Raw genomic sequence first — 72089 nt, forward strand, 5'->3', positions numbered from 1 at the left:
AATAAGGACCTAAAAAAATTAAATTCCTGAATAAAGGAATGCATCCTTCCAATCCAAGTTGGCTTAGAATAATGGTTAAACCTGCAAATCATAGATAGCACTAAACTTCAAACTTCAGTGAGATAAGCTTTAAAAAGCTCTTTAATAAATACAACCAAAAGGAAGATTAAAACATACAAAACAGGTATTGCATTTGACAGTGTTTGAACCACAAAATTCCCATTTATGATGCTAAATAAATCAACAATATAGGAAGCAAATTAAAGTAAGTCAAATAAGTTTATGGCCTACAAGCCAGCTGATGCAAATTGGACTCATTGTCAACAGCCTTTTTCCCTATCAACAACTCCAAAAGAACAATGCCAAAGTTGTAAACATCCAATTCCTTACTCAATCGGGAGGTGTGTGCATACTTTAAATCAACTAGTAATTAAGCATGTTTGATGCACGAAAGGAATTTTAGATATATCATATCTAAGATAGAAATTGAAAATTAACAAAGATAACAATATGATTAAAATAAACTTAAATTATATTAAATATGTTTGTGACAATTTTAAGTTACAATAACAATTATTATTATTATTATTATTATTTAGAATAGCAATTTTAAGCAATAACAATTATTATTTTATTTAGAATGATAAATATAGAACATTAGAAATGTTCCCAAATGTTTTTGACAAAATACTGTATTTTTTTTTTCAGTTCTATGTTCTATCTTTTTTTAAATATTTATAATTCAATTATGACATCATGTGTTTTTTTTTTTTGAAAATTTGGATCCTTGACCCACCATCAGGATAAGAAAATATCTTTGATTTTAGATTAGTTTTGAATTATACATATTTCATCAACATTATATAAATAATTTTTGCTTATCACACTTAATTTTTGTTTGACATAATTAATATATAATTTTTTAAATATTCTTTTCATTACTTGTATTTTTTATTTTTTAAAGGTTTATTATTTTTTATTGTATTACCAATTAATCCATTTGACCCAAACCACTAGCCAAACACCTAAATAAGAAAATAGTTTGATTCATTGTATTTTTATATTTTTAAAAAATTTATTTTTAGACTATGACTTCATTTCATTTCTAGGTTGATTTTAAATTTGGCATTCCATTTTCATCATTAATAAAAATATTTCATACATTACATACTAATTTTTATTTAGCATAATGAATATACAATATTAGAGATATACCTAGTTCTTTTTATTTTTTGTCTTATATATTTTATTTTATTTTAATTTTTTATTATTTAATTATGACATTTTTTTATTTGCCGATTTGACCCCAAATGGTTGAATTACTTACCCACCATGTGGAGGGAAGAAAATGGTTTTGTTTTGAAGTTATTTTTCAAAATATTTATTTTTATACTATTGTCAGCACTTGATTTTTTCTCAATCCGTCGCCTAAACCTTCTATTTACCTTAAATGCCTAATCAGATCCTTCCAGTCTTTTCAAAACACCCAAAACCAAAAACCCAAATTTCTACCCAAAGCCCTCACCATTAAATCTGTTCGATCCTATCCAATGGCCCTAATCAACCCCCACTTACACCTTGACCACTAGATTCGACACCACCATCAGACCCAAAACCTCCCAAAATACCTATCCATAAAATTTTAGCTCAAGATTCCTTTGTTTTCCCTTCCATCAAGCGGAGATTCTATTCCAACACCTCTCATTAGCCTAAACACTCAGAACTCAGATACATAAAAACACCTCTCATTAGCCTTAACACATTCAAGCCGAAAAAACCATACCATTAAACTCTAGATACATAAAAACACCAACCTATAAAGTTTTGACCCCAGATTCGCCCATATATCCTGTCATCAAACCAAGATTCCTTTCTAGAACATCCTATTGACACAAATTCCTACGATCTTGACCCCCTTAACCGATCAAACACACTCATTAGACTCTAGACACATCAAAACACCTATCCATAAAATTTTAACCCAAAATTCCCCTATTTACCCGTTCATCACACAAAAATTTCATATCAACACCTTTCGTACCCACAACCCATATGCACTTGACCCGAACAAACCTAAACCAATCAAACCTTATAGATCACCTTGTATTAACCAAAAACCCTACTCTATGAAATTTTAGCCAAAAATACCTCCATTTACCCTCAATCATGCCATGATTTTATTTCAAGGCTCCAGATTGACCAGGCATCAAATCCGCCCGATCTAGGTCTAATTGGCCCAATCTAACCTTACCAAGCACCTCAGACTACCCAAAAACCCCACCTTGTCAATTTCATCCAAAACAGACCTTGTTTGCCTCTCGATCACATAAAGATTCCATTTCAATGCCTTAAATTAACTGAATCAAACCCTTTCTAGATATGACTAGTCCAGGCCCAATTGGGCCAATCTGACCCCACCAATCAACATAAAATGTCTAGAAACCCCACCTTATGAATTTTTAACCAAAAATACCCTTATTAACCCTTCCATCTAAAAAGATTTTGTTTCGACAAATTTGCTAGCCCACTCACACAAAACCCTTATCAGTGGTTAAACCCATCTCAACCTTCCATTTTTTTATCCAAAACAACCCACCGTTGGACCAAAACCCTAGTTCAACACCTTGGACCCGGTTTAACCCAATTTTTTAAAAAATACCAAAATACCTTAAATTTTTTTCCTAAAATTACAAAATTACCCCTTTAATCTAATATAAATTTTTGACCTAAACTTTTCAATTAAGGAGAATCGATTGTTCACTTTTCTTCCCTGTTTGAACAGAGGAGCCGACAACGGTGGTGATACGGTGACAAAACCCTTTCTTCACCGATCTTTCTCCCCCTCTCTATCTTTCTTCCTCTCTTCCTTCCCTTCTTCTTCTCCTTCTTCTACCTTCCAAACTTCACATTCCTCTATTTCTTCCCACCGCTACAACTTTGGGCAACTATAGTTGCTCTGCCCATTTTCCTCTCCTCTTCTTCTCTTTCATTCTTTTTCTCCTTTTTCATCTTTGAAATACTACACTATTACCCATTGTTTACTCTCTCCCTCCCTCGAGTTAAGAGAGTAAACATGGTAGAAGAACTGTTCCTAGTTAATAAGATATCATCAATATATATAAGTAGTAGAAGCATAACACCATCTTTTCTATAGATGAACAATGAAGGGTCCATAGTAGCCCTCAAGAGATTGTAAAAATGAAAGACAATGAAACCAAGATCTCAGAGCTTGTTTCAATCCATAGAGAGCCTTATGTAATCGACAAACATGTGTAGGATGTTGAGGGTCAACAAAACCTTGTGGTTGTTCCATAAAGACTCCTTCATGTAATTGTCCATGAAATAAATCATTGTGTACATCGAGTTGTCAAATGGGCCAATTGTGCATAACAGCAAGAGAAAGAATACTACATATGGTGGTGTGACGGACTACGGGGCTGAAAGTACCATCGAAGTCAAGCCTTGGTTACTAAGTATAGCTACGGGCCACAAGGCAGGCTTTGTAGAGCTCAATAGAGCCATCAACCTGATGTTTGTGTTTATAAATCCACTTGGAGGTGACCAAATTCATTTAGGTCGAGATGGTGCAAGAGACCACATGCCATTGCACATTAAAGCATCAAATTCATTAGACATGGCGTGATGCCAAGGCTCACTTTTAACAGCCATAGAGAAGGATGTGGGTTCAATCACACTATTTGAAAGTTGGGCAACAAGAGCAGCAGGAGGAGGATACCTCATAGCAATGGAAGCATGAGAATTCTGAGCCCGAGATTGTGATCATGTCACCATAAATTCTGTTCGTGTAGTAGGCTGCTACAAATTGGAAGTGTGACGAGGACCTTACTGGGTAATATCATTCAATGAGTGAGTCCTTTAAGGAGGAGGTGGCACGAGCAGGTGATGGTGAAGTTACAATAATATTATCATGTTCATCTGATTGCAAGAATGTAGAAGAGCCATGAGAGTTACCATTTGATGTCATTGTCAGTGAAGTGAAGACTGGTCCTTGGGGAGGTGTAAGAGGATAGACGAAGGGGCTAGGGGAATGGTTGGCACTTGGAGTGATGGTGGGTGTAGACATAGCATAAGGAAAAATAGTTTCGTCAATGATGACATCCGTAAAAATATATACCCGACCAATGGGACAACGAAAACACCTATATCTTTTGTGTCGAGGACTACCTAAGAAAAGTGCACTGAGAGGAACGATAATCAAATTTATGTTGATTACAAGGGCGAAGGAAAGGGTAACAACCATAACCGAAGGTTTTGAGAAAGGTGTAGTTAGGGGTTCGTTGAAAAAAAAATTCAAAGGGGGACTTAAGACCAAGGAGAAAAGTGATAAGACGCTTAATAAAAAATGTAGTGGTGTAGACAGCTTCATCCCAAAAGTGAAAAGGGAGAGACCTGTTTGAGAAGAGCAAGCATCATTTCAATAATGTGACGGTGTTGCCTCTCAACAGAACCATTTTGAGAATGATTGTGAGGACATGTAACACAATGGGTGATGCCCAAATAGTACAAGTAGGTAAACAAACGGTATTCACCACCCCAATTTGATTGAAGACTTTTTATTTTGCAAGAAAATTGATTTTCAACATGTGATTTGAAATGCAAAAGTATACCAATGGCATCAGATTTGTGCACCAAAGGGAAAACCCAAGAGAATTTAGAATAATCATCAACAAAAACTATATAGAAATGATTTCCATTATGAGAAGTAATGGGGCAGGGCACCAAATATCAAACTTTTTATGTGGTAACCTGGGACTCTTTGCAGCTTAACAGACTTTACAAATAGGATTAGAAAGACTATTAAAATGAACTGGAAGACCAAAGTTAGAAACAATGCTTTGAATAATACGATGAGAGGGGTGACCCAATTGTGCATGCCAACCATCCATAGTAGTATGTTCTCTCAAAAAAAGCTGTTGTATTCTCTATTGGAAATTGATAAAGCCCATTTTTACTGGATCCTCTAGTAAAACCTTTCCCGTGGACCGATCCTTCACAACAAAACAATCAGGGTAAAACTCAAAATAAGTATGATTATCTTTCATAATTTGAGAGAGAGAAAGTAGGTTATTGCAAAGAGAAGGAACACAATAAACATTAATTAATTGAAAGGATTTATGATTTGTATGAAAAGTAGTAGAGCCAATGTGAGAGATCTTCAAACCTGCCCCATTACTCTCACTTGTTCTGGACCGTGATAATCTGATTTGATATGAAGGTTCTGCAAATCCGGTGTCATGTGTGTTGATGCACCCGAATCTGGATACTAGTTGGTATCAACGTCAAAGGTATTATCAGCACGAAAACTCGTTGGAGTAGATGGTTGGGAACCTAAACCTTCACTATGATAGGAGTTATCGAAACGATGATAGCAATTAACAACCATGTGACCTGAGGATTTCCCAATATGACCAGTCTTACCACAAAGTTGGCATTGTTGGAACAGGTGGCCATAGGCCCTCGATTTGGAATCCTCAACGTGTAGGAGAATCCACTGGTCATGTGAAAAGCCACACGTTGATGGAGTAGCTTAATGATATCATCTCTGTGAACACAGTACAAGACACACCAATTATAATTTTTGTTATATGTTATTATTTATTTTCTAGTAAAAAATAAATCTGTTTTCTGTAAACTGTTTTTGACTTGTTCACAGGGTGGTTATTGGGTCTAAGTTGGATCCATTTCAGCTTTTGACTAAGTCAGCAAGAGGATGTTTGGCTTAGAATGGGCTGAGTGATCATATGGTTTAAAACCATGATCATTGAGACACTTGTCTCAATCCGAAGGAGTAGAACAAGATAAGTGTTGGTGAGTAAATCTTTTGCAACGGCTCTTATCTCCTTTTTCATAGGAGAGACGTTGTGGCAATTGCCTATAAAAGGGAATGTGCAGAAGTCACAAAGCTCTCCCCAACAAAATTATTCACTTTATTGGAAGGCTATCAAAACCTCCAACAAGGTTCTGCCCAATTCAGATTGTATCATCAGCTTTGTGAAGTCCAAGGTTGTGTTCAAGTGTTGTTGGATCCATCAAGTTCAAGTGGAGTTACTATTTACTTGCAGCTTTTTATTTGCACTTTATTTTGTCCCTATTCTGTTATAGTTTTTCAGGCATCGAGGAAGATTGTTATTTGAAGGAGAATTGCCTTGAATCTGATAATTGTCTCTGCCTCGTCCCCGACCACCACTACAGCTACAACCACGTCCACGATTATTACCATTGTTTTTATACTGTTGATTACCTCTATTTTGACCAGTGGCAATATTTGCTAAAGGCATTGGTGTTGATTACCTCTATTTTGACCAGTGGCAATATTTGCTAAAGGCATTGGTTGTTCTGGTGTTGGATGTTGTTGCTGAGAGATCCAAATCTCATGACTGATAAGAAGGCCATGAAGATCTTTTAAAGAGGGCAGAAAATCATCAGATCTAGTAGTAAGGGCTGCAACAAATTGAGAGTATTCTGGTGCAAGAACTGAAAGGATGTATAAAACAAGATCTTCAGATGAAACAGGGGTAGATATGACAGCTAGTGTATCTGCTATGGTTCGAGCTTTCTGGAAAAACTCATAAACAGTGGATGATCCCTTCTTCAAATTTTGAACTTGTAGTCGAAGCTACAAGGCTCGTGCTCTCGAGGGGGATGCAAAAGATTGAGAAAGAGCACTCCATACTTGTGATGATGTAGTTAATCCAATAACCTGTGCAAGACCATTGGTCACGTCGAATCCAATTTTCATGAGTTGGGTTTGGCACCTTGACATTGGAATCTGTAGTTGATTCGATTTCTTTCTCTGGACAAAGGGTTGTGCCTTCAGCAATGCCTGTCAATCCGTATGTTCGAAAGATTGAAATAAAATTTTGAAAATGATTAATAAAAATAATTAATTTTATATGACTTGGATTGGCTTGACCCAGTTGAGAATGTCAAAGAACTGCTGCTATACTTTCTTTTAATGAAAAACTTTTGACTCTAGACATACATTTGATCAAATGCTTTTTATAGCTAAATTTGGGTTTAGGGGTTTAATGTTCAACGGTTGGGATTATAATTTAGATGTATGAAAATAATAATGGTTTTTATTCGTAAATCAAGAGGTGGTCAGGAAAATACATCTTAATTACTACAATTGGAGTGAAGTATAGGGCCAATATAGGAGAGCTGAACTAAATATTCAACTGATCAAGCTTAGCTGCTTTGGTTTTCGAAGGTTACTTTGGTTCTCCAATTGAACATCTGAACACATTTTTGAATTCTAAAAATTGGTCTCAAATCTCAAAGTTTAGCATACCTCTTTATAAATTTAGAACCAAATTAAGAGTTTAATTGAACTATAATGTAAATAATATTTATTATATTTAAGTAATATTATATTTTTTAAGGTAAAATAAAATTTTACCAAAACAAAAAAGAAAAGATGTAAGTATACAAGATATATCAGCCCAAGGTACAACAGTACTGATCTCACCGCGTCCAAAAAACACTCAAAACACAAGCGAACAACCCAAATAACAGATCCCGCCCCTCAACAACAACAACTCCATCCATACAACCATTCATCGTAAGGGCACCTTACATCACCCTAGCTAGCTAACAAAAACTAACACGCCTAGCAACTTGAACCCTTTTGCTTTTGGGCTGTGCTTGACGAATGCATGGCTTCCTGCTCGACTTTGTTAAAAATAAACCCCCAGTTTTTGACACTTGATCAACCGCCTCTAATTCTGGTAGCTCAGCACCATTACCTAATCCTCCTCTCCTATGGTGATTAACGTAGGGGTGGCAATTGGGTGGGTTTGGGTTTGGGTTGAGTTTCAATATAACCTATCTAATTCGTCAATTCATTAATGGCCTATTTAAATAAAGTTAAATGGATTCACCTAAATCCGTCTACCGGCCCAAACCGTTAACCATATAATAACTTTAGTTTTAAGAAAATAGCTTAAAAGCTAAAACCAACTCATTTTTAACAACTTCGCAGTTAGACATGGTCCCCAATATGTTTTTGTTCTCTAACATTATCCCCTCACATCCAACATTGAGGAGAAACAAATGAAAGAGAACGAAAACCAATAATAGAAGGAAAGGGGAACATCTTATTATGTGTCATGCAAAGTATGGCTGGTTGAATCCATGTTCTCATACTTGTCAACTTATAATTTAACCATATTGTACCAAACAATGGATCATTTTGTCATTAGAGAGTGGATTAGAAACAAAAGTAAGCTTTACTGCATTTTCTTGCAAAAAGTGTTTGCTTCTAGATACTCAAACATGAAAGAATTCTCTTGTAATCAGCTTCTTAAGATTTTATAGTTGGTACAACATGAAATGAAATCTTATTTTTCATAGAAGAAAGTAAAGCATTATTTTCAATGTGCTTTTTTACATTCACTGGATCTCATACTAAGATGATGGAAATCTACTAATAAAATATATAAATAGTTTAATGGAGATGATCAAATCCTTATTTCAATATTGCTATAATGATAGGAAAAGAACATTAAACCTAAGGGATGTCCTACATTATTGCTCAACGAGGGAAATTCATGGACAATATCGTATCTCTTTGCAAAGAAGACTGCTCAGATGTATCACCAACATGATAGAATTCTGAAGGTTCAGATAATAAGCTCACACTCTCTTCTTCTATCGGTTGAACCCATGGTTGTTTTCTCATCCTTTTCAAGTTTTGTAGCTCCATTGCAACTTCTTCCATTGTGGGCCTTTCTTCACCTTTTAGACTGAGGCATCTTTTTGCAATCTTAGCAACCACACAAAGTTCGTCAACATTTTTCTCATCCACAAATCGATCTTCAATTAGTTCAAAAAGACGATTTTCATTCATTGATGAAATGAAATATGTAGCCAAGTTTCTTTGTTCTGGTGGTCTTTCAAAAGAAAGAGGTTTCTTACCTGTTAAGAGCTCTACAAGAACCACTCCAAAGCTATAAACATCACTTTTCTCTGTCAATTGACTTGTGTGGAAATATTCTGGGTCCAAATATCCCAATGTCCCTTGAACCAATGTGGTTATTTGAGATTGATCCGTAGGAAGTAACTTGGAAACTCCAAAATCAGAAATTTTTGCAATATATTTTTCATCTAATAATATATTTGTGGATTTGATGTCCCTATGAATAATTGGTATAGAGACTTTGGAGTGAAGATAGGCAAATGCGCTAGCTGTTTCTGTTGCAATCCTCAATCGATCTTCCCACGAAAGCAAAATGCCATTGTTTTGATGAATATGGTGAAAAAGGGTTCCATTGGAGATATATTCATAAACCAACAAAGGTACTTCAGTCTCTAAACAACACCCCAAGAGTTTTACCACGTTGCGGTGATTAATTTGAGTTAAAATGACAACCTCATTTATGAATTGCTCCATTTGACTAGCATCCATTATTCTAGACATTTTAATGGCAACAGCTTGATGATTAGGTAAAATGCCTTTGTAAACCGTACCTTGTCCACCTTGGCCTATGACGCACTCTTCATTATAATTATTGGTTGCCAGCTTTAACTCTTCGGTTGAGAAGATTTTTAAGAGATTTGAACCTCCATTAGATAATTGTTGTTGTAAAAGGAAGCCACCATTTTGCTCAAAGTATTTCTCTTTCAATCTCATGAGCTTTCTTTTCCTTATGATCAAGTACAGCCAAGAAATACAGATGAGTAACAAGAAGATGCCAAAGCTTATACCTGCATAGAATATATATATCAATCATTAGTTAATGACAGAATAACCACTGTTATATATGTTGTAATTTTCTCAAGGAACAACATCTCATAAGTTGACTAATAAAATCACCTTTTTTATGAAAAGAAAAACTAATCATAGAGCTGACAGAATCTATGTAATATTTCTTTTTTTCTCATTTTTGGTTTAACCCTTACAACATCACGGACATATACATGATTGAGGGACTTCCTGGAAGTAGCTATGAAGCTAATTAAAATGGCGAGGTTCCAAGAATACCGAGCTCAGGGAAGAGGCAGGCAAGGCAGACCTATGAAATGATTTATTAGGCCTGTTTGCTACTGCATGCCTGCAGAAAATTGCACAAGGACAAGAGCATTACCTAGGATGACCTTAATTACAGGGAAAGCTTTCTTGCAACCTTGCCCATCTTTCCTACCATCACCATGCGTACCCTTTGGACATGGGCAATTGTATGATCCAATTGTATTAAAGCAAGATCCTATGCAAGGATTTCCTTTTGGATCATTACATTCGTTTACATCTGGCAAAAGAACGATAATAAACAAAGCATTAGCTCAAATATTTAAGTGTTGTAAATTTTACAACAAATCAGAAAATATCAGAAGTTAGAAGAAATGAGTCATTATTGCAATGGCTTTCTCAAACCACAAATTTTGGTACATTTGTGGGACGTGTGACATAATTTTATCAAAGGGCAAATATTCGATTCTAGTTCAGATCATTAGAAACTAATGGAAATAATATCACATTTGATGACTTAAATTTATGATTCGTGTATGTAATTTTGGGCTAGGCCAGTGGTAGTTCAAGCCTAAGCCAAGCTGAAATCCGACCCGACAATTGATCCTAAGGTTGTAACTTGTCTCTATATCTAAATATAAATACTGACGAATAAAAAAAGAATATAATGAATCCGTACCTTGGCAGCCGTTGGGGAGATAAGGATTCCCTTGAAAACCTTGCTTACACTGGCAAAGATAACCCGGACCATTTGTGGAGGTTATGCAATTGGTGTTGTCCCCGCAAGCATAGTCGGTGCTGGTCACTTGTAGTGCTTCCTCGCAAGAAGTATTGCTTCGAATTGCCCAGTCAAGTACTATTGGAGTTCTGAACCCAACGTTTACAAGGTAGTCCAATTCATTTCTTGAATTCCATATATTAGAAGCACTTGAGTTAAACCAGTCTTTGTCAGACAGAAAGGCCATGCTGCATTTGCTCATATTCCAAGTGTAGGCTGTTGTAGATTCATTCTTGTAAATGTCAACTGATATATCAAATGAATCAAGATCCTCAGGTATCTCCTTCTGGCAGCATCCGGTGCCATTACAATGTACATTTGTCACCTCTGTGTCATAGCCACAAAATGAAACGCATTCGGCGGACGACTCTAGGACGCCATGTGTGTTACAACCAATAGCCGTAAGTTTGTTCCGGGAGTTGGAGAATCTATATGCCTTCGGAATTCTGGTCTCGGAGCGGTATGTTTTCTCCCCCATATCACATTCGACAGCAGCCCAATAGGAGAAAGTTAATTCACCTTGCAGTGATATGTTTAAAACAATCTCATCACCATATTCAGCATAATCAGGGCCATACATCATCAGTTTCGGAGGGTCAGCGGCTGTGTTGCAAAACAATTTCAATTCATCTCTGTAACAGGTTGGATCGTCTCCAACGAGGCCAAACGGGTATGGAATGCTAACATTCCCGCATTTGCTTTGACAACCTAGCTTTGTCTCTGGAGATGTTGGAAAGACTGTTGCAATTGTCATCATCACAAGTTGTTATGAGACAAGGTAAAGTAACACGGTTAAAGCCTTAGTTTTTAAAACCGAACCGGTTAGGGGTCCGGTTACCGGTTTGAATGGCCCTGAATTTTCCATTTTCCATGAAGAGAGGTGGATAAGGATGGAGATCAAAACTTAACTGTTGAGTATGTATTTTTTACAAAATGAAAAAATTAAATTTGTCTAAGTGGAAACGAAAAGATATGATATAGAAAAAGTTTTGACCAATAAATAACACCTAATTAGCTATGATATAGAAAAAGATATGATATAGGAAAAATTAAATTTACGATTCCAATTAACTGATTAGAAGTTTTTCAGATATCGACAGCTGGCAGTTTAAACTGAATATATGGCCCCTCTATTTCTTGTAGTATCAGATGGTGTAATCAAGAGCAAGTCTAATTACTCCAATTGTACTACATTTCTCTTACAGGGAATTGTTATAAATGACCACATACCTTTGCATCCATTGGAATTGTTAGAAATGACAACATACCTTGGCATCCGTTGGAGAGATAAGGATTCCCATGATAACCTTCCATACAATGACAGATGTATCCACGATTGTTGGTAGAGTTGGAGCAGTCGGTGTTCTTCCCGCATGCATAGTTGATGGATGCCTTCTCACATGTCTTGCTCTTGGCAGCAATTGACCCGTCTACCACTACGTACCCAAAAATAATGCTTTTAAATACTATTTTTCTTATTAGGAGATACTGAAAATTCAGATTGCTAATTGTTATTAACACGACTATGGGATCTTGTTCGGGTAATTGTTATTAACTTTCGGGTTAAGACTAACCTACAGGAATACGAGAGAATGCTGGTATATATTATTATTTGGATGGGTCAGGTCGGGTTTGGTGAACCTATTCCAACTAGTCAAGTCGTGTTATTGCGCATAGGATCGGGTTTAGGTCGAACAAAACCCGTATAGAACCCGTTCCATGTGACACAAAACAGCAAGGCATTTATCATGCTACTTTCATAATTTTAATATTTGTATTTGAATTTTAAAGTAAAAGAAGAAAAATTCTTTGAACTTAATACCATACCTCGGCATCCATCGGGGAGATAGGGATTCCCTTGATAACCTGGCAGGCAATTGCAAAGATATCCAGCGCCATTTGAGGAGTTGGTGCAATAGGTGTTACTCCCACAGGCATACCCAGCCACGTCTCTTTGTGCTTCCTCGCAACTCTGGTTTCTAAGTATTGCCCAGTCCAGTACTATGGAAGTGTTGATCCCGACATTTACAAGGTGTTCCACATCGTTTCTCATCTCCCAGAGCTGTGATACTTGTGAGTCAAATAATGAATCCTGGTCGTCGGACAGAAGAACAGCCAACCCACATCTACTAATACTCCATGTGTATGCGAAGTCGTTAGGGCTCTCTATGCTTACTAAAAAATCATTAAGATCGTTTGGTATGGTTGTCTGGCAGCAACCATAGCCACCACAAGATGAACCAGCTGTCACTTTTGTATCGTTCAAGCACGATGATCGACACTCCACATAGAACACAGAGCCCTTGTAATCATCCAATTTGCCATACGTGTCGCAACCGACTGCCATGAATCTGTTTCTGGTATTGGAGAGCCTGTAAGTGTTTGGAAAAGAATATCCAATGCTATAACCCGCCGGGTATTCATCTTCACCCATGTAACATTGGACACTTCCCAGAATGGAAGTCGTTAGTTGATGAGCATCAAGTGATATATGGAGAATGGTATGGTCATCTCCCTTATAATCGCCATAAAACGTCAATTTTGGAGGAAGGATGGCAGTATTGCAGAATAACTTGAAGTCATCATTTTTGAAACAGGTTGGATCATCTCCCACTAGGCCAAACGGGTATGGGATGCTAACATTCCCACATTTGCTTTGGCAGCCAGGCCTTGTATCTGGCATTGTCAAAGTTGCTGTTATCGACTCATCATTTTCTCATTTTAATTTCGTTTTTTCATTCAAGTTGAACAAATTAAGCATAAAAGCAATACACAACAAAATATATATTAATTTCCATAAACTCATTACGGGATAAGCCATTGAGCAAATATATTCGGTGAAGCTTTCTTCATCAAAAGTTAGTGAAAACAAAGTCATACCTTGGCATCCATGGGGGAGGTAAGGATTCCCATGATAGCCTTGCATGCATTGGCAACTATATCCAAGGCTGCTGTTGGTGATAGAGCAGTTGGTGTTCTCCCCGCATGCGTAATTTCTGCTTTCTTTTTCACATGTCCTGTTCGCATTTGATCCGTCCAATTCTATGCATACAAATTAATGTTTTTAAATTACAAGCTGTTTATTTTTCAGATTAAGAGAAAATTAAAAATTCAGATGGCTAATGTGACCATACGAAGGTAAATTAATGAGACCATTGTTGTAAGAAGTTATTCTAAATAAAAGCATACTGATGTCAATTGGAGTAGATTTGGTCTAATCCGATCCAGTCCAATGTGAATTCATTATAAATGGTGCAGGTTCAATCCAATCCAATGATTATTTTGGACAATTTTGGATCAGTTTAATTCAATGTTTAGACCGTCCAATCTGTTCAAATTTGTTTTAATTAAGATTAATTCTAACTCAAACCTAGTCCATTGACACCCATACTTTTAACTTCTATCAATGAACCATATATTAGCTCAATCCAACCCAATCCAATATAAACTTATTACAATTGGACTAGGTTCAATTCGATCAAATAGATACTTTGAACGATTAAATCTGGACTCTAGAGTGATCCAATTCAATAAGTCTTGCTGGTCCATCCATTGTTGATTCATCCAATATGTCCAAATTGATTTTATGGATCCAATAACAACCCTAATGAGTAGTATAAGTACATATTGTCTATCCTCACTGTGATTTTAATGAAGATACCAAATTGGAATCACAAAAACATCCAAGATGACACACAAGCTGATGCGGACCCACAACGGATCTATAGCTCGCCATAGAACAGCGATGAGCTCAAAACTATCACAGTAATGCAATGGATGAAAACACTATCAACTAAATTCGCTAATAGTAGGACATCCATTAGGATCAAACAGGAACATGCCAGATTAGTTCTGATGCCACCCGTGCCATGTCACTACAGCAAACTTGTTAAGGGAAGTAACACACATGTAGTATGAGAATCCTCTGACAAAAGGAAACTTCGTCTTAGAAAAATCTCATAAGACAGATGGCAAACCCCTAGCAGGAACACACCTGCTAGTGGCCACAATACGATGCCATATCCCTCTGGTTATGTTCCTTTGCAATAGTGGCCACAATACGATGGGCAGAAGGGGAGCCCACAGGAACACACCAACAAGTTTGAAGATGCACTAGGAGTGTTCTCTTTCGATGAAGACCTAAAGGTTCGAGAATTCTCTAAATCCTTGACTAGGTCAACATACTCGTGGTTTGTCAACCTGACAGCAGGGAGCATCGACTCATGGGATGAGTTAGCCAAGAAGTTCTTATCTAAGTGGTTCACCCTCATGTAGAGGTTGACGATGGTGGACCTACACAACACGAAACAACGTGTTGGGGGAGACCTATTGGCATATGTCATACGATTTCAAAAACTGACACACTTGGTCTTCGAAGAGCACGCAACACAAAAGGGCTTCGTGGAGCAATGCATCCAGGGGATGCACCCAACATGTAGGATTGGGATTGAAAATATCAAGATTGAAACATTCAATCAGCTCTAGAAATGTGTTGAGAGAACAACATAGATTGTCACCACCCTGGAATCACGGCTAGCTTCATTAGGGCTACAGTATGCTAAGAACAAGACATATGTCATCGATCGCAAATCCAAAATGTAGGATTGAGATCGAGAACATCGAGATTGATACATTCGACCAACTCTAAAATTGCATTGAGAGAATAGCACAGACTATCACCACCCTGGGATCATGGCTAGCTTCATCAGAGCTATAGTACACTAACAATGAGAAATATGTCATCGATCATAGACCCCGAAATACTAGAGAAACCAGCCAAGGGCATTACTATCTTGACGGCAACCAAATATGATGAAATGGCCCATTGCCAACACCCCATCCATTCCCCTACACCAATAATGAAGTGACGATCATGAGCAAGCTCATGGAAGATCTTGTAATCAACCTACAACCACCACTAGCAGGAGTCGACCCCGAGAAGGGAAAGCATGGAAGAAGATGGTGTAGCTATCACTAGTGGCTGAATCATGATTTGGTAGTTGAGATCACTACCCAATGCCCTAACCATTTCCCATCCAAATGGTGGTCGAGAATTCAGGATATACATAACATCTAACTTAGAAGCCATAGGCTGTTTGGTAGCCTAAGAGAATGACGAAAAAGTCGAGTGGCCCGTCTATTATGCGAGTAGAACTTTGAAACCAACAGAGAACATCTACTTACACATGGAACAATAGTGTCTAGCATTAGTCTTTACTACATAAAAGTGTGATCCAATCAGGTACTTCATTGATAGATCCCTACTCTCTAGAAGATTGGTCGAATGAATGATGAAGCTGATTGAGTATAGTATCGAATACATCCAAACTAGAGTGATAAAGTGTCAAGCAGTCGCAAACCTCCTAGTTGCTTTTCCTACTAGTGATGATTTCCCCATCTCTTAAGAGATACTCAAAGACCTCCCCCTCATCGCGGCAGTAGAGAAGGCAGGATGGGTTATAACATTCGATGGCAGTAGTTCCAATTCCTCTACAGGAACCAGAGGTATATTGTCTTCGCCTACCAGATAGACTTCAGCCTACTCCCTCAAATTGCAATTCCCCTACTCCCACAATATCACAGAATATGAAGCACCGGTGATGGGTCTAACAATAGCAAGGGATTCCAAAGGAAAGAAAGTAAAATTCATAGGAGATTCCAAGATAGTAATTGGACAAATGGGAGGTCACACCACAGTAAAAGAATTGACAATCTTGTCATATAGAACATTGATCCAAAAATTGACCAAAGACTTGGAGATAACCTACGAAGACCAGAATCAGGCCAAGAATAGATATGTTGATTCTCTAGCCACTCTGGGATCTAAGATACAATCGAGCAGTCCAAATGATAGGGTTATCGACATCCACTACACACTATTGATCGCTACCCTCAGGAACACTCACTCCAATGTAGAAAGGCATGGCAGATATGCTGAGCATATGGACGAGAAACAAAATTCTATAGAGAAGCAAACTTCTACTCTATCTCACCAATGCCAAACCACTTCTCTCTCTTAGCATTGAGACACCTCATTCCACGACAAATGTCCAGTGACACATCCTCATAACCATCACCCTCTAACGTAGCGATAATAACAGATAATTGTGACAATCACTAAGGAGTGACGCTTAGCTACAAGTGCTTGCAAATGAACATTAACATAAAAGGGGAAAACACATATGATAAGCAACACTTATACCTAGAGTCCATGGTTTAATGAATAATATCATCCATCTGGACATATAAATATCCAAGAAACATCGAAGCCAATGAAAGCTGATGACCACCAACTGGAACAACCGCAAGAGGAACCAGGATGGTATTAAGGCCATAGTTAGGGTTCCCAAGAAAAAAAACCATGACATAACATAGAGAATAAATGTTGCGAAATGACATTGACTATCTGTCTTTCTGGCCATAACATCTATTGGTCCCGTGCTTTCAAACTAGAAACCAATCTAGGTTTTGAGGGGCCATTTCCCCCAGGCAGTCGATTCATCTACCTGTGCCTTGTAAATGTTGAGCTCTTCCCCAACTCTGTATATAGATCGGTCAGGATATTGGGAATGAACTTGGCGTATTGAGGATGGTGGGCTGAAACGGCACCACCCAACGGTAATGCAAGCAGAACAGCCATGTCGTCAATAGTGACACTAAACTCACTGAATGCACCTACGAACGTATGTGTTCGGCAACACCAATGGGACAAGAGTGGAAACATATAATCCACCCCTTCTCTATCTGGAAGGTCCAAGAAATAGTCCACAAATCTTAATAACCTGGCACTCTGGAGCAACCAGTAGTACATGGGGTTTTCTAGGAGGAAAAGAGTCCATGCTGTGAAATTTATTAAGGACCTAGAAGCATCAGTTCTTAGTTTAGAACAACTGAAGTAAATAGTGTGCTTCAAATGACCATAAAAACATGCAACCTCATTCACCTCCACCACGTCAAACATGCCATCCTTCCCCCTGGACTCAAGCATGGGAGGTTAGAAAACCTTCCCATGACCAGCAACCAACAATCTTCACTGACTCGTATTCGGAGAGTAGTTCCATAGTGTCCACATCCCTTACAAAATCAATGAAGGAGCTTCTACTGCTTGTGAGGAGCCATTGATACCAGAGATGGACAAATCATGCAAGAAAGAAAAATAAACAAGAAGATCAAAACTAAACAGAACTACTTCAGTAGCAAAGCGAATGCGAAGACAAAGTTTGAAGCGAATAGTACCCTTTATAGTAGTCCCATTCACATTGACAACTCAAACAGCGGCGTAAGGAGCCAAAACAAATGATTACTAGCTACTCGCTAGCATACAGTTGACATACCGGCCATTACACATTTAAATTATTATTCCTAGAAAAAGGCAACACACACAAACATCAAATTTAAAACTGCTACCACAACACATAATAGCCAATCCGAACGAAGAAACATGAAGCCCGGCACACCCGCAAAAACATGTGACCGACTAGCAATGAATATGAGACAATGGTTATACATCCAACATACATAACCATGTGACTAACTGTGACCCACTATATACACAACCACAATAGCATGGTACCACTTACATGAATGATAGAAGAGATCCTTCCCAAAAAATATTGCATAAGAAGAAGAAGAGGACGGAAGCCATCCTTTAAATAGATTTATCCAAAAATAATATTATACACACAAGACATTAGAAAAGCTGCACACTTTACCAAGATACAATAGGGTAAACTACACTGCCAATATATGAATGCACTCGAAGTGTTTCCTGACAAAAAGCATTTTGTCAAGACATGGGGGGGCTGAAAAACCAAACATGACCAAAACAACCTCTCGACAAAATGTTTCCCATCAAGAAAGAAGGGGGCTAATAGTATGAAAAGTCAAGCAACCTTAACAGCAACAAACTCCAAAATCATACACCCCAACAGTAACACCCTTTTCTCAAGACGTAGTCAAAACTTTGCAAAACCCCCCCTTCAATAGCCAAAGTTGTTGGGAGCACAAACACGACAACAAAACCTAAGAAAAAATCAGCGATCAACTAAAAATGAACCAAAAAACAGCCTTTGCCCATGTGTCGATCACAATACTCTAGCCAATATTAAAATGCAGCAATCACAGAAATGCTTATTGATAAGAACACTCTTACTAATAAGCAAGGGCCTAAATGTAAGTACATGTAATCTATCCTCACTACAACTGTGATGAAGATACCAAATTGGAATCACAAAAACATCTAAGGTGATAAACAAGCCAATGTGGAACCGCAATGGGTCCATAACTCGTCACAGACCTACGATTAGCTCGAAACCATCACAATCCTACAATGGCGAAAATACCATCAACTGAATTCAACTGTAGTAGGACATCCAATAGGATCAAATAGGGACATGTCATATTAGTTCTGATGCCAGCCACACTATGCCATTACAGGAGACCCATAAAGGCAAGTAACACACGTGTAGTATGAGAATTCTCGGATGAAAGGAAACTTCGCCTTAGGAAGATCTCATAAGACACGTGGCAAACCCTTAACAGTGTCCCTATGTTAGCCAACACCGAATCGAAGATCCCCTTTCCAAATAGGAGTAAAATCCATTTTGGCTCCTTACTTTCAGGTCCCCGGGATCTCCCTTTATAAAAGGGGGTGTAGATCTTAATGAAGACATGACTCTCTATCAATAGAAACACATAGACAACCACACTTAGCCTTACCACCACATCTACAAGGAGAAGCAAAAGAAAACTAGGAAAAAAAAGAGCCACCAACAACCTATTATAGTGCTGAATGGAAGTCCTAGTTACATTGTTTTTTCCAAAAAAGGATGCTTCAATTCATGGTACAACTCCAAGCTATAAAGATGCGAGTCCAGCAACAGCATGCGTAGAAGACTAGTGCAATCACATTCACGAGGTGTTACAAGCCATGTTAAACTTATACAGGCACGTTCTCTTCTGCCAAATGCCTCTTGTTCATTAGTGGGCTGGTTTGTTCAATGTTTTAAAAACTGACCTAGAGGCCAAACCGTTTTGCCTCCAAGTCATGGTTCACTGGTTCAACTAGTTGGGTCGAATGGTTCAAGCCATGTTACGTCATATATATGTGTGTGTGTGTACATATATGTTTATAAATGTATATATGTTATCAATAAATAATGTAAAAATATTTTAGATATGTTATATATATTTTTATATTTAATTTATGTTTTTCTAATTTAGTTTTTAATTTTTTATTTATAAAAAATGTTAAAAATTGAAATTTGAGGCCAAAAAAAGTGTTTTTTCTTTTGCAAAAATTGTGGGGCAAGGTGTGTATGGCTCCTTGGAATGCATAGATCTTAAAAAGTTACCCAAAATAAAAAAAATAAAAATAAAAAGAAAAACAATCACCACAATCAGACATTGGAGTGCAAAGTTATGGCCTCCGAAATTTTGCATACATTAAATGTGCAACCCGTAACCAAGTGATCAGGTCGAATGGATCAGCGGTCAAATTGGCCAGATCAAACGGTTCTTGACCAAAGCAACAATTTTTGACTGTTTAATGGGTCTTTGATTAAACCGAACCTAAAATCCTGACTGGGTGACAATTCGAATGATTTGACTAGCTGGGTCAATGATGGGTTGAAAACATTGGGTTTGTTGTTTTAGGGCCCGTTCTCACTAAGTTCAACCCATTAGAGAGGAATTTGCTAGCTCCAACAGTATACGGCAATTAGTACATCTATGTCAAACTCGGATAGTAGTGGACCCTTGGCACTTCAATGAACCACCACTCCCCAGTCCCCACAATTAGAGATCCTCAAGCAATTTCACAATAGTACCCATGATGGCTACCCAAAAACGCTATGGGCTCACAATTGTACCACCACATCAGATCTAGGCCCATATCTCCATGAACTTTATGGGCTCGCTAGCTCACAATGAAATACTTCATTCATATAGTCGATTGAATTTCCAAATATGCCCATTTTCTACCGATAACAAATCTATATATAACCTATTCCAAAGCGCAACTATTTTTAAAATAAATATTCCCCCTACCCTACAAGCATGCAGGACTCAATTATCTGCAACTGAGATGTAACATTTACAAATAAATACTAATGCGTTTTCTTCAATCTCGGTAGTATATATAGATTTTAATTTCAGCTTGCGATGCACTAATGCCATGAATTAAATAATAAAAATAAGAAGTATTATAAAATTTATTAAATACTTTAAAACTATAACATGCAATACATGTATACATTTCTACTCTTCCCAAACTGAGCATGAACAAAAAAACAGATATAACCTTAGCTAAAAACACTGGTACTGTTATTTGGATGGGTCAGGTCGGGTTTGTTAAACCTATTCCAAGTAGTCAAGTCGGGTTGGATTGCCTTCAGATCGGGTTTGGGTTGCAAAACCCATACATACAGAACTCGATCATTTGACATCCTTACAAGAGTAAACTGTAAGACATGAGCACATGGGCGATCCAAAAAATTCCCTTACCAGATCAATGGTTTTGATTAGCGACTTCCGTACGTCAATAACAATAATGCATTTATTATCATTCAATTTTCATATTGAATATTTGTATTTAAATTTTAAAGTAAAAGAAGATAAATTCTTTGAACTTAATACCATACCTCGGCATCCATCGTGGAGATAGGGATTCCCTTGATAACCTGGCAGGCAATTGCAAAGATATCCAACGCCATTTGTGGAGTTAGTGCAATAGGTGTTGCTCCCGCAGGCATAATCAACAACTACATCTCTTTCTGCTCCCTCGCAACTCTGGTTTCGAATTGCCCAGTCCAGAATTATGGAAGTGTTGATCCCGACATTTACAAGGTGTTCCACATCGTTTGTCATCTCCCAGAGCCGTGATACTTGTGAGTCAAATAATGAATCCCGGTCGTCGGACAGAAGAACAGCCAACCCACATTTGCTAATATTCCTTGTGTATGCGAAGCCGTTAGGGCTCCATATGCTTACTGAAAAATCATTAAGATCGTTTGGTATGGTTGTCTGGCAGCAACCATAGCCACCACAAGATGAACCAGCTGTCACTTTTGTATCGTTCAAGCACGATGATCGACATTCCACATAGAACACAGAGCCCTCGTAATCATACAATGCGCCATACCTGTCGCAACCGACTGCCATGAATCTGTTTCTGGTATTGGAGGGTCTGTATGTGTTTGGAAAAGAATATCTAATGGCATGAACCACCAGCTCTTCATGTTCACCCATGTAACATTGGACACCTCCCAGAATGGAAGTCGTTAGTTGATGAGCATCAAGTGATATATGGAGAATGGTATGGTCATCTCCCTTATAATCGCCATAAAACGTCAATTTTGGAGGAAGGACAGCAGTGTCGCAGAATAACTTGAAGTCATCATTTTTGAAACAGGTTGGATCATCTCCCACTAGGCCAAACGGGTACGGGATGCTAACATTCCCACATTTGCTTTGGCACCCAGGCCTTGTATCCGACGATATCACTAAGACATGAATTTTGATAAAAAAGACATGATTGGTTTTGATAAATACATTTTCCAATCTAATTTCTTGTCTAAGTTGAGTTTTGATCAATCAAAATCCATGCATGAATTTTGATAAATAAGACATGATTGGTTACCACGTTTTTGATACAAATTGATTGATCAGAAGTTTTCTCGATATAATGTCTTTTTTTTTGTGACAAATCAGCCTTCTTTGCCACCCCAGCTTTTATAAATCAAGATCAGCCCCTCAACTTCACTTCTGTCTCCCACTTTCCAACCTGATCCGAACCCAAAGATATCCCCTCAACCCAAAGATATCCCCTCTGCAAACCCACCTTATAAATCTATCCAAGTTGATGCCACATCATATAGTTAAGTGCAACCAAAATAGGAGAGGATGGTGACAACTCCGCTAAGGGTTAGATCTTATCCCGAAGACCTCAATGGTTAACCTCATCCCGATAACCTCAAAAGCCTCATTCGACCAGGGTATAGACCTTTAGTTATAAAAAGGGACCTACAACTCAAGGTAATTTCGGGTTCCCCCTTTCAATAGTCCAGTTTTCGGGTTGACAATTCAACTATTCGATTCAAATGGACAATATTCTCTAACAACAAAATTGTGCTTTTTCGGGATGACAGTTTGACTGTTCAGTTCGAATGGATGGCTTGTTTTGACAACAAAAATTACAAGCAAAAAATTATGAAGTCGATCTAGCCACTGGTTTTTAGGTCGGCGGTTCGACCATCCGGTTCAAATGGACGACTCATTCTAACAACAAAAATTAAAGGCAAAAAAATGCATGCATGAGGTCCATTAAGTAGTATTATACATGTTATGTCATTCCAAAACATGACTCATACGGTTTGACCATCCATTTTAAACAAATGACTTGTTTGAACAACAAAAATTATAGGCAAAAAATTGAGTGTGTGAGATCCATTAAGCAGTATCATACGTGTTATGTCATTTGAACATATGACTCATATGACCCAAAAACGGAACCATTCTTACCACTGGTTTTCAGGTTGATGATTCAATTGTTCGATTCTAACATATGAGCTATCCTGACAACAAAAATTAAAAAAGGATAAAAAATGGCCAAAAACCATTGAATGAGTCAACGGGTTAACGGTTCAACAACTCGAGACAATGAGCTATTGACCAATTCAATAGTTTTTTACTAGGGACTGGGATTGGGGTAGAACCGAACCAATTGCTTGGATGATCCCCAATTAAAAAATAAAAAAATGGTAGCTCAACCAGGTTCGAACGAACGACCCATTTTAACAACAAAAATTACAAGAAAAAAATTGAGTGTGTAAGGTCCATTAAGTAGTATCATATGTGTTATGTCATTCGAGCATGTGACTCATATAGCTTGAAAACGGAATCATTCTAGCCATCGGTTTTTGGGTCAATAGTTCAACCGCTTGGTTCGAATGGGTAGCCCATTTTGACAACAAAAATAAAAAAAAAAAGACCAAAAACCATTGAACGGGTCAATGAGCCAACAATTTTATTGCTTGGATCAATGGGTCGTTGACCGATTCAATGGTTTTTGGCCAAGGACCGGGATTGGGATAAAATGGAACTGTTTGCCTGGAGGTTCCTAATTAAAAAAAAAAGAAAAGAAAAGACAAAAAACCATTGAACAGGTCAATGGGTCAATAGTTTGACTACCCCGATTGATGGGTCGTTGACCGATTCAATGATTTTTGGCTAGGGACCAGAATTAGGGTAAAACTGAACCGGTTGCCTAGAGAGTTCCCAAACTGAAATGTTCGTCCATCCGGGTCAACAGCAATTCGAAAACCATGGTTTTTATGCATTTGAATTTTCACTATTCAAAGTTTTCTTCTACTATGGGCTTTATTCAAGCATGTGCGGCATGTTCCTCTTTTTCATTTTCTACTTTTTTTTATATATTTGGTCGTCTTCTTCAAGATCCTCCAAAACAGTTTAGGGTTTATCACTATTTTATTTTTTCTCTTTTGTTTTTTCTTTAGGTTTCATGTGCAATTTTTTTTTCTTACAAGACGATCTACTTTGTCTCTTTCTTTAATTGCATATATGTTTAGCCAAAGTGGAACTTTGGACTCGATTTTTTGATTTTTTTCATTGGTTTCTAGTTTGGTGCATTTACTACAAATATTTTTTTGTGTTTAAGGTCACTTTGGATTTATCTTTCAAGGTTTTGGAATCCCTGGCAAAGTCCACCATTCTCATGACTATGGCTACAAAGTTATTCCATCTAATTATTGACATTTAAAAAAATGAGCCAAAAATGGAACCCTTCTGGCCACTGGTTTCTAGGTTGACGGTCCAACTATTCGATTTGAACGGATGGCCCATTTTGACAACAAAAATTAAAAATAATAAATGCCCAAAACCATTGAATGGGTTGACAGGTTGATGGTTCAACCACCCTGGTCAATGGGTCATTAATTGATTCAATGCATTTACCCTAACAAATGTTACCTACAAGGATATTAACCTGGGTTCGGATGAGATAGGCAAGAAGTTGTAAGCACATTCAATGAGCACTTGAAACTTTTTTTGACACCTGTCCCTTATAATACCCTCACCCCACCCTTAAAAAAGACTAATACTCACTTTTGAAAGGTGTCAAAATATTTATCAACTGCTCATTTACTGTACCTATTAGATCCGGTCATTTAGTGTACCTTCCAAACTGAGCACAAATATCAACTAAACGTACAAAATTGTGACTGAGATAAAAATTAGAAAAAAACGCCGTATCACTGTATCACATGCCCCAAAACCACAGAAAAAGGATTTTCCAAATAAACTGGAGGGATGAAAGCAAAGCAGGTGGAGATTGGATGGGCACCCTCTAGTCAATAGTGCGGATTGGTTAACACTTACGATATCCAAAGGATATCAAGAAACAGAAAATTCAAACGGTACCGAAACCGTTGAATGATGAGAAAATGGGCAATCAAGACAAATCCTACTTGCCCGATCAACGATATTGACGACATCAAGAGTTCTCTTATGACAATATTGAAACGCAATTAAGGAACTATTATACGATGCCTGCCTTTCTTTCCTACTTAAATAATTGTAAAATTTGAAGAAAACTGGAAAAATTAAAATTTGTGAAGACATACCTTGGCATCCATCAGGAAGATAAGGATTCCCATAAAAACCTTCGGTACATTGGCATATATATCCAGGGCTGTCTTTGGAGATGTAGCAGTTGGTGTTATTCCCACATGCGTAATTGCTGTTTGCTTTCTCACATGTCTTGTTTGCATTAGACCCGTCCGATACTATGCATGCATATAAATTAAATTAAGATCTAATTCTTAAACTAAATTCTGCTCTTTTAGAGATTTGGGAGTGTTTAAAAATAAGTGTTTATTTAAAATAAATACTTATTTGGGATTGGACCACATTATTAAGTATTTATTGATATTTAGGAAATAAGCTCAAAAAAAGTATTTATTTTAAATATGAGGGGTTATTACTCCCCATTGTGTATCCCTTCAAAAGGAATAAAAAAAGTAAATAAGTGCTTATTCAAACACTTATTTTTATGGTAAGCACTCCCAACACATGGCCGAACTTTGACCAATTAATCAATACTACACTGAGAAGTTTGATGAATACCAGCTGATTAATTTAACTGGTTAACACTTACGATATCCAGAGGATATCAAGAAACAGAAAATTCAAACGGTACCGAAACCGTTGAATGATGAGAAAATGGGCAATCCAGACAAATCCTACTTGCCCGATCAACGATATTGACGACATCAAGTGTTCTCCTATGACAATATTGAAACGCAATTAAACTCAGTTTGAAAGGAGTAGAAATGCAAATATGAAGAAAATACAAGGTTTTGCACTCAATATATTTGTATTTATACTCCTTCCAAACTGTGCCTTAAGTGAAAAGCAAGAGAATAATTAGAAATTGAGTTCATACCTTGGCATCCATCGGGGAGGTAAGGATTCCCATCGTAACCTTGCAAACAATGACAAAGATATCCAGGGCCATTTGTGGAATTGGAGCAGTATGTGTTTCTCCCGCAGGCAGAATTGTTCATTCCTCGTGCTTCCTCGCAAGACTTATTGTTGTTACGAATTGCCCAATCCAGTACTATTGGACGTCGAATGCCAGAAGTTACAAGGTCGTTCACGTTGTTTCTGATATTCCAAAGTTGTGACACTTGCGACTGTAAGTCGTCCTGATCGGTCAAAACAACAATCCCACATTTACTAATATCGAGTGTGTTTGTGAAGTTGTAAACGCTATGAATCTGTATTTGAAAATCAGCGATGCCCTTGGGTATCGTGGTCTGGCAGCATCCAAATCCACTGCATGGTAAGCCCATAATCACTTTGGTATCGTTCAAGCATTTTGAGGTGCAACCCACGTAGAACTCTTTGCCATTGTAGTCATACAAAGTACCAGATGTGTCGCAACCGACGATGGTCAATCTGTTTCTGGTATCCGAGACCCTAAATGCATTTGAAAAGTTAACCCTAGGGTCGTCAATCCCCTGCAAATTGTTGAAAGGGTTGGTGTCCATGTAGCATTTGGCAGCTCCAAGAACAGAGGTGGTCAGTTGGCCTTGCAGAGATATGTTCAAAACGGGCAAATTGTCGTGGAACGACAATTGAGTTTCACCGGTGGTGTTGCATATCAAATGAAAATCTTCGTTCAAGAAACACTTTGGATCATCACCGATGCCAAACGGGTAGGGTATGCTGAGGTTTCCACATTTCTCCGGACAGCCGGGCCTTGTCAGAGACGTTAATGTCGACGACCCTGTTGTTGCTGCGTTCATCGTGACCAACCGTAGTAGGATGAGATGAAGCAACAAGGGCCAAATCATGATCGGATGATAAATGCGTCCTCGGTAAAAGGAAGGAACAGAATGCTGTTGTACCTGGAAATGGAATCATCGTGACCCATGCCACTATAAATATAAGTACGACTGATCAAAGCTTACTACGCTGAGCCGTTTAATCCCAAGTCAATCAAGTGAATGAACTATCGATATCTTTCCAAGTCCCTAACGTTAAGCTTACGGCGTGGAATATTACACAGAAGCCAAAAATAAAGCTTTCAATCCAGGCACACGCAGACAAATATCAGTGACTGTCGTTGCCTTGACTACACAATATGGACAGCTTTTTTATTTTTTATTTTTTTGTACAAGTATATCTTGAATAACTGAAGCAGATTAATCAAAAAATTTGGGAAAGTTGAGCTTTCATTTTCAAACGTGGGAAACGGCAAAGGACCCGATAAATGTTACCCCTTTGACTTGACTTGTAAGAGCTGTAAGTCATTAATCATTTGGGAAGGAAAGGCTATGAAGCATTCGCACTTCGCTTTATGAAGTTGCATCCATCCAAGAAAATTAGAATCAACTTTGAGTGAAATTTGGGAGACAATTTTGATCATCCATACAGTCCTTCACGTGGCTTCTTTAATTAGCTGAGTGAAATTGGGTGTTTGTGGCATTGAAACCAGTCCCTTGCTAATTTGCTCGGAGGTAGTTGGAAAGTAGTTAGTATATTGGAATATATGTATGGAATAAATTTTACTGATCTATAATTTTAAAACAAATGGCTTAAAAAATAATAATATCAAAACAAATAAAACACTACTAATTAAACCATTTCAGGATCAATTCACTAATTAATCAAACCATTGATATTGTAAATCCATTATACCAATTTGGATCATCCAAAGCTCAGATTTAGGGGCGGAGGCATGACCGCCGGCTTAGGCCCTAAGATCTGGACCGCCGGCTTAGGTTTAAATCATCGCAGCTTGAAGCCGTTGGGTTATGTGGCGGCAGTAATGACCGCCGGCGTAGGTCCTAAATGATCGCCACTTTAGCTTCTCTCAAAAAATCCTCCAATTTTTAGGTGGTGGTTCAAACCGCCGGCTGATGTTTCTAACCGCTTCCTTAGATCCTATTTATGGCTATGCTGGCGGTCAATAAGACTGCCGACTTAGAAATTTTTTTAATAGTGCTTTACCATATTTTTGTTTATACCTTTTGTACTATATTTTTCATTGCTTTATGAGTCCTGCTTAATGCAAATCCATCCATCAAAACTTAAATTTATAAAAATGCAATTTGAAACAATATCTATTAAGTGGAAGATTAATTACTATAATATCTAAAATTTATTTAAATACAGAATGCAATTGTTAAAATACAAAAATTAAAAAAAATCAAATTCTCAAATAATGTAGTGCATCTCTGAATGCATATTCATTTTTAAATTGAACAAGCTCTCCCCTTCACTCTCTCTACAGAAGCTCTAAGTCTTTGAGCGAAGATGTGGTTGTGACAAATGCACAACCATTTGTCAAATCACTTTTATTGACTTGACTGAAGTCTTTTCTCCTTTTTTCTTTTTTTAATGGGCAAAATTGACTTGAAGTCTTGAACGAGCTATTAGCTATCTAATAAATTGGACAGCACCCTTTCTCCGGTTCGCTTTGTGTTGATTAATTAGTTCAGCGAGACGTGCAAAGAGGGGAGAAAAAACAAAACTAAAATTTGTAGCATTGAAACCAGTCCCTTGGCAATTACTTGGAAGTAGTTGGAAAATAATATGGGAATATATGTATGGAATAAATTATACTGAACTACAATCTTAAAACAAATGGCTTAATAAATAATAATATCAAAACAAATAAAACACCAATAATTAAACCATTTCTAGGTCAATGCATTAATCAATCAAACCATTGATATTGTAAATCCGTTTGTACTAATTTGGATCGTCCAACAAATGAAATGCTCAGATTTAATCTAATCATTGATTTGGGTTGTTCAAATAACATATCAAATTCAAGATCTAGCATTCACCTGGACTATTCAAATGGTACGCAGACATCTACCCAATCCAGATTTTTGTCAAACTTCAAACCTTTTATGGCCATTGGACCAGTTTTGGTTCAATCCAATCCAGTCCGATAAGAATTTATAAGAAATGGATCAGGTCCAATCTAACGCAATGAATACTTTGAACCATTTTAGACTGGTCTAATTCAATGTATGAACTATGCAATCAATCCAAATTGATATTGATTTGGATGGATCCAACCCAAAACCACTTAATTGACAGTTCTATATGATATTAAGGTTTAGTTTGAGAGGAGGGCAAATACAAAAATGTATTGTACAAATACAATAATTTAAAAATACTGTATGTTTTTTCTTTGAAAGCCAGAAATACCGTATACTTATTTTTTATTTTTGAGATAGACCGTATACAAAAATGCAGTCATACGCCCACAGCTTATCCCTAAAGCATTGGTCATATGCTTGCCGTCTATCTGGTCTGAGGCGGTTCAAACCTTAGTAAAAGAGCAGTTTGTCAGAACCGTCACCACGTCACACATCTCATACATAAGATGAAGGAAATCCACTAATAAAATATATAAATAGTTTAACGGAGATGATCAAATCATTATTTCAATATTGCTATAACGATAGGAAAAGAACATTAGACGTAAGGGATGTCCTAGATTATTTCTCAACGAGGGAAATTCATGGACAATATCATATTTCTTTGCAAAGAAGACTGCTCAGATGTATCACCAACATGATAGAATTCTGAAGGTTCAGATAATAAGCTCACACTCTCTTCTTCTATTGGTAGAACCCATGGTTGTTTTCTCAACCTTTTCAAGTTTTGTAGCTCCATTGCAACTTCTTCCATAGTGGGCCTTTCTTCACCTTTTAGACTGAGGCATCTTTTTGCAACCTTGGCAACTACACAAAGTTCCTCAACATTTTTCTCATCCACAAGTCGATCTTCAATTAGTTCGAAAAGACGGTTTTCATTCATTGATGAAATGAAATATGTAGCCAAGTTTCTTTGTTCTTGTGGTCTTTCAAAAGACAGAGGTTTTTTACCTGTTAAGAGCTCTACAAGAACCACTCCAAAGCTATAAATATCACTTTTCTCTGTCAATTGACTTGTGTGGAAATATTCTGGGTCCAAATATCCCAATGTCCCTTGAACCAATGTGGTTATTTGAGATTGATCCGTAGGAAGTAACTTGGAAACTCCAAAATCAGAAATTTTGGCAAGGTACTTTAGTCTCTAAACAACCATTGTTTTGATGAATATGGTGAAAAAGGGTTCCATTGGAGATATATTCATAAACCTACAAAGGTACTTTAGTCTCTAAACAACATCCCAAGAGTTTTACCACGTTGCGGTGATTAATTTGAGTTAAAATGACAACCTCATTTTGTTTTTGTTTTTTTATTTTATTTAAAAAATTAAAAATAAAATAGTTAAAATTTACAATCATATTAAAAAAGATTCAACCATATTTTTAAAAATATAAAATACCCACATGCATACATATATAAAATATATTAGCAGAGATCCCTAGGGGCCGGGGATCGATTGGGGTCCCCGTGGGGCAGGGAATGCACTCCCCATCCCTATCAAAATGGATGAAAATTTTTCCATCCCCATTCTTGCAGGGAGAAAATCATCCCTATCCCCACTTCATTCAGAGAGAGTCCCCATGGGAATTGGGGAAATGAGAAAAATTGCCATCCCTAAGCTAAATGTAAGTCCTAGTTATCTCTCCCTCTCTTTTCAAGAGAAAGAAAATTTTATTAAGATGAAAGGAAAAAGGGGGAAAAGAATAATACAAATGGGTCAAAGCCCGAGGCTCACTCAAGAACCCAGAACGGAACACACTACTAATCAAAACAAACTGACAACAACAACAAACCAGGAAGGACAATAAAACATTGCTGTAGAAAGCCACATAACCAAAGGAAAATCAAAAAGACCAACAAAGACAGTGATAGACGCATGGCCCAGGTGTGTGACGTGGCGTAGGGAGAAGAGCAGCAGATTTCCTCCCTTTTCTCTTCATTTTCTTGTTAGTTTATTTCTTTTCTATTTCCTTGTAACCTGTACGTAGGAATAGGTCAATAAAGCCAAGGTGTTGGCCTTAGGAAGTAGTCAATTTGGTTAAGTAGTTATTACTTAAGAATAGGTCAAGTTGTTAGTAGTTAAGTAGTTATGTTCCTATGGTTTAGGGATAGGCTAACTACTAGAGAAGCTAATCCCTTAATCAGTGGCTATGTTAGTGGAAAGAAGTTGAGAATTTTCTGTATTTAAACACCACCCATCCAACATGGGAGGGGAGTTGGAAGTTAATAAAATCTTGTGGTCTTATTCTCACCCTAAGCAGAATACTCTATCACTCTAGCTTTGACTGGGACCTATCATTGGTATCAGAGCTAGGCACCATGGCTACTAACAAGGAGAGAATTGAGAGCTTAGAGGCTGAACTTGGAGGCGGGAGTAGCTGATAAGTTCCATCAGCTAGAAGATGCCATCAACAAATTACCGGAAGCTCTACTCTCCAACCGTGCTACATCGACTGCCAACAGCCTTGAATTTAAGGCAAACTCTCCTACCGGGCGTTCTCGCAACATGAGAAAAGAATCTCGAGACAACTCCAAAGTGGGATGATAACTGTTCTCTTCCAAACTAGCCAAATTGGAGTTTCCTCGATTTGCGGGAGATGACCCCACCGAATGGTTCACAAGAGTAGTTCAATTTTTTGAATACCAAGGCACTCTTGAATCTCACAAGGTGTCCTTGGCTTCTTTCCATTTGAAAGGTGAGGCTAATCAATGGTGGCAATGGTTGAGAATATCCTATAAGGAAAAAGGCAAAGAGGTGACATGGGAAAATTTTCAAGAGGAACTTTGGGCAAGATTTGGTCCTACCGAATGTGAAGACTTTGATGAAGCATTGTCAAAGATTACACAGGTGGGCTCCTTACGTAATTATCAAAAAGAGTTCGAACGGCTGGGAAATCGGGTACAAGGGTGGACTCAAAAGGCATTGGTAGGCAACTTTATGGGAGGTCTTAATATTGAAATAGCAGATGGGATTCAGATGTTTAAGCCAAAATCCTTGAACGCTACATGTCAATTCAATAGGACCACTATCGACTCTTCTCCAACGAAACTGAAATCTGCTTCACCAATGAAACGACTCACTTGGACGGAGATGCAAAGGAGGCGTGCTCAAGGCCTTTGTTTTAATTGCGATAAAAAATTTGTACCGGGGCACAAATGCAAAGGGCCGTAGTTGCTGCTTCTTGAAGGAAATTATGACGAAAGTGAGACAGATGACGAAGAGGGAGCTCACACCAACCTTCGACGAGCTATGGAACAAATACATCAAATTGGACCTTGAGGACAAGGTTCCTCTGTAAGACGGGGACAATGATAGACGCATGGCCCATGCAAGTGTGTGACGTGGCGTAGGGAGAAGAGCAACAGATTTTCTCTCTTTTCTCTTCATTTTCTTGTTAGTTTATTTCTGTTCTATTTCCTTGTAACCTGTACATAGGAATAGGTCAATAAAGCCAAGGTGTTGGCCTTAGGAAGTAGTCAATTTGGTTAAGTAGTTATTACTTAAGAATATGTCAAGTTGTTAGTGGTTAAGTAGTTATGTTCTTATGGCTTAGGGATAGACTAACTACTAGAGAAGCTAATCCCTTAATTAGTGGCTATGTTAGTGGAAGGAAGTTGAGAATTTTTTGTATTTAAACACCACCCATCCAACATGGGAGGGGAGTTAGAAGTTAATGAAATCTTGTGGTCTTATTCTCTCCCTAAGCAGAATACTCTATCACTCTAGCTTTGACTGGGACCTATATACAGCCAACCTCGAAACTCTTTAACTGACCTAAGGCCCAAAAACTAAGTGGGACAGAGTGACAACTTACCTCTTCCTCCTCTTCCTTAACCCCTAATTGCCTTCCATCCTCTTAGATCTTCTTTAACTGAATCATCCACATCAAATTCAACAAGCCTTCTTATCTTTCTACATCCTAGAATTCCCCCAAACTTGTATTATATTAACAACCACTTAAGGCTGTTTGGTATCCCACTTTTAAAATCACTTATTATGTTTTTAAGCACTTATTGGGGTGGGAATGTTTGGTAAGCTATTTTTCCCATAAGTGCTTATATTGATACAAATGACAATTTTAGCCCTCACTTCACTTATACATATAAACAATGCTTTTCACATGTCACACTATACATTTCAACTGAGAATCCACATGGACCCACACGTGAATCACCATGTGAACTCAATTAATAACAATAATAATAATAATCATAATAATTGATGATGCAAGTTTTGGCAGTTCCTGACTGGCCGGTGACTCGGATGCTAATTGATAGTGTGCGATCCGAGCGTTCTCTGGTCATCTGGCGACTTCTTGGTGGCTGGTGACTCAGAGGCCGAAGTGGAGGATTTCCACCAGATAAAGACTTGGATGTCGAGCTAACTAGGCTAAGCTAGGGGGTAGATCGGGTGCCGACCTAAGTTGATTGTCGAGCTGTGTAGCTCTTCAGAGAAACCTGCAAGGAATTAATGTCAGAGTGTCCGGGTTGCTTTACCCGTGGTGGGCACTCCGATGCTTAAGTTAGGACTCGGTTGTGCAAGTTGAAAGTATGTATACTAGTAGGCTCGTGAACAAGTAATTGTGCATACCCTGTTCCTTGAGGTCTAAAGTCCTTATATGGTTGAGTTGTCGTCGATCCCACGTACCACACCCAAGATTTCCGGGAGGTCATGCCTAACCGATCAGAGATCCCCAGAGGTAATCGCCATACACATTGACCATCCTCTGGAATATCCGGTATGCGGGCCAACTTCCTAGAGACCTGGGGGTAATAGCATATGCATGCCTAATTTGTTGGCGAGCACATTTCGCAGGTCACTGCCTGGTCCTCAGTCAGGTCGACAAGCCCTCGAGGGAGGTCGTTCCTCGCATCGAGGTCACTTCGGCCAGTGGCGAGGAGCTATAGGTTAGCCCTGAACGAGGTGCTCCTAGCTGACCTAAGTTGTGGTCGAAGTCGCTAGGTCAGAGTAAAAATGAACCGCGATCTGGGACTCCAAATCATCACTTAGGTGGTATTTATGTGTCATTCAGTAGTTCTAAGATGCCATGTGTCACGATGTCATTGCAGGGCCACATCCGCCCTTCATCAATTGCCCCCCACTCCCGAGCTGAGAGTACCTAGGCGAAGGAAGTAGATAGTTCCTTTGGCCTAGAATGACTGTTTGATGAACTCATAGTCGTAAGCATAGGTCTGATTTGCTTCTCAGGTTAGAAGAATCCGAGTGTTAGCAGCCTTACACAGGACCTCGTCGTTTTGATTATCGTGGCACGAGAGTGATCTCATCTGCTCGAGGAAAGGTGGAGCAGATACACGAGGACATCTACCTTATAAGGGATGTGACCATCAAGGGATCTTGCAATCCGACCTATTACCTCGAGTGGAGCTCATTGGGTCACCCTCAAGAAGGGGTTCTATGTGACTACTTTTTCAGGTTGCTCCACCTAAGTAGACTCTAACGTAGCATCATTCAAACTGGTTCTGAAAGAGTATCCAGCAAGTTTGACACAAAGACTAAACCGAGGTGAAAGAGTATCTTGCTTTATCAGGCAACTGGGTCTTATGTGGTGCCGAGGTCTAATAAGCTCGCAACTAGATTGCCCAAGCCGAGGAGGCGATTGGGTCTTATATGGTGTCGAGATCTTTTATCAGTTCGGCACCTTAGCTCTTAGGCTCTAAGAGCGACTTGTGGTCCACTCTACTTATCCTTGATCTTGCCCATGCCAAAGAGTCAATTGCATCACATGTGGTGCCGAGGTCTTTTATTATCTCAGCGCCCTTGCCCTTAGGATATGAGAGCAACTCGCCGTCAACTCTTCTTATCCTTGATCTTGCCCAGATCGAAGAGGCAAATGGGTCTCATGCGGTGTTGAGGTCTTTTATCAGCTTGGCACCCTAGCCCTTAGGCTCTAGGAGTGACTCAGAGTCCATTCTCCTTATCCTTGATCTTGCCCATGCCAAAGAGGTGACTGGGTCTCATGTGGTGCTGAGGTTTTTTATCAATTGGGCATCCTAGCCCTTAGGCTCTAGGAGCGACTCGTGGTCCACTCTCCAAAATATTATTTAGCCAATGTGCGCATTAACCTTTCCGCCTAAAAAGGTGGTCGTTCTGTAGTAACTTCCCATATGGCTGATTCTAAATTGTCTCGTGGGATTATCTTCCTAGGTGAGTGCTTGCAAGACCACAACTATGCACTTCGGACCCCCTTGTGAGGGTTGTTGATACATAAACATGTTATTGTTCGAGGCCACAACTACACTGCATCAGCCTTGTAGTGACGTCGGTCATCCACCCCTACAAGAAGCCACTAGGAGCTCGACCTGCGGGAGAAGCACTATTGACTTTAGGTCGCCAGCTCGCATGGGAGCCTTGGAAGGCTCGACCTACAAGGGCGTCCATGTAATCCATTGGCCGCCTACTCCCATGGGATCTAGGAAGTGCTCGACTTGTAGAAGCAAATTTGCGAAACTAAGCAGAAGAGGCTTCATTCGGTTTTACCGTTGTTGAGTATAAACATAGAATGAGTTGAGGTCGGTGGGGCTTCTTTACAATCTATTGGCTGTCAAACACCGCGGGAACTATGGAGGGCTCGACCTGTAGGGGCGGCCTCACTCCAAGGTGCTTGTCGCCAAACTACTGGTTGTCGAGGTCATTATGTTGTTTACATCGGGCTTCTCCCATTCTCAGATTTGGAAATTATTCCTTCATTTCATAGAACCGCCACACTTCAATCCTAATGGGAACCATTGATGACTCTACCGTGAGGAGAGGGGTGTTCACAAGCCATAGCAGTGTGTTTACATAAGATACTAGGAGTGATGACTTTGGCATGATTGCTACTGATTGTAACAGGGTGGGTCTCAAGGTTCATCATGGACGCCTTTGCCCCCCAGTAATTGATTATTGATTCATGATGTTGGTACTGGTCAAAAATGCCTTTGAGTTCATAAAAATGGAAATTAGAGAGTGAAAACTTAAATCTTTAAAAGGTGAGATCTTAACTTTATAGAAGATGAGCATTTAGTTTTCTAGAAGACGAGAACTTAGCTTTTTGTAGTATCTCTCACAGATGATGCCAGTTCATGATGCAAGTTTTGGCAATTCCCAGCTGGCCGGTGACTTTGATGCTAATTGACGTTGTGCAATCTGAGCGCTCTCTAGTCATCTGGCTACTTCTTGGTGGTGGGTGACTCAAAGGCCGAAGTGGAGGATTTATGTTGGATGAAGACTTGGAAGCTGAGCTGACTAGACTGAGCTAGGGGTAGATCGGGTGCTGAGCTAAGTTGATTATCAAGCTGCATAGCTCTTTGGAGAAACCTGCAAGGAATCAATGTTAGAGTGCCTGGGTTGCTTTACCCGGGGTGGACATTGCGATTCCTAAGTTAGTACTAATGTTGTGCAAGTTGAAAATATGTATACTAGTTGGCTAGTGAACAAGTAATTGTGCGTACCCTGTTCTTGACGTCAGAAGCCCTTATATAGTTGAGTTGTCATCGATCTCACGCACTACACCCAAGATTTTCGGGATGTCGTGCCTAACCGATCCGAGATCTTTGGAGGTAATGGCCATGCATTCTCTAGAATATCCAGTACATGGGCCAAATTCCTAGAAACCTGGGAGTGTCGGCATATGCATGCCGAATTTGTTGGTCAGCACATCTCACAGGTCACCGCCTAGTCCTCGCGTTGAGGTCACTTTGACCAATGACGATGTGCTACAGGTAAGCCCTGAATGAGGTGCTCTTAACTAACCTAAGTTGTGGTAAAAGTCACTATGTCGGAGCGCAAATGAACCACGATCTGGAACTCAAAATCATCACTTAGGTGGTGTCTATGTGTCATTCAACTGTTCTAAGATGCCATTTGTCATGATGTCATTGGAGGGCCTAATTTGCCCTTCATCAATAATAATAAATAATAATCATAATAATAAAATAATAATAATAAATAATAAATAATAATAATAACTATTTGGCACTTCAATGAAACCCCATCCCTAAAAATCATTCTTGCATTATGCAAGTCGCCGCATTTTGCATACATGTCAACTGGTTAGGTTTGATATTGCTACAATTTACAAGATTATGGATTTCTTTTTCGTGATCCAAAGAACCATTTTGTGCACAAGCTGATAATGCACTTGCTACTGTAACTTCATCAGGCTTAAATCCCTCGGACTGCATCTTAGCGAGAGCCTCTAGAGCTTCTTCGCAATATCAATTCTGTGCATATCCAGCAATCAATGAATTCCAGTTCACCAAATTCTTGACTGGAATGCGATCAAAGATCTCTCTCGCCTCCTTGACGTTACTCTTCTTGTAGTAACCAGCAATTATTGACTACCAGGAATAGCAGTTCCGCTGTGGCATCTCCTCAAATAGCTGCCTTGCCGTCTTCAACTGCCCAATCCTCACATATCCATCGATCATCACAGTCCATGTCACTAGATTCCTCATCTCATGTGGAGAGCAATTGAATAAACGCCTAGCAGCAATAATAACCCCATTCCTTGCATATCCATCAATCATCTCTGCCCATGTAACTTCCATCTTCTCTAGCATCCGTTCAAAACTAAATGATGCAGAACCCATGTCACCATTCCTTGAACACCCTCTTATCATTGCATTACATGTCACCAAATTCCTATCAGGCATTTCATCAAATACCCTGTGGGAACCAACTATGTCGCGGCATTTAGAATACATGCTAACCAATGAAGTCCCTATCCCCACATCTGAATCCACCCCAATTGTGATCGACTCAGCATGGAAAGCTTTCCCGGCAGAGACCCACAAGCCTTGAGTAGTAGAGGAATAACACCATAATGGTGGATTCCTTTTGCAGAGAATTTGGATGTAAAGAAGAAGAGCTTCTTCTGGGGCTCCTTGAGAGAGGTACCTTTTTATGACATGAGACCAAGATCCATTAGTTGCTGCCGAGAGGAGAGAGATTTCTTGAGAGGAGAGAGGTTTCTTGCTGCCACTACCCTGTTTTCCATCTCAAGGTGGGAGACGATGAACAGTGACTTCCCTTTCTCCCACGAGGCCACAACCTCCGCTCTCCACTGTTCCATTGTCCACCAGCAACAAAAAGAAATATATTATAGCTAATTATAATTTCATTAAAAATCTCATTCTTAACTATAATTTATAAATTACAATTCTTAAGGTTTAATGTTTTATGGGATGAGAAAGACCCAACTCTCCTATCCAACCATAAAATATGCATTGGCAAAACTTCGATGTGAAAATATAAATAACAATTATTTATTATTCATTTTCAAAAATTATAAAAAATAAATAAACATTATATAATATATTCAAAAGTTAGTTATTAAAGAAGAAATTTCGATTGTTTTGTGGATATGATAGATCATCGATAGATTTATAATACATTCAATCATTGTGATCAAATGATAAAATTTAAATAATTAATTAATTTTTAATTATAAAAATATAAAACTAAAAAGTAATTATTAAAGAAGAAATTTCAATTGGTCTAATAGATCATCCATAGAGTTATAATATATTCAATTGTTGTGATCAAATGATAAAATATAATTTATTATTATTAATTTTTTTAATTTTAAAAATATTCAATTACTCTATGGATATGATAGTTAAATCCATAGGCTCGCTACACCTCCAATACACACCAATATGCCTCTAATAGGATACAATACACCTCATATCGGACATATCATATCAAAATTTTAAACAGGAGTTCTCATTCAACTTGGAAACATATAACAATGTCAAAAACAACTCTAACAGAACTAAAGAAAAAGCTAGAAAACAAAACTTTTGGAATAGGTAAAATCTTCGTGTCACATGTCTCACTGTCCTCTAAAATTTCAGGTTCAAAATAGGAAGGCGCACATCCTACATGGATTTGAGCCGTTTGGGATCTCTCACAAAAGCAGGGGAAGAAACTCTCGGTTTACAGATTGAAGTGCATAAATCTCAATTTACAGATTTGAGCCGTGTAACATTTTACGCTTCCCAGAATAGAAGTCATTATCTCTGTATAGCATGAGGAGGTTAGGAAACAATAAATACATTTTCCTAGCTACTTTTTGAACAAATTACACATAAAAGAAATAAAACAATAAGTACAGTAATTACAAGTAAATCCGTTCCGGGATAAGTCATTGAGCAAATGTGACCGGTGAAGATATGATGAATATCACCTGATGGGGGACCTCTTTTATGATGTGACGAATCCGTTCCTCACAAATGGGCGTCTCACACCCACATCCACGGTGTATTAGGAACATCTCCTGTATATAATAATTAATAAATACGCATGATAAGGTGTGCGTGTGAAGCTCCCGTGAGGCGCTAGGTCCAAGGAGCTGATCGGGTCTCCTTTTATGATACGGGTTGATTGGTTATAATAATAATAAGCGAGAATGACGGTTCAGCCCAGGGTCAGAATTTGTTGGCTCAAAATACATTTAGGGTAAGTGCTAGCTTGAAATTGATGCCAATCTATGGATGATATGAGTGCATAGAGTCTCTTTTTTTGACATTTTGAATGTTTGTAACTCTGCAGTGGAAATCAGAATTCTACATTGAGCCTGTCCGTACTTCTCCATAATAATAATAATAATAATAATAATAATAATAATAATAATAATAATAATAAGGCCTGATAAAACCAAGATACTGCTATGAGTGGGGTGCTCATGAAAAAATTAAAAAAAAAAATTGAAAGACTTAAACCTCCTTTCAAATTTCTATTAAATACTAAACTTCCCATGTCCTTTTAAAAAACACTAAGAGACCTCCCCCATAAATTTATTCCTAACAGAATCATCAAAAGAACTTTTTATCATTACTAATTTTTTAAAATTTTAAAACAGTGGAATAGTTTCTTTGTCCATTCCGTTATCTTCTGTGGTGGCCTATGCTTCCTCAAGTTTTCTTGATGATTTACTGGTTTCTTCCATTGATCGGCCTCTCTTATCTTCTCTCGCTAACGTGTGCATTAATCTCCCCGACTCTGCATTGTTTGTTCTGTCTCTTCATTTGTCTCTTGTAGACGTCTCTGCACTTGCTAATGTATTGAAGGATGTAGCTTGCAGATCAAACTCTGGCCCTTATTTCTGCAAATCTGTGTTCCCCATAATATGAGCAGCAATATTTATGACTACGACTGGTTTTCTGTTTATCACTTTCTTTCAACTTCCAGGAAGTTTTTTGCGCCTGGTTGATGAATACCTCAAGGCTCGATTTGAAAGTAGAAATGTAAATATGTACGGTACAAATACATACAAAACAATACAAAATATAATGTTTTGCACTCTACATGTTTGAATTTGTACTCTTTCCAAATTAAGCCCAAAAATCAGTGGACCTAACACGTTTCCAACTCTGCCTCAACCCCCTCAATCGCTCTGTAATATATATCATGGTTTTTAAAAACAAACGGTGACTGAACCGGTCAGGGGTCCAGTTACCGGTTTGAATGGTCCGGCCGTTCGATTTGAACGGCTGGTCCATTCTGACAAAAAAAATAAAAAAGTTTAATAAAAATATTGGAGAACGGACAAAACCGTTTGAATAGTACGAACGATTAACCAGCCGGTTCAGAGGTTTGCTGAGCAAAATCAATGGTTTTGGAGGAAAAAACAATTTTGGTGGAAAACGGAACCCCGGTTTTTCCGGTCCGACCATCCGGTCCAATCCGATTTTAAAAACAGTGATATATATAATGCTAGCAAGGAAAAGAAGTTTGCTGCATTGAATAATATTTTTTTTTTATTTTTCATAGCATCATAGAAATGTTATTGAAAAAGGTGGAGAAGAGTTTCAGACTGACAAATTAAATTGAATTCAGTTTAGATGATGAACATGCAACTCTACTTACGGAATTGGATGCAATACAAAGCTAAAATAACATTCAATGGGTCCCCCCTCCATTTGTTCGCTTTGTGTTGATTAATTAGTTGATTGTGACGTGCAAGAGGGGAGAGAAAACAAACCTAAAATTTTGGGTGTTTGTGGCATTGAAACCAGTCCCTTGCTAATTTGCTCGGAGGTAGTTGGAAAGTAGTTAGTATATTGGAATATATGTATGGAATAAATTTTACTGATCTATAATCTTAAAACAAATGGCTTAAAAAATTATAATATCAAAAAAAATAAAACACTAATAATTAAACCATTTCAGGATCAATTCACTAATTAATCAAACCATTGATATTGTAAATCCATTATACCAATTTGGATCATCGAAGGCTCAGATTTAGGGGCGGAGGCATGACCGCCGGCTTAGGCCCTAAGACCGCCCGCTTATGTCCAAGGCGGTCTACAAAGTTGCCGCCTTAGATCTGGACCGCCGGCTTAGGTTTAAATCATCGCAGCTTGAAGCCTTCGGATTATGTGGCGGCAGTTATGACCGCCGGCGTAGGTCCTAAATGACCGCCACTTTAGTTTCTCTCAATAATCCTCCCATTTTTAGGTGGTGGTTCAAACCGCCGGCAGATGTTTCTAACCGCTTCCTTAGATCCTATTTATGGCTATGCTGGCGGTCAATAAGATTGCCGACTTAGAAATTTTTTTAATAGTACTTTACCATATTTTTGTTTATACCTTTTATATTATATTTTTCATTGCTTTATGAGTCATGCTTGATGCAAATCCATCCATCAAAACTTAAATTTATATAAAAATGCAATTTGAAACAATATCTATTAAGTGGAAGATTAATTACTATAATATCTAAAATTTATTTAAATACAAAATGCAATTGTTAAAATACAAAAATTAAAAAAAATCAAATTCTCAAATAATGTAGTGCATCTCTGAATGCATATTCATTTTTAAATTGAACAAGCTCTCCCCTTCACTCTCTCTACAGAAGCTCTAAGTCTTTGAGCGAAGATGTGGTTGTGACAAATGCACAACCATTTGTCAAATCACTTTCATTGACTTGACTGAAGTCTTTTCTCCTTTTTCTTTTTTTAATGGGCAAAATTGACTTGAAGTCTTGAACGAGCTATTAGCTATCTAATAAATTGGACAGCACCCTTTCTCCGGTTCGCTTTGTGTTGATTAATTAGTTCAGTGAGACGTGCAAAGAGGGGAGAAAAAACAAAACTAAAATTTGTAGCATTGAAACCAGTCCCTTGGCAATTACTTGGAAGTAGTTGGAAAATAATATGGGAATATATGTATGGAATAAATTATACTGAACTACAATCTTAAAACAAATGGCTTAATAAATAATAATATCAAAACAAATAAAACACCAATAATTAAACCATTTCTAAATCAATGTATTAATCAATCAAACCATTGATATTGTAAATCCGTTTATACTAATTTGGATCGTCCAACAAATGAAATGCTCAGATTTAATCTAATCATTGATTTGGGTTGTTCAAATAACATATCAAATTCAAGATCTAACCATTCACCTGGACTATTCAAATGGTACGCAGAGAATCAGTTCGAAGCCCTAGTAACGGACTGCAAACAAGTCCTTCAACCCAAAGTCACCAGCGGCAGCCCGAGCCTCTACTTGGGCCTACCACGCTCGGTAACACCGAGGCCAGCATCACCAATGTCAAGTCGGCGAAGAAGCGAAGGCGCCACCGAGTTCGCCGAACTGCAACCTACCACCTGCACGAGCTGAAAGGCAAGGAAGAAGTAAGCTCAGATGAAGTAAAAGTTACCCCGCTCCTCTCAGTTCCTTCTCCCCTGTCTCCAGAACTACTGGTCGTCCCCATGCCGAAGGACTTCAAGCTTCCCCCCTTGGATAAGTATGACGAGTCGTTTGATCCGAACGACCACGTTGATGCCTTCTAGTCGCAGATGCATCTAGCGAGGGCCAGCGAATCTTGCATGTGTGTGGCTTTCTCCACCACCTTCAAGGGAGTAGCTCGTACCTGGTATAGGAATCTCACACCCGGATCGATAAAAAGCTGGGTGCAGTTCGTGCAAATCTTCACTTCTCATTTCGTTACTAGCAAGCGATGCTCGAGAACCCAGGAGAGTCTCCTTAGCGTGGTCCAGAGAGAAGGGGAGTCCATCCGGAGTTACATCAAGTGATTTAATGACACTTGATTACAGATACCCGACCTAGACCCTGCGGTGCAGCTTACGGCCGCTAAAAGAGTTATCACGCACAAGGAATTTAAGTGGCATGTAGTTGTGAACCAGCCCAAGACTGTGACCGAGTTCCTTAAGCTCGCGGATCAGTTTATAGGGACAGAGGAGGAGATCAACCAGAAGAGCGAGCATGCACCCGAAAAAAGGAAAGCAGAGTCCTCAGCTCATGGGGACAACAAAAAGAAAAAAGATTTAGCTCGAGAGGCGAAACTAGGTCAATCCCTCCGAGCTCCTCCACCGGAGAAAGGGAACTATACACCCCTCAACACTAAGCGGACCGAGATCCTTAAGGCGGTCAAGGACGCCCCATAGGGACCATGGTCACAGTACCGAAAACTGTAAGAATCTCCACGACGAAATAGATGAGCTCATCCGTTGCGGATACCTAAGGAATTTTATACAGGACAACAATAATAATAATAATAAAGCAGGACGGCAAGGAGAGCAAAGCAGAGAGGCTCCCGAGTCCAGTAGCAGGCAAGCAGAGCAGACACAGCGGCAACCTCCCGAAGAAAGGCCGGTTCGGGGCACCATCCACATGATCATCAGAGGCTCGATCGTCGCGGGCTGCACTTCGGTCGTAGCTTGGACACCAGCCCGTGAGATCGGGAGGGAGGAACGGAACCCTCCGAAGCGGCCAAGGATAGAAGACCCAATCTTCTTTACTGAGGACGACGCGTGCGGGATTGAAGTCAGGCGTGTCTGTTAGACAGTTTTGTATGCCCTTAGCTTCAATCAGAATGATGTACTTTATGAGTTTATTGTAAATGAATAAAAGTGCATATTTGATTCATGTTCCCTTGCTATGTTTCTGTGTAATACCCTTAAACTGGACACTTAATGAGACTCGTGTTAGTTTAGAATGTTCACATCCAGTGAGTCGGTCTGGGAGACCTATCTTGATAAGCCTGACACTGTGGTGCCACCAAGTCGGTTGGGATGGCCTGTCTCATCTGCCAGGGTGAGACCCTAGGCACATACAGTGTAGGATTAATTGAACCTTTGAACTGGACCAGATTTCCAGTATTACCCTAGACCTTGGAGATTGATGGGCAAAACTGGAAAGTTACACCCGACCCCTAGACTCGATTTTGATACTGCACTAGGTGTTGGATTGGGCTGTCTTTGATGTACCAATCAGTGAGATCCTTAGTGGGGGTCAAAACCTGGGTATGTTGGGATAGTCTGAGAATTCATCTGAATGGGTGATCATAGTGATAAGATCAACCCCTTTGTCGGACAAAGGTAATGATCGGGGATGCACTCTCACTGATTGAAACCAAGACTGCCGGCAGCCGATTTCAATCGTTGAGAGTTGTTTTGCAAAGTATATTTTATATGAGATATAAAAGTATATATATTATGGTTTCTAAAATGTTTGCAAGAAGGTTTTAATTCCCGAGATCCATATAAGTAGAGAGTGCAACACTGTTCCTTGTAACCGAGGGAGAGGTCCTCTCTTGTCGAGCAGTGTTTGATCATTATGGAATGAGAGGTTAAGTGTAAGACCATTGAGGATAATACCTGATGGGCAAATCTTGCATCTGCCCACAGTCCTTGGGTGTTACAAGGTGATTTGGCCCAGGGACCACTTAGGATAAGTGTTGGGTCCATAGAGCCCATTTGATGGGTTTCAGGGGGTGCACTGTCCATAACAATGTATTCGGCCAGGCCTTGTAACAAAGGCTGGGCTGAACCCATGTGGTTGATGTGTAGATCAATTCTTGAGTCCCACGCCATACAAGGAAGCCCAATTGGGCAGCAGTTAGGAAGGTTAAGTGAGCACATAAGCTTAATGGGCCTAAAGCCCATTTCGAATTGGGTTATTTAATTAGTTAATTGTGGGGCGAATTCTGAGATGGATTAGTAGATAGGATAGGGTCTTAACCCTATCCACTCAGAGAGTCCAGATCTGAATATAATTCAAATCTTAAAACCTCCTAATGAGATTAGGAGAAGGCTGATCTAATCTACAGATAAGATAAGGGTTTATCCTTATCACCTAAAGAGAGGTCTGATCCAAATATGATTTGGATAAGCAGCTCCTAATTGGATTAGGAGCTGATCCTTTGGGTTTTACAAAAGAAGGAAGGGGCGGCAGCCTTTAGAAGAATGAGATATTCACATCCTCTTTAGTGCTGAAAACACAAAAGAAAGAATTAAGCAACCTTGTAGAATTCTTTCTTGCTGCCTCCTTGTTCTTGCCGCCCTGTTTGCCAGTTCGATCTCCAGTTGTGAGAGAAGTCAAGATTCGATCTTGACATCAGTTCATTGAGAAAGAATTGATAGGAAGTTGTGCTCACGTGCCATCCTGTTGTTTCTTGCGAAGGACATAATTCTTGGAGAAGAATACTGTTGATTCTGCTCCATCCTACATTGCACCATCTTTAGTGGGAGCAGTCTTTGGATCCTTCATTGGGCGTGAACACTTCCGTTGGGAGATATTATTTCTCCGTATCAGGTATAATCCTCTCCTACTCCTTTTGGTTAAGATCTGGTTCAGTTTATGGTTCAAGATTGATCATTGAAAATATGATTTTCTAAATAGGGAATGCGATTCTCAGTTGAAAGGGAGAGAAAAATTTTTGAAATCCGCCCCTTTATTCCGCAAGATTTGGGTGTCCATACGATGGATCTCTCATCCCTTCAGTGGCATCAGAGCCATGGTTCAAATCTTGAACCAATTTGTTTCATATCTGAACCTGCGCAAATGGGCAGAAGGCGTTCTACCCGATTTGCTCAGATTTTGGGTTTTGGGAAATTTGTTCCGAAAATTAATGGGCGAATAATCTGAAATTAATTTTATATAAATCCGATTATTGTTTAGAATTATTCTTTATGATTTTCTTGATTTATGGGTTGTTCGTACAAGAGGAGATCGAAATCTTGATTTGCGCAGGGAACCTGCGATTTTGTAGATTATGGATTATTTTATTACATTTGGTCAATAAAATAATTTTTTTTTTTATTTTTTGGACTGAATGTATAGGTATTCGATCTGATGTAATTATTATTAGAAATTAGGATTTCTATTTATTTTATTTTGGATCGAAGATGGCGGTGCAGAAAAGGAGAACTCGCAGAGGAGGAGATTTCGCAGATGGGAAAAGCGCTATCTGCGATTTGCAGTTTGTGAAACTGCAACCTGTGATCTAACCTCTGTTTTGCAGGAAGGATTGTGCGAACAGCCCTGAAAGACTGATTCTTGATTGCTCTTTTATCAGCATTTAATTTCAGATTATTTTCTTGAATTAAAGATTTAATTAAAGATCAAACCCTAGACCCATTCGAACCAAGATTGGTTCAAATTGTTTGGACCGAATCTAGGGTTTAATCAAGGCTGAAAGTCAGCCCTAATTTTCCCACTAATGGGCCTGAGGATCGATGTTTAATTAAATGGTTAATTCGGCCCAACCTGTAAAGGCCCAGTTTTAAATAGTTAAAACTGCTAAAAGCCCACTTAACTCTTAAAGCTATATGGGTCGAACCAATCAACCCTAATTCGGCCCATATACCTAGATAATATTAATGGTTAATATTATGGATTCAAAATGGGCTTCAAATGGGCTTTACAGATGATTAATTGATCGGATCAATTTTATCCTTGCATGTGATGTTTGGATGTGTGATGTGCTACGTACATGGGCCATAACTGCTTGGTCCATGCTCTTTCAACAGTGGCTCTTGCGCACACCATGGCTGAATGCACATCATTGCCATGGTGTCCCTTTTGGTTATTGGATGACCTCCCTCAGTGGTGGGCCCCACACCTTATGGAGATGTTACGTGCGAAACCCTAGCCGATTAAGGCCCACCAAAATTTGGCTTTATGAAAGTCAGTGGGAGCCACTTTGGTTTGACCTAGATTATACTAGGGCGTAATTAACTGTTCCCTCCAGTTAATATGAGTGCATGTGATAGGGAGATTTATATGATGAAGTCTCTAAAGGCCTTCCATCATTAGCATGAGGATGGGTCCTTCAGTAATGAGGAAACACACTAGAAAATGGGCTATCCATTTGTTGTTAGGCTTGTCTGAGTGTTTCATAAGATGATAAGGGCGTCATAGACCGATGTGGGAGGGGCTTCACTAGAAAATGGGAACTCTCTCACGGTACCTTGGCGTTCACGAGGATGAAGTGTAAGCACTCACTGGACAGAAAGGTTTACCTGAAAACAGCTCTGAACCTTGTCTAACAGAGGCCAAAGGGAAAACTCATATGATGAGTGGATATGATCCTTCACAGAAAGGTGGTGGGGTTATGCAGCTGAAACAGTTGGTTCCATGCATCCTATGTGATTTCCCACATTTCCAGAGACAACCCATAGTCTTTGTCACTGAGAAAAGAGGGAAATCTCAGAGATGATTAAATGGAAATGGAACGTAGATTAAAATCCATATCTATGAAATGAACATGAATCAAATATGGTTGTGGACTGATGTTTGCTCTTTTATCAGAAAATGGCAAATGAACAATTTGCAAAATTGCTTGATGACAACAAGTTGAAGGGCCAAAATTATGCCAACTGGTACAGGAACCTTATGTTGGTCTTAACCTCTGAAAAGTTGGATAAGGTAGCCAAGAATCCTGCCCCGGATCGTCCGGGAGATAGGGCTTCCGAGGCCCGGAGAAGAGAATACCAAGAATGGGAGGAGAAAAACTCCCTTGCCTGCTGCTATATCATTGCCTCTTTGGACAATCCAATTCAAAGGCAGTTCGATCAGATCGAACTTGCTAAGGACGTATTGGACAATCTGAAGACAATGTACGAAGAGCATAATCGTTCTACTCGGCAGAAGGTCTTGAAACAATTCATGACCGCGCAGATGTCCAAGGGCCAACAAGTTCACGACCATTGTCTCCGGATGATGGGCTATATCAACGAACTGGAGGCTCTTGGATCCGGGCTAGATCTGGTAACACAGATCGATGTTATTCTCAACTCTCTGCCTCCATCCTTTAATCCATTCATCATGAACTACAACATGAACAAGCTGAACGTCAGCTTGCAGGAACTCAGCAATATGTTGCAAAGGGCCGAAGAATTGATTAGAAAGGATGAGCCCATTGCCATGCTTGTTGAAACTGGCAAATCGGGCAAGAAAATGAAGGCAAAGAGAAAGCCCCAGAAGAAGGCTACTAAACCCAAGAAACAGAGGAAGGACAAGGCATCAGATGCCTGTCAATTTTTGCAAGAAGACCGACCACTGGAAAAGGAACTGTCCTGCCTACCTGGAATCCAAGAAAGGTAATTTCGAAACTTTTGTTATAGAAACCAATCTATTGATAGCTTCTGCACCCTGGTGTATTGACTCTGGGGCTTCAACTCATGCGTGTAACTCACTACAGGGGTTCAAGGTAAGCAGAAGGCTGAGTGAAGGAGAAGTCACACTCTACTTGGGGACTAATGCAACTGTTGCAGCCGCGACCATAGGAACCGTGGAGTTATTTTTTAGAGAATGAACAATTGTACTGAAAGATTGTCTTTATGTACAAAATTTAAGGAGAAATTTGATTTCTATCTCAAAACTGTGTGCAGATGGTTATTCTGTCTTCTTTAGTAATACGATTACTATTAAAAGAAATAACAGATTCATCGCATACGGGGAACTGGAGAATGGTCTCTATGTTCTACATCCTTCTCTAGAAACTAACATAACCGAAACCACGTCGGCTGAAATCCCCAAGAAGAGAGCCTGTGATACAGTTAATCCCACGTGTCTGTGGCATTACCGACTTGGCCACATCGGTGTTGACCGAATCACAAAGTTGGTAAGGATGGTCCTTTGGATTTTCTAACTGTAGAAGATCTTCCCACTTGTGAGCCTTGCCTGCAAGGCAAGATGACAAAACGGCCATTTAACGGTAAGCCTAAAAGATGTACAGGCACACTCGACCTTATACATACTGATGTATGTGGTCTCCTGAGTGTTACGACACGTAATCAACACATGTACTTCATCACCTTCACCGATGATTTTTTACGATATGGTTACGTGTACCTAATGAGACACAAGTCTGAATCCTTTGAAAAGTTCAAAGAGTTTAGGCAAGAGGTCGAGAAACAGTTAGGGAGAGAAATTAAAGCCCTTCGATCAGATCGAGGTGGCGAGTATCTCTCTGACGAATTCAGGGACTACTTGAAGGACAATGGGATAGTATCACAGTTAGCTCCTCCCGCTACACCACAACTTAACGGTGTTTCAGAGAGGAGGAATAGGACCTTATTGGATATGGTCCGGTCACTTCTCATACACTCAGAGTTACCCACATCCTTTTAGGGCTACGCATTAGAGACTGCGATTTACATGCTGAATCGGGTTCCAACCAAATCGGTTTCGAACACTCCATATGAAATTTGGACCGGAAAGAAACCAAGTGTCAGACACTTGTAGACTTGGGGGTGTCTAGCACACGTTAAAAGAACGAGTGCAGACAAGTTGGAATCCAAGACCAGCTGTTGCCTATTTGTAGGCTACCCAAAAGGCTCTGTAGGTTACCTATTCTATGACCCAAGTGAGCAGAAAGTGTTCTACAGTCGAAATGCACAATTCTTGGAAACCGATTACATCCTGGACACCCATCGTCAGGAAGTTGTTCTTAAAGAGGAGAGCTCAGGAGCAGTGGGAGATGCCCCACAAGTTCCAAGTAGTGACCAACCTAGAAGATCCACTCGGGTATCCAGGCCACCAGTCCGTTATGGTTATGACCAGGATAGTTACCTGGTGGAAACCATGACTAGTGAGGAGGATCCCGTGACTTACGCAGAAGCTATGTTGGACATAGATTCTCAGAAGTGGGTGGAGGCCATGAGAGAAGAGATGGACTCAATGGAGACAATGGAGTCTGGACTCTAGTAGATCCGCCCTCCGGGGTAAAAGCAATCGGTTGCAAATGGATTTACAAGAGGTAGAAGGGCCCCGATGGTAGGGTTGAGACCTTCAAAGCTCGTCTGGTGGCAAAAGGGTACACTCAGAAAGAGGAAGTACCACATACCACGGGAGATTGTTGGTAGAGGGGACGTCCTGATTCAGAAGGTAGCGTCAACGAAAAATGTAGCAGACCCATTGACGAAGCCACTAACACAAAAAGTGTTTGAGAAACACGTGGAAAGCATGGGACTCCGACTTGTACCTGATTGGACCTAAGTGCAAGTGGGAGCTGTTAGAAAGTTTTGTATGCCCTTAGCTTCAATCAGAATGATGTACTTTATGAGTTTATTGTAAATGAATAAAAGTGCATATTTGATTTATGTTCCCTTGGTATGTTTCTATGTAAAACCCTTAAACTGGACACTTAATGAGACTCGTGTTAGTTTAGAATGTTCACAGCCAGTGGGTCGGTCTGGGGAGACCTATCCTAATAAGCCTGACACTGCGGCGCCACCAAGTCGGTTGGGGTGGCCTATCTTAGTTGCCAGGGTGAGACCCTAGGCACATACAATGTAGGATTAATTGAATCTTTGAACTGGACCAGATTTCCAGTATTGCCCTGGACCCCTAGACTCGATTATGATACTGCACTAGGTATCGGAATGGGCTGTCTTTGATGTACCAATCAGTGAGATCCTTAGCGGGTGTCAAAACCTGGGTATATTGGGACAGTCTAAGAATTCATCTGAGTGGGTGATCATAGTGACAGGATCAGCCCCTTTGTCAAACAAAGGTAATGATCGGGGATGCACTCTCACTGATGGAAACCAAGACTGCCGGCAACCGATTTCAATCGTTGAGATTTGTTTTGCAAAGTATATTTTATATGAGATATAAAAGTATATATATTATGGTTTCTAAAATCTTTGCAAGAAGGTTTTAATTCCCGAGATCCATATAAGTAGAGAGTGCAACACTGTTCCTTGCAGCCGAGGGAGAGGTCCTCTCTTGTCGGGCAGTGTTTGATCATTATGGGCTGAGAGGTTAAGTGTAAGACCATTGAGGATAATACCTGATGGGATAATCTTGCATCTGCCTACAGTCCCTAGGTGTTATAAGGTGGCTTCGCCCAGGGACCACTTAGGGTAAGTGTTGGGCCCATAGAGCCCATTTAATGGGTTTCAGGGGGTGCACTGTCCATAATAGTGTATTCGGCCAGGCCTTGTAACAAAGGCTGGGCCGAACCCAGGTGGCTGATTTGTAGATCAATGCTTGGGTCCCATGCCATACAAGGAAGCCCCAACTGGGTAGCAATTAGGAAGGTTAAGTGAGCACATAAGCTTAATGGGCCTAAAGCCCATTTCGAACTGGGTTATTTAATTAGTTAATTATGGGGCGAATTCTGAGTTGGATTAGCAGATAGGATAGGGTTTTAACCCTATCCACTCAGAGAGTCCAGATCTGAATATGATTCAGATCTAAAAACCTCGTAATGAGATTAGGAGAAGGTTGATCTAATCTACAGATAAAATAAGGGTTTATCCTTATCACCTAAAGAGAGGTCTGATCCAAATATGATTTGGATAAGCAGCTCCTAATTGGATTAGGAGCTGATCCTTTGGGTTTTACAAAAGAAGGAAGGGGCGGCAACCTTTAGAAGAATGAGATATGCACATTCTCTTTAGTGCTGAAAATATATAAGAAAGAATTAAGCAACCCTGCAGAATTCTTTCTTGCTGCCTCCTTTTTCTTGCCGCCCTGTTTGCCAGTTCGATCTCCAGTTGTGAGAGAAATCAAGATTCGATCTTGACATCAGTTCTTTGAAAAGAATTGATAGGAAGTTGTGCTCACGTGCCATCCTACTGTTTCTTGCAAAGGACAGAATTCTTGGAGAAGAATATTGTTGATTCTGCTCCATCCTACACTACGCCATCTTCAGTGGGAGCAGTCTTTGGATCCTTCCTTGGGCGTGAACACCTTCGTTGGGAGATATTAATTCTCCGTATCAGGTATAATCCTCTCCTACTCCTTTTGGTTCAGATCTGGTTAAGTTTATGGTTCAAGATTGATCCTTGAAAATATGATTTTCTAAATAGGGAATGCGATTCTCAGTTGAAAGGGAGAGAAAAATTTTTGAAATTCGCCCCTTTATTCCTCAAGATTTGGGCGTCCATACGATGGATCTCTCATCCCTTCAGTGTCTTCATCGACTCTGGGAGCTCGGTCGACATCCTCTTCAAAGTAGCATTCGATAAGCTACAGCTCCGAGAAAGCGACCTCCGGCCTGCAAGTACTCCCTTGGTGGGCTTCAGCGGAGAAGAGGTCAGACCCCTAGGAAGGGTTACTGTGCCCATAGAGGTCGGCGCTTGGCCCAGCATTGTGAGACTTAACCATGACTTCTTGGTGGTCGCGACTCCCTCCCCGTACAATGCCATAATAGGTCAGCCCATCACCCATGCGCTACGGGCGGTGGTCTCCACCTATTATCTAACCATGAAGTTCCCTACGGACTTCGGAGTTGGTGCGGTGCGAGGCGATTAGCTCGAGTCTCGCAAGTGCTATGTCGCTACCCTGAAAGGGAAAATGAAGCTAACAAATGACCTCAAGTTGGAGCGACCTGCAGAGCAGAACGAGGAGTGGGTCGCGCCAATAGAAGAAACTGTCTTCATCCCCACCTTGGTAGAAGACCCGACTCAGACAATCTAGATCGACGCTTCGATCGAGGAGCCCCTACGGTCCCAGTTGGTAAGGTTTTTGCTTAAAAATTTAGATGTTTTTGTATGGTCCGCGACAGAAATGCCCGGCATAGACCCCAGCATCATCACTCACAGGCTGAATACTAATCCTGTAGTTAGGCCCATTAAACAAAAGAAACGCAACTTAGCCCTGAAGTGCTGGAGAGTAGTCAATGAGGAGGTTGGGAAGCTCTTCGCAGCCAACTTTATGAGGGAGGTCCATTACCCAAGCTGGGAAGCCAACCCTGTCCTGGTAAAGAAGGCCAACGGTAAATGGTACGTGTGCGTCAATTATACTGACCTCAATCGAGCTTGCTCGAATGATCGCTTCCCACTCCCCAAGATTGACCGCCTGGTGGACGCGACCTCAGGGCACGAGTTGCTGAGTTTCTTGGATGCCTACTTGGGCAATAACCAGATCCGGATGAACCCCGCTGACAAGGAAAAAACGGCTTTCATAACCTAGCTTGGCCTGTACTATTATAAGGTCATGCCCTTTGAACTGAAAAACGCTGGGGCCACCTTCCAAAGACTTGTAAATAAATTGTTTGAGCCATTGATCAACAAAAAAAGTGGAATGTTATGTAGACAACATGGTCGTCAAAACACAGTTCTCCAATGACTTAATAAAAGACTTACATTCTGTTTTTGAAATTTTGCGTAAATTCAACATGAAGTTAAACCCGAATAAGTGTGCTTTTGGTGTCACCTCGGGCAAATTCCTAGGGTACAACGTTAACCAATGGGGCATTGAAGCCAACCCGGACAAAATTAAGGCTATCCCAGAGGTTGAACGACCGCATAGCCACTTTGAACCGCTTCATGTCTAAATCAGCAGATCGCTGCCTGCCCTTCTTCAAGGCAATTAAAAACAAAGGCTTCGAATGGACCAAAGAATGTCAGCTCGCGTCCGACGAGCTCAAAAAGTACCTAGCTAGTATCCCAGTCCTAACCCGACCCGAGGAGGGTGATGTTTTGGAGTTGTACCTCTCCATTAGTGACGAGACGATCAGCTCGGTACTAATAAGGGAGGTAGATCGGGTCCAACGACCTATCTACTATGTCAGCAAAGTGTTACAAGGAGCAGAGACGAGGTACCCCGAGATCGAAAAGTTGGCGTATGCGGTAGTCATTGCAGCCTGCATGCTCCGCCCATACTTACAAGCTCATACTGTCATCGTCCTCACCAACAAGTCTCTGAAGCAGGTCCTACTTAAGCCCGAGGTCTCCGGTAGGTTGATGAAGTGGGTTATCGAGCTCAGTGAATATGACATCCAGTACAAGTCACGAACCGCCATCAAGGCGCAAGCCTTAGCAGACTTTATTGCGGAATGCACCTTCGACACTGAAGTCCCCAGACCGGTTGAGCTCGAGCACCGTGAAGTAGCATATAGCATGGAATCTCTCCTGGTTAGGCCGAAACCGAGCTGGGATGAGGAACCCTGGATCCTTCACGTAGATGGCTCGTCAAACCAGTAGGGTAGCGGGGCCAGAATTGTTCTTAACGGGTCGAGCTGCGTAAAACTGGAGTGCGCGTTGCGCTTTGAGTTTGCAGCGTCTAATAACGAAGCCGAGTACCAGGCACTGTTGGCCGGGCTGGCTCTAGCGAGCGAAGTGAAGGCCAAGCACCTCGTCATCTGCAGCGACTCTCAGCTTGTGGTCAACCAAGTCATGGGCGAATATGAAGCTCGTGAACCAGCCATAGTCGCCTACCTAGCTAAGGTCAGAGAAGTTCTGCTCAACTTCCAGTCACACTTCATCCAGTAAATCCCGAGGTCAGAGAACACTGAGGCCGATCCCCTTTCTCGACTGGCCAGCACAAGCGGTAATACAATGAGAACCATGTTCATAGACAACCTGCCTCGGCCTAGCATTCTCGGGAGGGGGGGGGGAGTGGGGGCAGAGGAGGTCGCTCCTGTCGTACAAGCAGTGCCGAGCTAGATTGATCCGCTCATGAGAATGGGACCCTCCCTATAGATCGTAATGCTGCAAGAAGGGTAGAGCGTCAGGCGGCCAAGTATGTCATAATAGACGGCCGCCTGTATCGAAAGTCTGCTGCTTGCGACCTTCCAAAGCCGAGCTTGAAAACCGCGACACTCATGAAGGCCTGTGCGGTGGATACTTGGGGGCAGAGCCCTCGCTCAGAAAGCATTACGACAAGGATATTACTGGTCGACGATTAAGGCAAATGCGATCGAGCTCGTTAGAAGATGTGATAAGTGTCAGAAGCATGCCAACATTCATCACCAGCCTGTCGCTGACCTGAAATACCTCACCAACCCGTGGCCCTTTGCACAGTGGAGGATCGATGTACTCAGACCATTCCCGCCAGTGACAAGGTAGAGGAAGTTCCTGGTGGTAGCGGTTGATTACTTTACGAAGTGGGTTGAAGTTGAACCTCTTGCGACGATCACAACGCAAAATGTATAAAACTTCTTATGGAAGAATGTAGTGTGTCGCTTTGGACACCCCGGGTACATATTTCGAACAATGGCAAGAAGTTCGATGATATAAAATTTCAAGACTAGTGCAAGGACATGCGGATACAACAAAACTTTACTTCGGTAGCGCACCCTCAAGCGAACGGCCAAGCAGAAGTCACGAACAAGGTCATCCTCCATAGATTGAAGGCATGCCTTGACTGAGCTAAGGGACTATGGGTAGATGAACTACACAGCATACTATGGGCTTACCGGACCATGGAGAAGACCGCAACAGGCGAGACCCCCTTCAACTTCACCTATGGCACCAAAGCCATCATTCCAGTCGAGATCGAGGTTCCTACGCTATGTCTGGAAGCGTATAACGACAAGGCAAATGACGACGAGCTACGCACCAACCTCGACCTTCTGGACGAGGTATGGGACCTCGCATACATCAGGACCGCAACTTACTAGCAGAGAGTAGCTTGGTACTACAACGCCAGGGTCAAGAAGTGGAATCTCCGCATCAGGGACCTGGTTCTCTGCAAAGTTATGGTACCTGAGCCCGATGTTGGTAAGCTCGGGCCTAATTGGGAAGGACCCTACCGAGTAAAGCGGGTATTCAGGGAAGGAACGTACGAGCTTGTGACCCTAGAGGGAAAGTCAGTGCCTCAAGCATGGAATATTGTCAACATAAGGCAATATTATCCATAAGTACCGAGCGGAGTGGACTATAAGTCGCTCCTTGAGACTAAGGGCTGAAATGCCGAACTAAGGAAAGACCTCGTCGTCACAAGACCCAGTTGCCTCCCCGGCATGGGCAAACTCTAGGAGAGGATCATAAGTCACTCCTCCAGCCTAGGGGCTGAAATACTATGCTGACGAGGAACCTCGGCAGCTTGATTGCTTGTGCAATTCGAAACGATTAATTATCCCGGCTCGCTGCCAGCTCGACAACTCGGTAGCTTAGGTGACCTATAACTTGAATGAAATAGCTGTTTTTAAATGAAACTAGTAGTTTAACAAGGAAAATTGTTCTTACATAACGAAAGAAAAAAAAAACCAGGCCTAACGGCTCGAGAGAGTACATTAGAGAAAGAAAACAAGAAGGGAAAACCGAGCTCATTCGCCCGGGAACAAGAACTTTGGAGAATCACGCAGAAGAAGAAAAAAGAACAGCCGGCCTCAAGGATCCATCGCCTCCACGTCCTCGTCGGTCTCATCCAGCAAGTTGGGCTCCTCCTCCTCCGTTGCGTCCGCCGTCTCCAGGGTAGGCCCTTCATCATTATGCCATCTAGGTTAAGGTCAGAGAACTTTTTCCAGACCAGCCAATAGCAAAGCTTGAACCCTGAGCGGTAGGACTTCATTGTCGTACTCGACCTGGAGGTGTTGGAACTGTGGGGACTCTTTGAAGCGATCCACCACCTTGACACACTCTTCCTCCACCATGGCATCAAAGGTCCTGGCCCGCTCCTGCAACGTGGCCTCCAAGCCCTGCACCTGCTGGCGTAGGAGCTCCCTCTCCTCGGCCATCCTTGAGGACTCTCTATAGCAAGCGCTCTCCTTGGATAGCCGAAGGATTTGGGCCTCCTGGTCCTAGACGACCAGCTCTTGGGCCTCAATCCCCTTCTGGGCCTGGAGGGTTTCACCTCGAGCCCGATCGAGCTCGCGCTGAAGCCTCCGCACTTTCGAGTGCTGGTGAGTAGCATCCCATGAATGGATAGCCGTTTGACAGGCCATGGCGTGAAGGGCGGTGTTCACCTCCCAATAGAAAATCGGGTGAGTAGATGGAGAAATATGTGTATATATATATCCCCACAACAAAAAGAGGAGGGTGAAGCCAAGTGGTACTTACCAGCATAAAGTGCGACGTGGCCATTCTCAGGAGCCGTCGAGGGTGTATGTCAGACCATGCCGCGATCTCCTCACAGAAGACTGACTCCTGGCTCTTCTATGAAGCCACGATGTAGTTGGTGATGGTCTCCTCCCTCCCCTCGGAAGGGAACCTCGGGAAGTCGGTGGGGTCAGACTACGAAGTGGGGGCATACTAACATGGGACCTCTTCTTCATCGCCACTCCCCACGGCTTCTCCTTCATGCGATGTGGGTTGGTACTCAAGCGGCGAAGTGAAGGATGGACCCGTGGCCCCAAGCTCGGCGGCCCCGGACGAGGACGCCTGGTCTGGGCGAGACCTCTTCGCCCTGCGATTTTGGGAGCTTGACAAGAGGCGACGAGCATCTACACTAGACATCTTGGCTACAAATAACGAAAGGTGTTAGCCCAGTGAAAAAAAAAGTGAAGTCTTTAGGAGTCCTAAAGGGACCTACCAGGGCTCAGGCCGGCCTGCACGAGCTTATCCTCAGCAAGATAGTCCGACCATAGGAAACCAACTGCTGCCCAGGATTGCAGCATCTTCCAAACCTCGGGGTTCAAACTAACACCCGGGTCCTGAATGGCGGGCCTCTAGTGGGTTAGAAAGGGCCACCCCCTGGGGTTGCGAACTACGAAGTAATCCCGCTTCTATGCCGGGATCCTGTTGGGCAGCCTGTGGAGGAGTTTGAAACCAGGACGGGGGGAGAAGTAGTAGGAGCACCTATTTGGATGGGCTCCGGAAGAAGCGCTCTTGATGGAGAGAATAGAGGCAAAGGTATCGAGAGATAAAGGAAGACAATACTCAAAAAACAAAGATATGGCCCCGACTACATTACGGATGGAGTTCGGGTGAAGCTGATCTATGGTTATGTTAAAATGAGAAAGAACCTCTACTATAAGAGGGTGTAGGGGGAGCCGTAGGCTAGCTGTGAGCTGCTCTTGGAACATGATGATTTCGTCATGCTCGTACTCCAAAAGGTAATTACGGTTGGGTTTCTATAGATGAGATCCCTAGGAAGGTTATATATGATCATTAAAGACCGAAGCCTCTCCATAGACATGGTAGAGGGGCCAAAAGTATCGGGGTCATGACTCCAGGAGGAAGAAGCTAAGTTACCTGAGGCCTCTTGGGCCTCTGGAACCTGCCCCTCGGGGAGCCCCTATGCTCTCCCCCCGAGTTCGAGGGGCCCTCATCCTGATCATCGCCCGGGGAGAAGTGTTGTATGGGTATCCAAGCATTGTGGCAAAAGACTCACCGGAAAGTAGACTAAGAAAGTAGTGACAACAAAGGAAGCTCGAACGAGTAGGATGAAGGCACGACTTCAAAACCGAAGGCAAGACAAGTTGGCGTAGAAAAATGAGGTCTAGGGCCCTCCTATTTATAGCTGTTGTGCCCAGAAACCGACGGCCAGATTAAAGCAAATCTGACGGCCCATAGCAGACCTGGACGCATGTCCTCCGAAGATGAAGGCGGCTTGGCACGCTTTTTGGCGCCCGAGGAATTTAAAGATTGCATAATGCCCGAGTACACCTCATGTAATCGGGTAAGGAAGTCTGGGTAATTGGTCAAATCCACCCGTCACCTCATGAACTCCTCGTGCTAGGGCAAGGCCCTTCACACGAGGAGTGGGGGGCAATTGATGAAGGGTGATTTGACCCAACCTCTGGCCGAGCTACATGTGGATATGATTCGACACAAGTGCCAGCTCAACAAGTGTCAACAACCTCCCTCACCCCCGCAAAGCAAAGTATGAAGCGCTAAAATGAGCTCGTGTCAGCTCGGGAATTAAAGCAACCAGCTCACCCCAATTTTGAGGCACCTCGGAGACCAATACCTACAGCTCACAACAAGGTAGCTCGCTACAAGGTAACTCGCCAATAGGGCAACTCGCCACGAGATAGCTCGCGGTAAGGTGATTCGCTACGGGGCAACTAGCTATTCGGCAATCCGTTGTAAGGCGGTTCAGGACATACGGGAGGTTACCCAACAAGACTGTACCCGTCAGATTGTGCCCGCGCCCCCTGATTGGCAGCGCAGTACCTGTCAGCCCAGGCGACTGCGTCCACATTCTTCGATAGGCGACATGGTGTCAGCCACTACCAAACCACGTCTGCCGCCTGATAGGGCAGTACACTATAACAGTCTTCTGTGTACGCCACCTTAGCTCTGGCAATAATGGCTGTGGCGGGAGATTAGAGACGATTACACTTGATGTGACAGAGCTCCAGCTTAAATAAGCTCCAACCTCCTAGGGGAGAAGGGGAATCTATCTTGAACTTGCGCATCAACACACTTAGCTTTCTCAGCTCTCTCATTTTCCCTAACAATTCTCTCTTACTAAAAGGGGAACCCATCAAAACTTAAATTTATATAAAAATACAATTTGAAAGAATATCTATTAAATGGAAGATTAATTATTATAATATCTAAAATTTATTTAATTGCAAAATGCAATTGTTCAAATACAAAAATTAAAAAAAAATCAAATTCTCAAATAATGTAGTGCATCTCTGAATGCATGTTCATTTTTAAATTGAACAAGCTCTCCCCTTCACTGTCTCTACAGAAGCTCTAAGTCTTTTCTCTTTTTTTTTTTTTAATTGGCAAAATTGACTTGAAGTCTTGAACGAGCCATTAACACCCTTTCTCCGGTTCGCTTTGTGTTGATTAATTAGTTCAGTGAGACGTGCAAGAGGGGAGAAAAAACAAAACTAAAATTTGTAGCATTGAAACCAGTCCCTTGGCATTTACTTGGAAGTAGTTGGAAAATAATATGGGAATATATGTATGGAATAAATTATACTGAACTACAATCTTAAAACAAATGGCTTAATAAATAATAATATCAAAACAAATAAAACACCAATAATTCAATGTATGAACTATGCAATCAATCCAAATTGATATTGATTTGGATGGGTCCAACCCAAAACCACTTAATTGACAGTGATGTCCTAGATTATTTCTCAACGAGGGAAATTCATGGACAATATCATATTTCTTTGCAAAGAAGACTGCTCAGATGTATCACCAACATGATAGAATTCTGAAGGTTCAGATAATAAGCTCACACTCTCTTCTTCTATTGGTAGAACCCATGGTTGTTTTCTCAACCTTTTCAAGTTTTGTAGCTCCATTGCAACTTCTTCCATAGTGGGCCTTTCTTCACCTTTTAGACTGAGGCATCTTTTTGCAACCTTGGCAACTACACAAAGTTCCTCAACATTTTTCTCATCCACAAGTCGATCTTCAATTAGTTCAAAAAGATGGTTTTCATTCATTGATGAAATGAAATATGTAGCCAAGTTTCTTTGCTCTTGTGGTCTTTCAAAAGACAGAGGTTTTTTACCTGTTAAGAGCTCTACAAGAACCACTCCAAAGCTATAAACATCACTTTTCTCTGTCAATTGACTTGTGTGGAAATATTCTGGGTCCAAATATCCCAATGTCCCTTGAACCAATGTTGTTATTTGAGATTGATCTGTAGGAAGTAACTTGGAAACTTCAAAATCAGAAATTTTTGCAATATATTTTTCATCTAATAATATATTTGTGGATTTGATGTCCCTATGAATAATTGGTATAGAGACTTTGGAGTGAAGATAGGCAAGTGCGCTAGCAGTTTCTATTGCAATCCTCAATCGATCTTCCCACGAAAGCAAAATGCCATTGTTTTGATGAATATGGTGAAAAAGGGTTCCATTGGAGATATATTCATAAACCAACAAAGGTACGTCAGTCTCTAAACAACATCCCAAGAGTTTACCACATTGCGGTGATTAATTTGAGTTAAAATGACAACCTCATTTATTTGTACTCACAGTAAGCATATCATCAACATAAAGACATACAATTACTCCATAATTCTCAGTGAATTTTGAGTAAATGCATCTATTAGCACTATTATGTTTAAAATCAAAAGCTAGAATGTAAGAATCAAATTTCTCATGCTACTGTTTAGGTGCTTGTTTTAATCCATATAGTGATTTAATCAATTTATAGACTTTCTTCTCATTTCTAGGAAGAATAAATCCTTCTGATTGTTCCATATAAAACTCTTCATTTGAATCACCATTTAAGAAAATAGTTTTAACATCCATTTGGTGAACAAATAAGTGATAAATGGATGCTAATGCTATGAGTGTACTAATAGAAGTTGTTCTAGCCACTGGTGCATAGGTGTCAAAGTAATCAATCCCTTCCTTTTGACTAAATCCTTTAGCCACTGGTGCATAGGTGTCAACGTAGTACTAATTAACCAAGGTTAATGGCATGTAGACTTTGGAGGGAGTGGAGTAAAACTGAAATGATTCAAGTGACAATATTAATGGCTAAACAGAATGGCTAAACATGATTCATATAACTGATCCGGTGAAATTGAGATAAGGCTTAGATGATGATGAGTCAAATAGAAAAGTATTAAATTAAATGAGAAGGTTAAATTATTCGATTATAACAGGAATCATTAGAACAACTTCTAATATGATAATATCATATTTATCAGCACCATGTTTATATTTTGATGACTAAAATTTATGATTCATGTATATAATTTTGGGCTAGGCTTATAGTAGTTCAAGCATAGCCCAAAATAAAATTGGACCCTAAAATTGATCCTAGGGTTGTCTCTCATCGCCTATACATGTAAATACTGAAGGAAAGGAAGAGAATATAATGAATTAGTACCTTGGCAGCCGTCGGGGAGATAAGGATTCCCTTGAAAACCTTTCTTACACTGGCAAAGATAACCGGGGCCATTTTTGGAGTGTATGCAATCGGTATTGTGCCCGCAGGCATAGTCAGTGTCTGTCCCTCCTTGTCCTTGTGCTTCCTCGCAAGAAATGTTGTTTCGAATTGCCCAGTCCAGTACTATTGGAGTTCTGAAGCCAACGTTTACAAGGTATTCCACCTCATTTCTTAAGCTCCATGGATAAGAACCATTTGAATTAAACCAGTCTTTGTCGGCCAGAAAGGCCATGCTGCATTTGCTCATATTCCAAGCAGAGTTTGTGGTAGATAGATTGCCAATACTGTGAAGTGATGCCTCAAATGAAACAAGATCTTCTGGTATTGCCGTCTGGCGGTATCCGGTGTCGTTACAGCGTATATTGGTCTTGTCCGTGTTACAATGACATAATGAAACACATTGGGACTCTTGGTCATTGGAATCAGACATAATGGCAAGTATGTTACAACCAATAACCGTAAATTTGTTCCGGGATTTAGAGAATCTATACTCCCTAGGTATCAGACACCAGCACCAAGCTCTAATTGCCCCAATTGTACTAAATTTCCTATTACAGTTTTGAAGAAAACGCCAATTATCATAAATGAACACATACCTTGGCATCCAATGGGGAGATAAGGATTCCCATTGTAACCTTTCATACAATGGCAAACGTATCCACGGTGGTTGTTAGAGTTGGAACAGTAGGTGTTGTTTCCGCATGCATAATTCATCGTTTCTTTCTCACATTCTTTGTTCGCAACTAACCTGTTTACCACTGCACATTAAAAAGTAAAGCTTTTCATAAGACATATTGAAAAATCGGACTGCTACGATGACTTCAGCCGTGTTACAATACAATGTTGGGTATAAGACTAGGAACGTCAGTGTATTGAATAAAGTGATAAACCCGCCCAGACCGGACTATGGTATCATATTTGGTTCAATCTTAATTAGGTTTCGGGTTGATTCTGATTTCTGACCTACACCGTGCCCAATATAACACTGAAGAAATGTATGATGTCCTTAGGTAAGAATACCGGTATTGTTGTTTGGAAGGGTCAGGTCGGGCTTGGTGAACCTATTCCAATTAGTCAAGTTGGGGATCGGGTTTAGGTTGAACAAAACAATACGAAACCCGTCCCTTTGGCATCCCTACGTAAGACATAGACTAATTAAGAATGCGCTATCAAGAGGAGTCCTTTACGGACCAATGGTTTCATCTGGTGACTTCCATGTGTGAATAACAGCAAAGCGTTTATGTTTAATATTTGTATTTAAATTTTGAAGTAAAAGAGAGAAGAATAATTGTTTGGATTTCGTAGTAATAGCATACCTTGGCATCCATGGGGAAGATAAGGATTCCCTTGAAAACCATGCAGGCAATTGCAAAGATATCCCAGCCACGTCTCTTTGTGCTTCCTCGCAACTCTGGTTTCGAATTGCCCAGTCCAGTACTATCCCAACGTTAAGTTCCTCAACCAAAGACTAAAGAACTCTTCCATGCCACGCCGAGGCCAAACACTTTATTCATCGACTTTGGAACGGGGGGGTGGTGTTTGTATTCTAAATTTTGACTTCAAGTTCCTTAGCCGAAGACCTAAGAACTCTTCCACGTCACCCCCACGGCCAAGCACTTACTCATCGACTTCAGTGGTTAACCTCATCTTGATAACCCTAAGAGCCTCATTTGACCAAGACACGGATCTTAGACTATAAAAATGTACCTCCTGCTCAAGGTAAAGGACCCAACTCTTAATTCCCATACTGTTGCTCTGCTCGAACGAACACCATTCCCTAACTACCTGACCTGACAACCCACTGCTTTTTACAAACTTGAGTGTCAAAGTGTCTACCCGGGGATAACTCCTCGGGCCTCTGATTCCTTTCTTGAAAACCATGGGGAAGATAAGGATTCCCTTGAAAACCATGCAGGCAATTGCAAAGATATCCCAGCCACGTCTGTTTGTGCTTCCTCGCTACCCTGGTTTCGAATTGCCCAGTCCAGTACTATGGAAGTCCTTATCCCAACGTTAAGAAGGTATTCAACATTGTTTCTTAGGTCCCAGAGATGTGAAACTTGTGACTCAAATGAATCCTGGGCGTCGGACATAAGAACAGCCAACCCACATCTACTAATGTTCCATATGTATTTGAAGTCGTTATGGCTCCATATGAATGCATCAAAATCAGTAAGATCGTTTGGTATGGTTGTCTGGCAGCAACCAAAGCCACCGCAAGATGAACCAGCTGTCACTTTTGTATCGTTCAAGCATGACGATAGACAGTTGACATAGAACACATTGCCCTCGTAATCATACAACTCGCCATACGTGTCGCAACCGACTGTCATGAATCTGTTTCTGGTATTGGAGAGCCTGTATGTGTTTGCAAAAGAATACCTAATGCGATAACCCACCAGGTGTCCATCTATGTAACATTGGACACTTCCCAGAATGGAAGTCGTTAGTTGATGAGCATCAAGTGATATATGGAGAATGGTATGGTCATCTCCGTCGTAATCGCCATAAAACGTCAATTTTGGAGGAAGGATAGCAGTGTTGCAGAATAACTTGAAGTCATCATTTTTGAAACAGGTTGGATCATCTCCCACTAGGCCAAACGGGTACGGGATGCTAACATTCCCACATTTGCTTTGGCAGCCAGGCCTTGTATCCGACGATATCAATAATGCTGCAATAAATACATTTTCGAATTTAATTTCTGCCTTTCATACTTCATGTTTAGCATATTAAACATAGAGGAAATAAACAATAAATACATTAATTACAAAAAATTCATTCCGAGAAAAGTCATTGAGCAAATGCGATAGGTGATTGTTTTTTTATGTTTTTAAAAAGGGAAAATCAATGATGCAGCAAGGACATGGTCTAAGTAGAGTTTTGATCAATCAAAATCCATGCATGAATTTTGATAAATAAGACATGATTGGTTACCACGTTTTTGATACAAATTGATTGATCAGAAGTTTTCACGATATAATTCTTTTTTTTTTTTGTGACAAAAAAAATATTGAAAATAAAAAAAGAAGGAAAATAAAAACAAGTATTATGTCGGTTTTGTAAACCAACTAAAGAAGTCAATGTTGACTTCTTTAATTCCTCCCATTCAGCAAATCATCCAAATTCTTCTTTTAGCTTTAGGGATTGTATTTTTTCTCTCATTACCTTTTGCTATTTTTCATTTTGATAGGCTTCTTTATAACTAGTCGATTTAGAGTCAATGATTTCATCAGCAAGTGCAACATTTATATACTTAGGATGTCTAACCATTGTAATTTTTGTCTTGGTTGCTCCTCTAAATCCTCCATTTAATTTGGTCTAATATCTTCACCTGTCTTCTGTTCATGAACACCAATACTCCATGGTCCTAGGGATTTTTGAGAATCTAATGAGTTAGTTAAGGCTTTGAATCTTTTTCCTCATTTATCTTTTCTTGCACATTCTCTTCCAAAATTATAGTATTGGGTAGTATTATTCTCTCAATTTAACACCAAGATGTAGCTTCATCGAATACCACATTTCGAGATGTATAACAATGATCGGTATTTGGATCACAATACCTCCATAGCTTTTTTTCGTTGTCATAGCCGAGGAATATACATCGGATAGCTTTCTTGTCAAACTTGTTGATTCTGGTGTTTGATTCTTGCTTCACTCATCCAAATATATCAGAGTGAATGAGCTCCAAAGGCTGTTTAGCTTCAAACTTTGATTCTATATATGGCAATTGGTGTATCTTGATATATTGGCATCCAACACATACTGTGTTAGTTTGTACTTCCAATTGAGGGAGGCCTTTCAATATTGACTTTGCCATCATTACTTTAAACCTGTTGTATCCAACATGACAAGTCTTAAATGCGAAAGATCACTAGTTTCATTGTGTCGAGTCTTTTCTATATAAGCTAATTTAGTAAACATTACATAGATAGACTCTAACTTCCATCCTTCCATAAGAGGTGCCTCTAGTGTATGTATACTTTAATATACTTTAACATCATTCAAACCAAAGACTACACAATTGTCAGATATAGAGTAGAAAACACTAACGCAGTCTGTCCCAGGCCTGGCACTGGAGACGACTTACCAGTTACCACCAACCGATGGCCTATTTCTGTAGAGTAGAAAACGAAGGTAGCAGTTCAGTTTCAAGTTTGTGACCGTTATTTGTTTGGTTAACGAAACTGTAAGCACCCCTAATTATGAACTGACTCAACAAAAAACAATGGACGTTTACTCTCATTCCTAACAACAAAAACCAAGACAGCTCAGGAAAAATTGAAACTATCAAACTTCTGAATTTCTTCGTCTTCCCCCTCTACCACTACCACGGACACCATGCTTCGACATTTCGTAGCCTTGCAAGTTGTCCAGATTGTCTGAGAGCAACCAGATTCCTCACTACTAACAGAATCCTCCACTTATTGGGGGATAACTTCACATAAGCATGGCTGTTGCATGGATGTCCTGCTACGTTGGAGGGCTCAAATATTACCCACACTCTACACCAACCGGTCGGTTTGGGTTATGTGGATGTTTTAGGGTTATGCGGATGTTTTAGTCGCAACTTCACCAAAGGAAATTCCTGAACTAGTGTAGATCATAGTATTCCCAATCCAGCCTATAATGAATGTTTTGAGAAAGATCAATTAATTCTCTCTTGGATTATTGTTTCCCAATCCAGCCTTTATTTCTCTACCTTTTCCTTCGAATCAAACATAGCCTTATGGAAAGTGGTTTTGCACTGATTGTTGAATATCGATGCTCACTAGATGTGCGGAATGCACTCTCTAAATCTTGTGCAAACTATTCGCGCCCACGCTCTAGATTGATCCAACTTAGGAAACAGTTGCATATAGCCTTAAGAAAGGAAGTAAATGTCTATATCTGAATATGTTTTAAATGCAAGATCCTTAGCTGATATGTCTATATCTGACATAATACATGTGACTCATACGATCCAAAAATGGAACCTTTCTAGCCACCGATTTTTGGGTCAATGGTTCGACCGTCCATTTCTAACGAACGACCCGTTCTAACAACAAAAATTATAGGCAAAAAATTGAGTGTGTGAGATCTATTAAGTAGTATCATACGTGTTATGTCATTTGAGCATATGACTTATACGACCCAAAAACGGAACCATTCTGACCACTGGTTTTCAGGTTGACGATTCTAACAGATGACCTGTTCTGACAACAAAAATTAAAAAAAAGATAAAAAATTGCCAAAAACCATTGAATGAGTCAGCGGTTTAACGGTTCGACAACTCGGGACATTGGGTTGTTGATCGATTCAATAGTTTTTTACTAGGGACCAGGATTGGGGTAGAACCAAACCAGTTGCCTGGATGATCCCCAATTAAAAAATAAAAAAATGGCAGCTCAACCAGGTTTGAACGAATGACCCATTTTAACAACAAAAATTACAAGCAAAAAATTGAGTGTGTGACGTCCATTAAGTAGTATCATATGTATTATGTAATTCGAGCATGTGATTCATATAGCTTGAAAACGGAACCATTGAACGGGTCAATGAGCCAACAATTTGACTGCCTGGATCAACGAGTCGTTGACCGATTTAGTTGTTTTTGGCCAAAGACTGGGATTGGGATAAAATGGAACTGTTTGCCTGGAGGTTCCTAATTAAAAAAATAAAAAAAGACAAAAAACCATTGAACGGGTCAATGGGTCAACTGTTTGACTACCCCGATCGATGGGTCATTGACTGATTTAATGGTTTTTGGCCAGGGACCAGGATTAGGGTAAAACTGAACCGGTTGCCTGGACAGTTCCCGAGCTGAAATGTTCGTCCGTCCGGGTCAATGACAATTCAAAAACCATGGTTTTTATGCATTTGGATTTTCACTATTCAAAGTTTTCTTCTACTATGAGCTTTATTCGAGCGTGTGCAACATGTTCCTCTTTCATTTTCTACTTTTTTTTTTATATTTGGACTTCTTCTTCAAGATCCTCCAAAACAGTTTAGGGTTTATCACTATTTTATTTTTTCTCTTTTGTTTTTTCTTTAGGTTTCATGTGCAATTTTTTTTATTTTCTTATAAGACGATCTACTGTCTCTTTCCTTAATTGCATGTATGTTTAGCCAAAGTGGAACTTTGGACTCGATTTTCTGATTTTTTTCATTGGTTTTCTAGTTTGGTGGATTTACTACAAATATTTTTTTTGTGTTTAAGGTCACTTTGGATTTATCTTTCAAGGTTTTGGAATCCCTGGCAATGTCCACCCTTCTCATGACTATGGCTACAAAGTTATTCCATCTAATTATTGACATTTAAAAAAATGAGCCAAAAATGGAACCCTTCTGGCCACTAGTTTCTAGGTTGACGGTCCGACTATTCGATTTGAACGGATGGCCCATTTTGACAACAAAAATTAAAAATAAAAAATACACAAAACCATTGAATGGGTTGACAAGTTGATGGTTCAACCATCCTGGTCAATGGGTCATTAACTGATTCAATGATTTTTTACGAGGGACTGAGTTTATGGTAAAACAGATTTGGGTGAATGCATTTACCCTAATAAATGTTACCTAAAAGAATATTAACCCGATTTCGGATGAGATAGGCAAGAAGTTGTAAGCACATTCAATGAGCTCTTGAAACTTTTTTTGACACCTGTCCCTTATAATACCCTCACCCCACCCTTGAAAAAGACTAATACCCACTTTTGAAAGTTGTCAAAATATTTATCAAGTACTCATTTAGTGTACCTATCATTTAATGTACCTTCCAAACTGAGCACAAATATCAATTAAACGTACAAAGTTGGCACAAATATCAATTAAATGTACCTTCCAAACTCCTTCCAAACTGAGCCTTAAGTGAAAAGCAAGAGAATAATTAGAAATTGAGTTCATACCTTGGCATCCATCGGGGAGGTAAGGATTCCCATCGTAACCTTGCAAACAATGACAAAGATATCCAGGGCCATTTGTGGAATTGGAGCAGTATGTGTTTCTCCCGCAGACAGAATTGTTCATTCCTCGTGCTTCCTCGCAAGACTTATTGTTGTTTCGAATTGCCCAATCCAGTACTATTGGACGTCGAATGCCAGAAGTTACAAGGTCGTTCACGTTGTTTCTGATATTCCAAAGTTGTGACACTTGCCACTCTAAGTCATCTTGATCGGACAGAACAAGAATCCCGCATCTACTAACATTCCATGTGTTTGTGAAGTTGTAAACGCTATGAATCTGTATTTGAAAATCAGCGATACCCTTGGGTATCGTGGTCTGGCAGCATCCAAATCCACTGCATGGTAAGCCCATTATCACTTTGGTATCGTTCAAGCATTTTGAGGTGCAAGCCACGTAGAATTCTTTGCTATTGTAGTCATACAAAGTACCAGATGTGTCGCAACCGACGATGGTCAATCTGTTTCTGGTATTCGAGACCCTAAATGCATTTGAAAATTTAACCTTAGGGTCGTCATGCCCCTCCCAATTGTTGTCCATGTAGCATTTGGCAGCTCCACGAACAGAGGTGGTCAGTTGGCCTTGCAGAGATATGTTCAAAACGGGCAAATTGTCGTGGAACGACAATTGAGTTTCACCGGTGGTGTTGCATATCAAATGAAAATCTTCGTTCAAGAAACACTTTGGATCATCACCGATGCCAAACGGGTAGGGTATGCTGAGGTTTCCACATTTCTCCGGACAGCCGGGCCTTGTCAGAGACGTTAATGTCGACGACCCTGTTGTTGCTGCGTTCATCGTGACCAACCGTAGTAGGATGAGATGAAGAAGCAACAAGGGCCAAATCATGATCGGATGATAAATGCGTCCTCGGTAAAAGGAAGGAACAGAATGCTGTTGTACCTGGAAATGGAATCATCGTGACCCATGCCACTATAAATATAAGTACGACTGATCAAAGCTTACTACGCTGAGCCGTTTAATCCCAAGTCAATCAAGTGAATGAACTATCGATATCTTTCCAAGTCCCTAACGTTAAGCTTACGGCGTGGAATATTACACAGAAGCCAAAAATAAAGCTTTCAATCCAGGCACACGCAGACAAATATCAGTGACTGTCGTTGCCTTGACAAATATCAGTGGAATATTACACCGAAGTAGCTGATTCATATCATTCTCTAGTTGATGTAAATTTTATAGTCAATAGTTTTTCTTAAATTTTTATCAAATTGGTATAATAATTTTCAATCATCTAAATTGGTCTAGAACGTAAATATAGAAATCAAAAACCATTTTTATTTATTTTCAAATCATATAGTCGTTGAGCAAATAAAGATAAATGTGAGGGAGAGAGAGTGAGACTAAAAACCTTTTTTTTTCCAATCACCCAACATTAAAGGGCAATTTCAATATAAGTTTTTTGTTGTATCAAACATAGATTAAGATTCCCATGTTGGTAACAACCACATAAGCCTTCGATGATATGGCGAGATTCTTTATAATTAGAAATGTAGACCTAGTTGTTAAAGTTTTGTTGGTTTATGGACCAATTCGTAGGCTAATTTTATATGTACATCTGGCTCCAACTATAATTTTCCCTAATTTAAAACTAACCCAAAAACAATGCTATTTTCTTATATAAATGGTGGATCAATGATCCAACATTTCAAGAAAACCCATGATGTCATAATTGAATAATAAATATTTAAGTTTATTTTTAATCATATTATTACTTTGATAATTTTCAATTTCTATCTAAACTATGATATATTTAAAATTTAAGTAATTAATATGAAGAAAAATTTTTTACATACCATTTATTAGTTAATAAAAAAAAAAGAATGGAAGAAAGAAAAACAAGCGGATGACCTATTTTCTCTTTAACGGGGGAGAGGGGAGTGAGAGATAAACAGTTAGGGTTAAATGAAGAGTAATTTTGGAGGAAGCGTGAAAATTAATTGAAAGCAATAATTTGCAAGATAGAGATACTTTAGGATTACATTTTTTTCGAAAAATAGAAATTCCGGCAGGGGGGCGGGTGGTTAGGAATAGTTTTAGCCTTTTAGGTAATTAGGAAATGAGAGTAAAATGATATGTGACGAATGGATTAGACTACGGGCATTTGACGAATACTATTTTATGTAATTGATTTGGAAATGCATTAGATAAGTTTACATATGACACTTGTGTAGAATTAATTTCATGGAATGTAATACACGAAATGTAATGGAAAATCCCCAAATCCAAAATAAAGTGGGTTTTAACCTTTTGTTTCCGCTTTTACTCTATCCCTCACAATACCGTCCAGTATTGGTGGAATTTTTCAGCATTCCATAATGATTGTCAATTCTTCATTTCATAGAATTTTCCCACTGTCACGTCTCATTAGTGGTAGAGAAGAGGACAAATTTGAAAAAAAAATAATAATTTTAAGAAAGTGAGAGATTTAAGCGTTAGTTCATGTAAATTTGTAGGTTAGATCAGTTCAGACTCTAATTAGGCCCGCTCCAGTTGCACCCGTGGAAGGCTTCAGGGCAACCAGGAATTGATAATCCTAAAACTCCCCTACCTGTACATAGATTACAAACACGCAAGTGATAACACAAGTTTGAATGGTATATGATAATATAACATGCATAGAACACAATAAATAAGTGCCCCATGAAAGGTGTATACATTCTCCTAAGAATAGGTAGTTGAATTGAAAAAAAAAAAAAAAAAAGAGAAAAAAGTGTAGGAAATCGAACCCAAGTTAATTTATATCTGGGTTGAGTTTGATGATAGTGCAATTATGATTGAATATATATGAAAATGGATTCGGGACTATAAGAAAAATAAGCTGATGTGAATAAAATTATTCATCAATCACACACAACCACAGCATGCCATTTCCACCAGTATCTTCTTTGGTAAATTTCCACAAGTAGAAGAATGACTGTTGTAGGTACATTGTAAAGAAAGCATCAAAATAAACCATCTTAAATGGTTACTTGTTTAGGTTATGGCCTCTGACAATCAGCCCATCTCTGTTCCATTATGGTGAGACCGCGACGTGATGTGGGCTCGCCTAGAAGATCATGGAGATTCAATATTTTGGGCCCTTTGTGCCACATTCTCAACCATGAGGCCTAAGTTCCCA

At 40.0% G+C, this 72089-nt stretch overlaps 2 protein-coding genes and 1 pseudogene across 2 annotated transcripts; all 3 read right to left on the bottom strand.

The window, feature by feature from the left end:
* Nucleotides 1–8348: 8348 nt before the first annotated feature.
* On the bottom strand, nucleotides 8349–22263 carry LOC148791547 (wall-associated receptor kinase 1-like). Its single transcript, XM_088888224.1, has 7 exons — nucleotides 21407–22263; nucleotides 13647–13808; nucleotides 12594–13442; nucleotides 12035–12202; nucleotides 10668–11504; nucleotides 10107–10268; nucleotides 8349–9726 (listed from the first exon to the last, which is right to left on the bottom strand). Exons 1-7 carry the CDS (start codon nucleotides 22011–22013, stop codon nucleotides 8555–8557), a joined length of 3957 nt encoding a protein of 1318 aa, XP_088744350.1. The 5' UTR covers nucleotides 22014–22263; the 3' UTR covers nucleotides 8349–8554.
* Nucleotides 22264–25009: 2746 nt separating this feature from the next.
* LOC148791548 (wall-associated receptor kinase 2-like) lies at nucleotides 25010–27281 on the bottom strand. Its single transcript, XM_088887353.1, has 2 exons — nucleotides 26227–27281; nucleotides 25010–25567 (listed from the first exon to the last, which is right to left on the bottom strand). The coding sequence occupies exons 1-2, from the start codon at nucleotides 27137–27139 to the stop codon at nucleotides 25176–25178; spliced, it is 1305 nt and encodes a 434-aa protein (XP_088743479.1). The 5' UTR covers nucleotides 27140–27281; the 3' UTR covers nucleotides 25010–25175.
* A 2529-nt stretch (nucleotides 27282–29810) lies between these two features.
* On the bottom strand, nucleotides 29811–56922 carry LOC148791549 (pentatricopeptide repeat-containing protein At3g21470-like; annotated as a pseudogene).
* Between the last annotated feature and the right edge of the window lie 15167 nt (nucleotides 56923–72089).

The sequence above is a fragment of the Nelumbo nucifera genome, chromosome 5 (genome assembly GCF_055504915.1).
Source record: "Nelumbo nucifera cultivar China Antique chromosome 5, China Antique-T2T, whole genome shotgun sequence".
Lineage (NCBI taxonomy): Eukaryota > Viridiplantae > Streptophyta > Magnoliopsida > Proteales > Nelumbonaceae > Nelumbo > Nelumbo nucifera.

Bases quoted from the DNA above. Each gene is read 5' to 3' on its own strand.
- LOC148791547 (XM_088888224.1), bottom strand. From the start codon at position 22,013: ATGGGTGAACATGAAGAGCTGGTGGTTCATGCCATTAGATATTCTTTT. The intron at 11,505-12,034 runs GTATGTTGTCAT...CAATTGCAACAG, and splicing joins TCTCTCCAACGGATGCCAAG to TCTTTCCAACATCTCCAGAG. The intron at 10,269-10,667 runs GTACGGATTCAT...TTCTTTTGCCAG, and splicing joins TCTCCCCAACGGCTGCCAAG to ATGTAAACGAATGTAATGAT.
- LOC148791548 (XM_088887353.1), bottom strand. From the start codon at position 27,139: ATGATTTGGCCCTTGTTGCTTCATCTCATCCTACTACGGTTGGTCACG. The intron at 25,568-26,226 runs GTATGAACTCAA...ATGCATGCATAG, and splicing joins CCTCCCCGATGGATGCCAAG to TATCGGACGGGTCTAATGCA.